Source organism: Varanus komodoensis, unplaced genomic scaffold (assembly GCF_004798865.1).
Source record: "Varanus komodoensis strain SLA01 unplaced genomic scaffold, ASM479886v1 scaffold71, whole genome shotgun sequence".
NCBI classification, from domain to species: Eukaryota; Metazoa; Chordata; class Lepidosauria; order Squamata; family Varanidae; genus Varanus; species Varanus komodoensis.
Genome location: NW_025336360.1, coordinates 46,920 through 113,718, shown reverse-complemented (window position 1 = coordinate 113,718; position 66,799 = coordinate 46,920). Strand labels below are relative to the sequence as shown.

The following is a 66,799-nucleotide window of genomic DNA, read 5'->3' as shown; positions in this document are numbered from 1 at the left end:
GGCGGCCTTCCTGCCCTGCCGCGCCGCTGGGGCTGCCGGCGGGCGCGGCGAGGAGGGGCGCCCAACGCGCCGGCTCCCCGGAGCCGCGGCTCGCCCCCACCCCGGACGCGGGCCCGGCCCGGCCCGAGTGCTGGTCAAGGAGGACGCCCTCCCGCCTCAGCATCCTCCGCCTCCGCCCGCGCCGCCTCGAAGGGACGGAGCCGCGCTCGGGCGCCCGCGCGCACTCACCTTCCACGGCGGCGGCCGGCCCCAGCAGCCGCAGCAGCAGCAGCACGAGCGGCGGCGGCAGCAGCCGCAGCAGCCGGAGTGCGCCCGGGCCCGGCGGCGGCCCCATGGCGCGGCGCTCTCGGCGGCTCTAGGCGGCCATGGAGAGCCGAGGCGAGCAGCGAGGCCGGCGGGAGGAGGGGAGGAGGGTGGGAGGGGAGCCGGAGGATGGGGGCGCCGCCCGCCCGCCCGCCCGCCCGCCTCTCGCTCCCTCGCTCGCTCCCTCCCTCCCTGCTTGGCCGCTCTCTCCGTCCGTCCGTCCGCCTGTCCGTCTGGCGCGCTGGGGAGCCGCGGCTGCCGGGCAGGGGAAGGGAGGCGCGCTCGCCCGCCCGCCCGCCCGCCGGGACGGCTGGGGATGCTGCAAAGGCAGGCAGGCAGGCAGGCGCGGCGAGAGGAGAGGAGAGGAGGGGGCGCGGGGAGGAGACTGGCTGGGGAGGGGAGGGGGTGCCGAGCCAGCGGCTTCCCCTCCGCCCGCCTTGCGCGGGGCGCGCCGGGCCGGCTGGGGCGCACAGCGTCCCGGGCGCGTCGGTGAGTGCCCGGCCAAGGGCGGCCCCGGCGAGCCCGCGCCCGGCCGCCACGGCCGTCTGCTCGGGGCTCTGGCGAGCCGCTCGGAAGCGCGGCGCGCTTTGGCGGTCGCCGCGGCGGGCGCCTCGGCGCGCCGCTGGCGGGGCCGCCGCTCTCCCGCGGAGCCTCCCTCTCGGGCGCAGAGCCCCGGAGGCGGCCGGGGAAGCGCCTCACCGCGGCGGCCGCGGGCGGCGCTTCTGCCCCGGCGCGCTCGCGGCGGCACTCTGCGCCGCTGGAGTGCCGCCAGAGACCGGGGCGCCTTCGCAGGAGTGCTGAGCGCTCCGTGGCCGGGAGCCCTGTCCCGCCGCGTGCCGAGGCCGGAAGCATGCCGCGGAGTGTGGCTCGGGGAATGCTGCAAGGGGACAGGCGGGGTCACTTTCCGGCTCTGACTTGGGCACCCCAGAGGCACCCGGTCAGCCTGCTTGGGAAGCAGGTTGTTGGCCGATCCTGCTTCGGACCTCCTTTCAGGACCTTCGCGATCAAGCAGCAAGTCCTCTCTCCTTGGACCTTCTAGTCTGCTCTCACTTGCGTTGAGGTTCTGCTCTGGTTCCAGGCTTGGGGTCTGAAGTCTTCTGGGGACTGATCATCTGGTGTGCAGTAGAAGAAGCGTGCGTGGCCGTCGTGGCCTTCGCAGCCCATTTTGTTTTTGGGATGGCCGATGTCGCTTCTCCGGGCTGGACCGTCGAAGGCTGCCGCTGGTCCAGGATGCCACGGAATCGTGGGCTCAAAGGGCTGGCAGGCCTTAGGGGCCATCTTGTGCCGCCCTTGCTCCATGCAGGAGTAGCTGTGGCATCCCTGGCAGATGGCCACCCACCCTCTGCTGAAATGCTCCTCTCCAGGGAAGGAGTGCCCACCACTTTGTAAGGCCGTCAAGCTCCTCTAGGAAGTTTCTCCTAACATCTGGCTGAATAAATTCTCTGCCATGGCCCACCTGGGGCCAACCTTGCCATCACTTCAGTGCCAGTTTAAAAAGGTCCTTTATGCCAAGGCTGTTAAAATATACTAAGTGGTTGTCCAGGGGTTCAAAGAGCAAGTGTGTTTTCTCATCAGGCTATTCTATTTTTACTGTTTCCATTTTTAAGGTTCTTCTGATAAGCTTTTATGATACTTGTTCTGCATTTTAATTGTAGTGGTTTTGTACACCACCCACTGATGGGGCAGTGTACAAATGGAACCAGTACTAAAGATAAGAATGAAATGTGGGGCAAACAGCTTCAAAAGGGGTGCAAGGGACCTGCCTGAAGCTCTCCAAGTCTGACGGTTGCTCCTGAATAGACACTTTCTGCAGCGAGTCCTGGCAGGGCCCACAGGGTGTGGATGGTGCTTATCTCAGAGGGCTGAACGAGATGACTTTTTGTGTGATCCGCACCCCTCTTGCAGATTCTGGCCATTCTGTAATCTTCTGTATCAAGAAGCACCTGAAGCATACAGCTGGGGAGACTGTGAAACACCAAACGGGCCTCTGCCCCTTATTTCTGTGGGGGAATTGTGGGTGTTGAAATGACCCGCTGGGCCTTAAATGATTAATCACAGATACAGTTCAAAGGGTCCCCGAAAACCTGGATATTCACACTTTCCCCCTTGATGTCACAGGGTAGTAAGAATCCACCTTCTACCAAGTTGGTCCAGTATTTTGGCCACCCTTTGAAGAAGCTGTAAAGTTAGCCAAAGTGATGCAGCTTGTAAGTATAGCTGAGGCTAAGGATTTCTCTCAAGATTGAGCTTTGGGTAACGGGATCTTTTGCTGTTAGAGTTGGCACTTTGGAATCCCCAGAGATAAGTTACAGTAAAAATCACCCCATGAGGACCATGATACCAGGTTCTGTCTATCCTGCTCCGTTAGTGTTTCAAAAAGCGGCCAGATAGAAAGCTGTGCTTGTGACGGAAGCGGGAGTCACCTCTTGCGAGCTCTGCTGGCACTTGCGATGCTGATGGTCTGGTCCAGGAGCTCTCCCTACAACGCTGTAGCCTGAATAAAAGTCTCGTCGGACTGTAGCTCCTCTAGCTGAAAGGTTTGAGCAGCAGGTGATAGTCTGTTAAGAGCTGAAGCATGTCTAATATCTCTGTCCCAGAGGGTTTAATGGGCTGTGTCGCCCAGCCCTTCCCTGAAGGGACTTTTGCAGTCTGAGCCTGCAGGAGAAACACCCCTTCACACACTGGCCATCCATAATGACTGCTTGAAATTTGGCAGGCACCTGCATTTCTTTCCCTCCCTCCCCCGCACCCCCAGTGGTCTGGAGCTTGGATCCAGCTGTGATTATACAAGGACAATTTCAGCAAGGGGGAGTTCTCTACAACCACCCCTGCCTGCAATTGCCCAAGGGATCTCTGTGTCAGACTGGCTGCCTAATTCCTGCTGTGAGCCCCATCCAGCCCCCATCTTCTCCTGCAGGTCTGTTATTGGGATATCGAGGTTCCGTCAGTCCTGGCTGTCAGCTTCTCCTGCTACCTCCTTGGGCCGGTTGGTGGTTCCCCTCAGCATCATGGACTGACAGTTCCCCTCCTTGCTCCTCAGACATCTCCTGACCTTGATCTGATACTGGAGCTTGTTGAGACTTCTTAACCATTTTGTACTTGCTGTCAGATCTTGCATTCCCCTCAAAACTATAAACTGTTCACGCATGTTCTGGCACCGTGTCCTGTGTCTGCATGTGACACAAGAGCAACTCCTGTTTAGGAAAGTTCCCCTGCAATTTTAATTGGTAGCTTCCTTTTTGCAGCTTGTGCTCTTGTTAGTATTTCCTGCGGCAAGGACTTGCTCCTTAATTAGTCAGCATAACTGATCTTTAGTCAATTTTGCTGTCTAATCACTAAAAGATCTTAATTGTTCCTTAGTATCTGTTCTCTGTCTGAAAGAACTGGTTTTTGTTGATCATTTGATTCTTCTATAACAAAATAGTGCTATTTCATTGTAAAAGAAAAGGAAAGGAAAAAAAAGAAAAAAAAACCCAGCAGTTAAAGCCTGGATAACATGGGGAACAGGAAATGACAAGGAAAATTATTAATGTTCCTCTTATGCAAAACCTGGGGGCAGGGAGTTTTTAATTCAAGGCACAATCATTCCCAAAAGCTTCAAAAGCACTTAGCAAAGAAAAAATTCAGAGGAAGACAACTGACAAAACAGTGACTAGACGGGTTACTTGATACAAAGGGAGTGAATGAAGGATGTTAATTCTAAAGGACCACTGTCTCCCCAGCTGCATGTATTTGGGTGACCGCTGAGCCCCAGACCTTCTGATTCTCCCCAGCCTTATTGCTGTGATTCTGCACAAATACGAGTATTAATTCGCTTTCACAAGGAACATGAAATTCTAAAAAGCTTGCACAGTCCTTCAATTCCCAGCAACATCTCCAGCTCATTTGGAAAGAAGATGCCCATAGATTCCAGTAAATTTGAGGTTGTATATCTGAGGGAAAGAGGTAATAGAGAGCATGAATGGTATATATCATATTGCCATTTCTATGTACCCCCCAGGAATATGTTTCTCATTAAAATACTGGGAAGAGTAGCTGACGGAAATGATTTCGATAAAATCGGTTGTCTTTAAGAAGATCAAGATGAAATTAATCATATAAAACAGCTTTTTACATGTGCAACATCAGCACACACACACACACACACACACACAAATTCATGCTGTCCAACATTAAACTTTGTAACTGAGATCCCTTCATTTAGACTATCTTGATTTGTGCTGTTTATGCATGTTCGGGGACTCTGGGAGTCACGAATGGATGTTTGTGATAGCCAGTGTTTTAAGCAGGGAAATGTTATCTAATTCCACCCAGTACATCTAGAAAGCAAGAGGCCTGTTGCAACAACATGTTGCGGAGGTAGGTTTGGCACACCTGGATTCTCAAGAAAGATGCTGAGAGGAGGAGAGACGGCGGCAGCTTTGATGTGAGAGAGGTTCTGCGTCGGCCGCCCTGCAGGAGTTGACATGTTGGCCTCCCCCTTTGGCCAGGTCACTTCTTCTCCTGGCGCAGCCTAACGGGCACATCTGCTTGCTGCGCAGGTGGGTTTAGGAAGGGGGAGCTGGCGTGTCTTCCAACAGGCAGATTGAATGCAGCAGCTCACCTGTCACGTCGCATTCGATCACAACATGTCTTCAGCAAGGCACGTGGGGCAGAAAACAAATCGATGACCCATAGAAGAGCCCCCCTCCCCACATACCTTTGGAATGCTGCTTGCGTTGGAAGTTTGCAAGGCACTGGGCCAGTGGCTCAGGGAGAAGAAGTCATGCCAAGGAAGTGACGAGATTAGGCTGAGGATAAATCGCTCCGCAAGCTTGCTTCCAAGAAGCAGGGCTGGGTCTGCTCAGTGCTTGGATCAAAGACCAGTTGGAAGCCAATTTACGCCATGCTTAGATCCATGTATGTAGAAAGTCCTACAGGGCCAATGCTGAGGCATCATGGAGGTTGTAGGCCAAAACATCTGGAAGGCCTCATCCCTGCTCAGGTGGCCTCCTGCAGATATTTTGAATATCAGACTCAGCTAGCAAGGCTAGTGGTTAGCAATGCTGGCAGCTGTGGTCCAAAACATCCAGAGGGCACCAGGTTGGGGAAGGTTCAGGCCCCAGACTAGCCCTGCAAAGCAGTGGGCTCCAATCCAACTCAGAGGCACACCTGGTGACTCTGGGCTAGGAACCAGCCTAGGAAGAAGATGGGCAGCTAGTGTTGGCTATGTCAGTCAAAAAAAAATCTTGGATGTTCTATTCTGTACCTGAAGTTTCTCAACTGCCTTCAAAGTTAGAATATAGCTAACAGTTAAAGTAAAAATATTAAAGGCAAAGTAATCCAACTGGGGATTATGACAGCCATCCAGTTAGAAAGTTTTCAGGGGATGGATAACTGTGGCCACTGGTGGAACCATCTTTCTGCAAAAGTGAAGGATGCCACAGACAGACAAGATGCCCTGTCTCTCCAAACCTACTTGCCAAATTGCTGAAGGTTGGAGAGAAGGTGCAGAACTTGATTTAAATAGGTGACCAGGGTGTTGGAGGAGGCCCTGTATCCAAACATGAAGAAAACAGCTTTCCTGGTCACGCTTCTGAAGGTGGTCTTGGGATGGAGAAAGACATCAGGGAGAGGAGGAGAACCTTTGAGGGTTATGTTGACTTCCGTTGCCCCTGGACTCATAAATGCAATCCATTCTCACTGACTTTATGGACAGAGAAATGGGGGAACCAATGAGAGGTGGGATTCCCCTTTGCAGAGGAACAGGCCCGTCTGGTTTGCTTCCTCCAACTCCACCTCAAAGTCTTTTGGTTCTGCTCATGAAAAAAGCACATACAGTTTGGTAAGTCCTTATCAAAAAGAGCTAAACAAAATGCTCACCCATCTCCCCCGGCCACATATAAAGGTGCAAGTATTCCTGGCATCGTGTGCAGCTGTCTGCTTTGCAGCTCTTTAACCTGAGCATCACAGACCAAAAAATGAAGGGGTGAAAACCAAAATCACCCACAAAAACAACTACATGCACAAGGATTCAAACCCAGCTTTTGATGAGCTGAGTTGCCTCATGAAGTCACCCACTGTTCTCATGAGTAGAGAAATTGGGGTACATGACATAGAAGTTTTTCTGTGGGGAGGAGAAATTCCACAACATTTTCTTGGGGAGAGGCTAAGCAGTGTTAGCAGCACAACCGCTTCTTTTTTCTTAAGTTTTCTTACATCTATTTATATATTACATACATTATATCACATATGATGCATAATATTACACATTGATTTTCACTGCTGTTTTATTTTAATAATTTATAGCATTGATTTTTGTACTGTTTTTCATTTAGTTCTTTTTGGGATCTATGGCATTAATTAATTTTAAAATAGCTGAATGGCAGCTAGTGGATATCTTTTCTAGGCTCCTTATTAGTACAATCACACATTAATTCATTTTACATCCCACTTTTTCTCCTTTCCTGGAATTCAAGACAGTTTACAAAATGCACCTCCTTCTCTCAGTCTTATTCTCAGAACAACAGCCCTGTGCTTTAGGCTGGTCTGAGGGTCTGTGACAGGTCTAAAGTCTCCCCATGAACTCCATGGATAAGTGGGCACTCATCGGCTTGAACCGGGGGTCAGACTAGATGGCCCAGGAGACCCCTTCTGCCTCGGTCTCTCTGTTTCTATTATGAAAATTTAATGAACGAATGAATGAAATTAATTAATTAATTAATAATGGAAATGTGTGAAGCGTTTTGCTGTGCCACAAGGAAGCAGAGCTGATATGCATTTGTATTGCAATTATTTGTGGTCATGATTATAATCCAAGTGCAGACACACACATGGGGATTAATAAATGACGTACAAGAAGGAACTTGGTGCAATTATATACAGATAATCAAGACTGATTTTTTGTTGACTATTTTTTGCCGTGTTTTATCCATGTTCATCAGTAACATCGGATGGGGAAAGGAGGCAGATAAAAGGCGGCAAAAAGGTTCTTCTTGCTCTTTTCAGAAGTTCTAGTTCAGCTAAAATCAAGGAGCAGTGGAACGCAGAACCAGGGAGGCAGGAAAGGATCTGAACGATGCCTCGCCAAGGAACCTACAGTTCTTTAGTCCTTGTCCACCAGATACTTGCTTTCGTGCACCAAGCTAAGACATCAGCACAACTCTGCAGATTAATGGAAGGCCGGAGAATGGCTTATGCTGCAGCCCAGGTCTGCCGGATCACAGCAGGTTGCCAACGCATCCATGCAACACATTTATTTAGTGTCACGCAGGAGTATTTCCTTTTACTGGGATGGACAAGGTCCTTCCACACCACCCAAGCTGCCTTTCCTTTTCTCTGCAGCCAGGCTATCTGCTCCCTACCTCCTCCCTCCAGCTCCCTGTTTACTCCAACTGACAAGGAACCATTCCCCACGTTGGCTCAGCATCTCCTAGCCTGGCTTTCATTATTGCAATGTTTGCTTATCTAATGCTATGATTTAACGGAGACACAGGAACTTACACACTTGCCAAGTCGCCTTAAAATTACTAGATTGCTTCCGGACAAGTAATTCAGCATATCCTGAGCAGCAAAAGACTGACGAGTTGAATGAGAAATTCGTTTCAGCTCGTTTTGGAACAGAATTTAGATAATTTTCACCTCCCAGGGAAAGAAAGAAAAGAACAAAACAGACCAACCAGACGCAAACACGGTCTGCCGTTGAAGTTGGTATGTTTGGAGCTTTCAATGCAATTCTTGTCCCAACAGCACCAAGGAAATGTATAAAAAGGCAAACTATATTTTGCACTCGTTTCACTGACTTGACTTTTATTATGACTGCACCGTTTTATAAAATAGCATGCATCTGAAAAAGGCACAAGGCGTGCTTTGACCAATGGAAAAAGATGCACAATTTGAAAAAGTGCACCTTTTATGCATAGCATTGCAAATGCATACATTTGCTTACTTATTTATTTCATTTATATGCCACTGCATAGCCCACAAGGCTCTCTGGGTGGCTTACAATAGAAACAGCAGCAGCAACACTAAAAGCAGATAAAAAGAAAAAAATCCATTAAAACAATACAAGATCTGGCAATCAAGGTGAAGGAGGTCACAGCAATCATAATTAAAGCAAACCAGTTCAGCTACTAAATTAAAAACCAGTTCAGCTACTAAAACACCCGTTAAATAAAAAGGGCTTTATGCATACCATTGCATGTAAAATATGTGAAAGGAGCAACTGTTCTCAAAGTTGCATGCCAAAAGAAAAAGGCAAACCTTGCCATCTGATCCAGACGTGAGTTGGAATGAGCTTTGAGGTAGGGATCAGGGGACACTGAGAAGTCCAGGTTTTCTGATGTGCCCATTGTCGGCCATGAGGAAGGGGTTCCCCACCACCTCCACCTCCACCTCCACCGTTCCTGCTGAGCAGCGTTGAAACCAGACTCTCGGAAAGACCATGGAAAGAACTAGCCATTCCATAATTCCTTTGTTAACAGGGCTGGAGCTGGGGGTCAGCATCCTTGGGCAGATGTAGAAGATCCTTGTCTGACAGACCTCCTTCCAAGTGAGTAGCCTCCTCAAAGCGTGCTCTCGCTCTCGCTCTTGCTCTGCGTGTGTGTGCGAGGTGGCGCTTCATATCTGTGGATCTTAATAAGGTGGTCTATATATTGCTCCCAGTGTCAGAGACAGTACTTCTGTGTTGCCCAGTTGCTAAGGAACATGTGATAAAAAAAAGTATGTTCGTGTTGCACGGGTGGTCTTCCATGGGTCACCCTCTGTGAGAATTTGATGCTGGCCTGCGTAGGCCTTTGGCACTGCCCTTCTCGTGTTCTTCTCGGTCGAGTGGTCCATTTTTGCTCTGCAGCACACCTGGGTGGGTTTTGCCTAGCATCCCATCGCGTTCCAACTGGATCTGCGATTGATCTTCCTCAAGAGTGTGCCCAAAGATGCAGGAACCTGTCCTCTTTCGGAATCTGTTCGCTGTACTTCCCCTGGTATTCCAGGTGGACTGCAGTGCTCAGCCCTGGCTTAAAGACATGAGTTATGCTTTACAGGGGAATTTTGGGCAGAGAAGTGGCAGGGCTGAGCTAGAAGGTTAATCTTTGCCTCGCCCTCCGGGCGTTCCCTTTATATGAGACCAATTACCCACCATCTAGAGGTTTGTACATTCATTGGACCCTCCCCATTCTCTGCCACAAAGGGAAGGAACCAGAGGATCAGGAATCATAGTTCGCCCTAAAGCTCCACTGCAACATTTCATTTCACGTGCGGGGTGCTGGCATCCCTTGGGAAACTGCTTGGGAGGAAATGAAATCCACCACAGTAGATTTATTTCTGCTTTTGCCACAGATTTGGAAAGTTCTGGGTGGAAGGCGACGTGGATGCTTTGGGCTACAACTCATAAGGAAAGCCCTGTTGGATCAGTGCAAAGGTCCTTCCAGCCCAGCGATCCAGACTCACAGCCGCCCACAGGTTCCCTCCCGCAGGACGGGTGCAAGACCCCCTCCTGCCCAAGCTCCTCAGCAACTGGCGTGTGCAGGCAGCCCCCCTCAGGGGAAGGAGGAAGCCCATGGCCAGCAAGGCCAGTAGCCACTGCTGGCCTGCTCCCTCAACATCCTGATGGAAAGCCAAGCTGGGTAAGCCATAGCCCAAAACAAACACTTTGTGCCTCATGGTCGAAGCCCTCCAATCACCATGCTTTAAGGGGAGGGAGGTTGAAATAAGACATCGCAGGGTTCATGCAGCATTCCACGTGCTTGGCTAGTTCTTTCCCCAGATGTAGGGCTGCTGGAATCCGTGGGAACTGGGAAGGTGTACCATTGGGTGGTTCTGCTGAAAATACAAGATGCCAGATTCGTCTTTCTACTGCATGTTTTATTAAGTTCTTTTAAAAAATTGAATGAAATTTTCACCCACCCCTAAATTAAATACAGCAACGTCTGAAATCTAGCCAAAGCAGTTACTGATTGCATCATAAAGGAGACTGAATTCTAGGACCTTTCTTGTCAAAACATTCAGGCACCCTAATGATAAAAATGTGAAAGGAGTGTAGAAGGAAGACGGGGAGAATTATGCTAAATGAACTCTTTGCAACAATCTTAATTGCAGAAGCTGTTGGAGAAAAACCAGCACTTAATCCTGCTTTTGGAGAAAGGCATTTGAAGTGCTAAGTTAAATATACGTGATAAAGAAATACGTTATATAGGGCAAATTGAGAAATGAAAAATTAATGACTCATCGAGCCTGGAAGGCATACTCTCACAAGTTCTTAAAGAGTGCAAATATGAAAGGGTTGATTTTCTAGGAAAAGTTTGCCAGTTGTCATTAAATGTGGCCTCATTACCAGAAGAATGGAAAATAGCCAGCGCAGCACTTCGAACCGGATTTGCAGGTTAGATCCAGGAATTTAACAGCCCACCAACCTAGCTTCTGTCATAGACGCATTGGTGAAGATTTTATTTAAAACATGAGCCCTGTCATTTCCCCCGTTGGTTGGGGAGAAGGTATTGGGCTGGATGGGGCGGAGAAATGTTGAGAGCAACAGTCCCTCAAGGGCTGCTTGTAAAGACCCCATGCTGGTGGGAGGCAGGGCCAAAGGCAGAAGTGGGTGGGGCAAAGGCAAGGCAGAGTGGCAATCTCCCTTCCGCTGCCCCAGTCCTTTTCCTTTCCATCTGGCAGGCTGCCCCTGGGGGAAGAGGCTGTTTTTTCTGGAGGACTAAACTGGTCAAAGTTGCATATCTAAGGGAGTCGATTTCCTCCTCCCATCCCAACTTTCTTGAGAGGCTAAGAAGACCTCTTAGGGATAACCGAGAATTCCTGTTTCTTGCCCTCTCGTGGCTGGAGGACCTCAACAAGTTCCAGCTTTCTCAAGAGGACCCTGAGGTAGAAAGTTAGAGAACCCCTGTTGCATCCTGATGCATGGAAAAATAGCATGCACCCATCCGCTGTTGCCCTGTTGTACCCCTGTAGACTAGACAGTGCACAAGCAAAAGAAAGACATTGGCTCCAAGTCTTGGCCACGCACCCCCCGTGAAAGCCATAAATAAAACTTCATATTTAAAGCTGAAGTTTAAAAAAGATGCCGCAAGGCTAGAAAGCGTGCCGAGGAGGGCGAGGAGGAGGATCCAGGGACAGGAGGCAAAGCCCTTCGAGGAGAGATTGAGAGAACTGGGCATCTGCAGCCTCGAGAAGAGAAGACAGAAGGGGGGGGGCGTGAGATCCCTGTTTAAGGGCCTTCAAGGCTGTCCCAGAGAGGAAGGTCAAGACCTCCCTGCACCTGATCTCTGGTGCTCCCACCAAAGGACGAGGCCCGTCTCGTTCATGGAAGCTCTTCTTTCCCAAGAGGCTTTGAAGGCTGCTGCAGAATAGAACGGAGGCGAATGCAACCCTTGAAGGACCACTGGGCTGTATATTTGCAAAAGTTCAGGTGGCAAGGTTCCCGCTTGGTATGTAATCTCACACATAAGGGCCCCAATTTGCTTGCTTTCCGGCCCATCCCTTCTTTTCCTTGAATTGTGTCTATCAGATAGTGAACCTGTCAGCCAGAGCTGTCTTGGCTTCCATTTTGTGCAGTGTTTAGAGATTTTAGCTGCTTTAGATGGCGATGGTGCTCCATGCATCGCCCAGCTATGCACTTAGAGACTTTATTTAATCATTAGCTTGACGGATGCCTCATAATAGGTGTTATATTCCCCTTTCCTCCAGTTGGCAGCTCTCCGTACGGTTAACAGCCAGCAGGAATCAGTGTAACAAATCAATGTTCCCAGTATTGTTTCTGAATCTGAGCTTTCCGATTTGAAGGTTTCAGAAAGCAGATGTAGAGGTTTTGCAAAAGATGCCCTTGTCCATGGGAAAGTTTTTACAGCCCGGGATTCCTGCCTTTGGCAAGTCGGTAAGTGGGATACAAGCCGGATGCACCAGCTGCTCTTATTCTCTAGCAATTGGCATGCAAAGACTCACCTTTCCTGGTTTTGGAGGTAACTTTCCAATCCTGCTCCTCTTCTGTAAATTTGTCTAATCCAAACCCACATGGATGGTTTTCTCTCCACTTTGTGGTAGCGGATTCCACCGATTAACCCTGTAAGACAAAGTACTTGCTTCTATCTTGAACCCCCACCATGCAATTTCTCATATAAGAAGGAGAAATTGTCTCCCTACTCAGTTTTCCCACACTGCGCTTCATTTTTTAGGTTCCTGCCATGCCCGTCTTTTGCAAGCCAGGGAGGCCAGACATTGTAACTGTTTCTCAAACAGGATGTGCTCTAGCATCTTAGCAATTTGTGTTGCATTTCAAAGCAGTGGGGCCGACACCTGTGCCCATTCCGATATTCCCACTTTGGTTTTGATCTATCTGTCAATGCTTTATTGGCTTCTTTTGGATTGCTTCCTTAATTTTTCCCAGCTTTCCTGGAGCTTTTGCTTTTCACAGCAGCTACAGCTTTTCATAGAGCAATCCTGCAAAACCCCCGTTGAGACCCTATTATGATATTTGTGAAGTTAAGAATTTCTCATATTTCTGCAGTACAGGGTGAAGCAACAGGATCTCTTCCTGGTATTTCATACTACAGCTCCCATAATCCCCGGAAGCACAACAGAACCAGAGGTTTCAGGTTCAGTGGCAGTGCACCTATATACACCAGTTGCTGGGGAACATGGGTGAGGGTGTGCTATGGTACTCTTGTCCTGCTTGTGGGATCCTGTGGGCATCTGCTTGGCCACTAGACTGGATGGACTCCTGGCCTTATCCAGCAGGCTTCTTCTTCTGCCTTTAAATTTAAAAAAATGTTACTAGTCCTCATGGACATGGCTTGCTTGGGAATTTCCCCTGAATGCTGGACTAGATGGACCCTTGGTGTCAATTGGCAGGGCTTGGCTTATGTTCGTATCTCTGCTCATTGGGCAGGCTGCCCAGGGCTTATGGAGGTTGTAGTCCAAAGCCTCTGGAAGGCGCCAGGTGCAGCCCCAGCAGGTGAGGTCACACGAGCAGCCAGGCCAACTGTCAGATCAGAGCTGCTAAGCTGGTGTGCTACTGTCTTCCGCCAGCATGTCCGGAGCCTCGTGGAACCTCATGGATGGCAGTTCAAGCCCAACTCCAGGAGCATCGAGAGAATCGCAGGGTTGGAAAGCCACACACAGGAGCGCGACGTGAGGGAAGAGCAACCCAGTGTGGGTCTGTGCATCTTGCGCAGGGAACACTTCGGCCCACGGCTCTGCAAGCGAGGTGGCTGTAAGGTGAGAAGAGGGCCACATTTTTACAGCCTGAGAACAGCAAAAACCAATTTACACCCTCCGGCTTGCCTCCTCCTTCCTCCCCGGCGTCTGTCCGTGAGCCGTTCAGCTGCAGTGGGATTTCCCTCCAGGAACGGGCCGCCCTGCCCCGGCCCCCCTGCACACACGCATCCCCCCCCCCCCCCCGGAGGGAGGCCGTACGCATTATTTACCCCTGGGATCAGCAGGGCAATGTGCAGCGTCCATTCTTCCTTTTCAGCCCCTTCCAATTCCTTGAATGCCGCATGCTTGTTTTAGCGGCGAGCTGGGGGGAGCGCCCCCCGCCCAGGACTTTCCCGGCAGATGGGCCGTTGCAAGAATACACGTACAGTCAGACCCTAAGAGGATTAGTGCCAGGCCTTTGTGTAGCTCCCGGCTGCTATGGGACGGCTTGCAATCTCAGGCGTTCCCTCTCCCGCCCTCCTTCCACGCCGAAAGAAAAGGCTGTGCCCAGAAAGACTGTTTGTTAAGCTTGTTTAAGAGAAGCTGTATAACCCAGGAAACTGAGGGCCCGGGCATTGCTGGCTAGTGCTAGCCCTTTTATGCTCGGCACTTGTCAGACCAAACCTAGGATCCTGGGTCTAGTTCTGTGCACCGACATTTTAAAAAGATGCAGCAAGGCTGGAAAGCGTGCCCAGGAGGGCAAGGAGGAGGATCCAGGGTTTGGAAACACTGCCCTGTGAGAAGAGACTGAGAGAACTGGGCATGTGCAGCCTCGAGAAGAGAAGACAGAAGGGGGCATGCGATCCCTGTTTAAGGGCCTTCAAGGCTGTCACAGAGAGGAAGGTCAAGATCTCTTCTCGTCCATTCCAGAGTGCAGGACATGGAATAACGGACTTAAGAGAAATTGGCCTGGACTAGACACCAGAAAGAATTTCCTCACTGTCAGAGCAGTACGGCAGTGAAGCCTATTACCAGGGAAATTGGGGGCTCTCCCTCGCTGGAGGCATTAAAATATGTCTGGACAGCCCTCTGAGTGGGATGGTGTAACGTGGTGTCCTGCAACAGCAGGGGGTGGACTTGTTGGCCTTCTGGTCCCTTCCTCCTCGGCTGTTCTATGATTCTATGATTACAGTTTGAGAGAAGATGCAGAGGGCTGTTCTGGGAGAAAGAGGCTGAGCCGCGGCCGCATGTGGGAAATGAAAGGGGTTCCAGGTGCCATTTCAGGGTGCCTTGATCTCTGAACCCCAGCTGCTAACTTTGCTTGGGCCAAAGTGTGGCTGGGCAAGAGGAGAAGAGGGCTTGATGTCCCCCCAGGGCAAAGGACCATGTAAAGCAGAGGCGGCCAAGGGCAGATCGTCCCACGAACAGCTGACGCACAGTTTTATTGCTCGATACAACACAAGACGCTCTTCTGGTGATCTGCTCCATAAAGACGTTGGGACTGCAACACAAGCACGCTTTGGCCTCCGCTCCCTTCCAAAGGGACTGAAGGCCACCATTGGCTGCAGCCTTTCAGGGGTGCATCTCAGCGAGAGGGGGGGCAGTCATGGAAGGAACCACAGCAGGGGGGGCGCTTCCCCTTCTCTGCCTGAACAAAGAGTCAACTTAAGCTGCCAGTCCCCTTCCTGTGTCCGGAGAGCAGAACACGAATACCATGCAGTCGCGTCCAGCAACCGCTGAGTTGTCCCTTTGAGCTCTTACCGTTGGTTTTACGCCATTGAGGATGACTTGATCCAAAGGCCAGATATCAATTTAGGTTATGTTAATTCATTGCAATAAATAAGGGAACTCAGTCCAATGCAGATTGCAGGGTAATGGTAATTATTCAGGACATGAAAACTTGCATGATCAGTGGAGAAACGTTGACCCAGCATTGCTCAAAGCCCATCGCAGAAGCAGCAGCCGCCATGACTGGCTGCACACACCCTAGGAAAAAGGGATCCAAGACATGACGAAGGTTTACACAAACGGGAATAGCCCAGGTGAAATGGGCAGGTGATGCTTTTCTCCCATTCTCTTGAAAGCACGAGAACCTGGGATCATTTTATTTATTCACTTAATTAGATTTTTAGACAATGCTCCTTTCCCATAGGCTCTGGATCGTTTGTTGTTTGGTCGCAAAGTCATGCCTGACCCATCATGGCCCCATGGACAACATTCCTCCAGGCTCTCCTATCCTCCACCATCCCTCGGAGTCCACCCAACCCCACACCCACCACCCCAGTGACTCCATCCAGCCACCTCATCCTCTGCCATCCCCTTCTCCTTTTACCCTGGATGGTTTACAAGAGATTAAAACCAACAGAAGTTTAAAATTTCAAATAAAAACAAGCATATTTAATGAAACTGATGTGGGAGGTTGGAAGAGGTACTTTGAACTCCATCCCAAAAGTAGCCCTTGGAATATCAGGCGCCTCTGTCCATCATTTAGGAGCAGCCACTGAGAAAACCCTCTGTGTTGTTGGTGTTAATCGTACAGAGGCAACCTCGAGAAGATTATCCCCAGAGGACTTTAGCAGGGGAGGTGGCATGCACTGCAAAGGCGCTCCTGAAGGTATTTTGGACCCAGGCCATGAAGTGCTTTAAAAGTAATTGCCACCTTGTACTGCGTCTGGAAACATATTGGGAGACTTTAATATCAGTTATGTTTGGTTTCTCTGAGATGTCCCAAAGACCAGCCAGGTTGCCATATTGTGTACTGGCTGCAATACCCTTCTGGATATGCGGAGCGCATTGCAGGAACTGAGCCTAGAAGTTGCTGAAGGTGGGAGAGTCAAGAGAGACAAAAAACCTCATACGGTGCACAACAAGCCAGCCGTTGTGATCGCACAAGTTGCGTCGCCATGAGCATCCAGCTGCATCAAAGGAATGCCTGCCAGCCATGTTGCTTCTGTTTCCCCTCCAGCTTCACAGGCTCCAGTTCCTGGGGAGTGCGCTGGGGGAAGGTCCCATTGCAGGCCTTATCCGAGTGGACTGTGGGAGCCTGGATGCTGAACTGGCTAGATCGATGTGACGAGATGCGCCCCGTGGAGGTCAGGATGGGCCCTCCCACCCATCAGCTTCCGGGAAAGTCTCCTTTGGGTTTGCTTGTTGATTGATTGATGACATTTATCTCCCACCTCTCTCCCATTGAAGAACTTGAGGTGTCTACATGCCATTACACAGCACATGGAAAGGTAAAGGTCTGTGCTTTGCACTTAAAGTAGCTTTGCTTGCCAAGATGTGTTTGCGTTTGCATTTGCTTTGTTTGTGTCTGTGTTGTTTGCGTTGCTTGTGTTTTCCCCTTTCCCTTTTGCTCACTGCCATACCCCTCTTAGGAAAAAGGTATTCAATCTGATGGACTGGAATTCCACAGAAACCTGGAGACACTGCAGTTCTGGTGTGCTCAATTCAGCGCCGCTTGGTCCAGGGTGATGGGGAAGGGTGAAACGCTGGTCCACATTTCCATGTTTCGGACGGTCCTGATTTCTGATTTGCAGCCAACCCTTCCGTCCTCTGACCGTGTTCGCATCCCAAGCTGAAGGAGCACGGAAAAGTTGCTGGCGAGGCCAGCGCTGTGTCTGAAGGTGAACGGGAAGGTAGGGGGAAAAGGCGCGAGGCCGCAGCCAGCCCTGTCCTGGCCCCTCCTGTGGGGCAGGTGGCCGCTCGTTGGGAGGGAGGGCCGGTGTGGCAGCGGCGAAGCCTCAGAAGAAACAGAGTGGAAGGAGCTGGGGATGACAGCAAGGCATGCTGGGTAGTGATGCCTGGAGCTGAACGCAGGCCAGGCGTGCTGCTCCCTGGCCGTCCCCATGGCAACCTCAGCCCAGGGAGAGCACGCGCCCTGGCAACCTTGTCCAGGCGGCCATGGCCGATTCTGGGTCACAGATAGCCTTGCCACCAGCCCGGGACGTGCCCGGCTCGGGCTGAGGAAGGCTCTGGGGCCCTTTGGGGTAGTGCTCTTCTCACCCCCTCGCAAGAGGCGCAGGCATGAGCCCCATGGCTAGAGGAGGGCGGAGGGTGCCTGCCCCAAAGATGCTGTGCATCGGCGCGGGAGGTCCCCCCACCCCGCTCCCTCTCGAAGCTGATTTTGGCTGACACTTGCTTTTCTTCCTCAGACGTTGCTTTCGGTTGGCAGGATTGACCTCGGGGGCAGGAGGTGACACACAGATGCGTGCTGGCAGTGGCCAGCGAGGGCGGCCGGGCTGCCGCGGGGACAGGGCGAATATTTTATGAGTAATTTAATATCTAGAACACACAAGCTCACCCGATCCCGGAGAGACAGTCCTCCTCGTGACCCACAAAGTCTGCTTTTCATAAGGAAGTTGCTGGGCGGGTGTGTGTGTGTGTGAGAGCGCGAGAGAGAGCGGTCTCATCCCAGGAATTAACCCCTCCGTATCTGGCTCCTTACTCCTCGTCCATGGGGGAAGCTGTGGCCTTCCCTTGCTGTCTTGTCTTGGAACTGAAGAGCCGGGAGCAGCCCAAATCTCCCCCAAGGGAGCCTCACTCATTCAGTCCGCTTGGAAAGACAAGGCAAGCCGGGGCTGTGTTTGGAACAAACGGCCTCGCACACCCGGGGGTGTGAAATTCCAGCACACTCTCTGTGAGGACGCCGATCGGGAGCAAAGCATCCCCTTCGCCCCGCTGGCCCGAAGGACAATGGCTCGAGAAAAAGGATTCAATGTAGCCAGCAGCCCACAAAAAGGACGGGAAATGAAAGGAGGCCTCAGTTAAGTTAGGGCTCCTCTTCAGCGCGCCCATGTCCCTCTCTGCAGCAGGGACACCTGTCCCTCTCGGGGACATGAAGCCAGGCTGCCTCACAGTCACAATGCTTAGCCAGCGACCGCGTCACTCGCCATGAAATGGGCCCTTTCAGCGTGTGGATTTTTCAGTCTTGAGGCTGAGTGCTTTGCAAGAACCCAAACAGGCTGGTTTGGAAGACAAAAGCAAAGGTTTCCAAGGTATCCCATAAAATGTTTGTAGGGTGCGGAGAACTGAATATTAAGAATGCGATTCTCCCGGCCTCCTCAGAGCTAAGCCCCATTGAGGTCAGCGGAATCTGCTCCCAATGAAACGTTCTGAGAAAGCAGGGAAATGGGTCTGTGGAGCAAAGTTGGGTGGGGAGAGGGGATCCCCCGAAGCCTTTTCTCCCTGAATCACTGAGCAATGACATGAAGGTTCATAGAATCACAGAATAGTAGAGTTAGAAGGGGCCATGAAGGCCATCGAGTCCAACCCCCTGCAGTTGCAGGACACCAAGTCACACCATCCCACTCAGGTGGCTGCCCAGTTTCACCTTGGATGTCTCCACTGTGGGAGAGCCCCCACCTCTCCAGGCAGCTGGTTCCACTGCCGTATTGCTCTGACCCTGAGGAAGCTTTTCCTGGTGTCCGGCCTGAATCGGGGTTGTTGCAACTTGAATCGATTATTCTGTGTCCTGCACTGTGGCGTCAGCAAGAAGAGATCTTGGTCATATGCCAGGTCTTCTCCCTGCCCTGCCAGTTCCTGGTGCCCCAAAGAGGGCGCTTGGTTGGAGCAACTGAGTCCTTGCCTGAGTCAAGATATGCTCGGCCCCCTGCATCCATCACTGCTTTTGCAGTCGATTGCTTGAGTTGGTGCACTTCTCCTGGCATTCCTCTTCGGCTGCGCCCTGCTTGTTTCCAGGTCACGATGCCAGCAGCTTTGCACTTGCATGGGCGTCTGAGCCCCACAGATGGGATGGAGCTATGTCTGAGAGGGATCTGTAGGGCAGCGCTAGCCCCTCCCAGGATCAGGCGAGAGGAGGATGCCTTCCATGCCCACCTCCAGTCAGTGGCTAAATGGTTTTGCTTGTCCAGAAATGCAAGGCTTTCAAGTTAAAGGCATTGATTTCTCTCAAGCTGGAAACTGAAAAAGAACCAGACTTTAATGCTAACTGATGGAGGGTCACTTTTGCAGTCAACACACAGACTTTGTAGTGCTGTAGAAGTTTGAAAAAGCAAGTTAAGTCCCTCCTTCTCCTCTGCATCCACCTCTGTCACCACTTCTCCTCCTCCTCCTCTTCCTTCTTCCCAACAAATATTGCCTAAACATACATAAAGCCACCAAAGTTAGGTTGTTGCCCCTTCAGCTCTGCATCCGGGGGGAGCACCCAGTTACCCCCTCCCAAGGTCAGCCCTCCTTTGTTTGATGGGAAGCCCACATTTCTAGGATGGACCTGAAAGAAATGAATGAGAAGTTAGTCCCTTCCTTAGAACCAGCCTCAACAAATAACCCTTGAGGTGCATTGCTGGTTTTTACCATTTCAAAGTATCCCTAAGTGGAAGGCAAGAGAAGAAAAGGAAGACCAGACAGGAGGTGGGCAGGCCCCATCAGCCCTGAATTTAGAACAGCTCAGCAAGGGTGCCATGAAGAGGGGATTTTGGAGGGCAGGGGCGCCCTAAGCTGGAGACGACTTGGCAGCACCTGGCAGCAAAGTATTCCTTAAAAAACGGGAAGCTCTGCAGCTGAGAGTAGAGGAGGCAGTTGAGTGGTCCTGACAGCTCAGAGGAAATAGTTCCCAAAATCCCAGTGAAGTACCACATCCCCTAAACACTCTGCTCTGCTCCCTTGCATCATGTCGAGCAGGGTGTCCTGCTTTACTGGCACTTCATCCTCCCTTCTGAGTAATTTAACCATCGGGGGACTAGGCTCTATTCTGCATCAGGGGATCTCCGGAGCGAGCAAAGCTGCAAAGCTCAAGCCAGGCGAAACTGAAACGCAACTCGGCCCCTCGTGCATCGCCAAGCAAGAACAAATGCTTCACCCCAAAAGGGGACAAAAGAGGATGCCTATTTGCATGAAATTTGGGTATGTTAATTTATAGGTGCAGGTGCCAATTTAGGAATAATTACTGCAATTTAAGGAGAAATGCGTCTCACCATACTGGGGGTGACTGTGTCCAGGGAACGTACATAATGCTCAAACTGCGGATAGCTTTTCGCATCTCTCTCTCTCCTTGGGGTGCTTTCCCTCTAAGCTCGGGTGGAGAGCTTTCGAACAGAGGATGCCTCCAGACATTCATATGGTGGGACCCAGGGCAGAGGTTTGGCAAGATCTATGCAAGTTTAACTCTGCTCTGCACTCAGAGCACTCTGTTCTGCCCGTCCCCTTAAGCACGGCAGTGGCCCGAGACTAAACAGTGGAAGAGAACTATACCCAGCCCTGTTGTGGGCTGGGAAGCAAGGGCTTCTGGGAAACTGGGTCTCCATCTTGCAGAAAGCAATCTGGCTCCAACCTTTGGCAGAAGGATGTGCCCCTGGGGGGGGGGGTCGCCTCCCCTCCCCACCAGGAAGGAATCTCACTGCCAGTTGCGAGCCCCCCGGGATTGGCTGGGGCATGGCGGGGGGCTGTGATTTCGGGTTTTGGGTACCCCTGTTCCCCACTCACCACCTCTTCCCATCTTTGGACCTTCCCATGCTGGAAAGCAAGCTCCGAATGTAGACCCTTCTGCTTGAAAATAAACCCACCCAGCTTGGTTAGAGGCCTTCTTTCTGTGAACTGAATGAGTTTCTCGTGAACTGAATGGAGTGGGGGGGGGCACCCTGGGACACACAGGGTGAGCTTTACCCACAGGGCTAGCTTACACAGATGTGTGTGTGCAATTTATCGCCTTAAGGATCATTTAATTGCATGGTTGAATTGTTGCTTCAATTGAATGACAGTAATTGCAGGATTGCTTCAGGATAAGAATGGTTTTGATCCCGAAAAATCCATTCTGAGCGAATATTGGAAGGGCAGCCCTTGGGTGAATGGATCTGTGAAGATCTGGCTGGTTTAGATGAATGCACAATTACCACATGTGTGTGTGTGTGTGTGTGTAGGAAGGGAATGGGTCACCCAGCTGTACTTGGGGAAAACACGAGCAACCATATATATTTTTTTTCAAGGAAGAATTGTTCCGTGTTTTTTTACAATCCCGTTCTTGAGACACCAACTGCTACGTCAGACCCTAAAGAGCTTCTTCTCAACACAGAACAGCATATTATTGGCTGCAACGAATTGAAGGGACTCCTGATGAAACGGAAAGGCGAAAGTGCAAAAGCACAACTGCAGCTCGACATGAAGAGAATAAAAACCACAACTACGGAAGAACAACGCCACTTTGGGAGGAAGGAGAGCAATGAAGAAATCAAAATTCGAAAGGATGTTGCACGCCTTGACTGTGTCCTTCATTCTGAGGGAGGCTGCAGCCAAGACGTTAGAAGAAGGCAGAAACTTGGAAAGACAGTGAAAGGAGGAGCTAGGAAGGACCATCAAGTGTATGGAGATCTCACTGGAGACCACGGCCAAGATCATCTCCATCTTGCTTTCCGTCCCCAGCACCTTTCCCTTGTGTTTCCCCTAGCAGAAATTCCCACTCTCAACTCTGGAATTCTGCCCTGCAGTCTTTGTGCGAGGGATGGACTGGAGCAAAGAGGGACCATTCAGTCCTATGGCAAACTGTATAAAGGAGCTGCGAGAAGCAGAACTGTCCCTGGAGGACCTGGGGGCAGAGCCCAGGGCATGAGCAGAAAGGACCAGAGGGACTGCGGCTGGGCCAGCTTAGCCACATTTTGGATTTAAGGAAGTGCTCGTTGCCATTTGAAAAGGGGATCAGGGAGCATGTAGGACCATTCAGCCCAAAATCTGCGAGACAGCTTACTTTACTAAAGATGAAAATCCATCACTAAGAAATGTCTCCTTTCATACCTGTCTTTCCCGCTGCAAAAATGGGGTAGAGAATTTGGCAATGGGGAGGAAGGGAAGGAAAGAGAATTGGCAATATCTGGGGGCGGGGGAAGTCCACAAAATGCAGGGAAGGTGAAACAAGTCCTCATGACTATGTGAGGGATCCAGCCCTGTGACGAGCTCCACATCCAAGCCAAAGGTCCAACATCCACCCACATCTCTGCACCATTTGTTTTAGGATCCAGACCCCATTAATTTCCTTTCTCAGAGGTTCCTCAGGACTTGCCGGGCAGTGGGTTGCCTAAATTGCTTTCCGGGAAAGAGAAGAGTGGCCACCAATCTCTGGGTCTCTGTCGCCCCCTGGTGGCTATTGTCCAGTGTTGAAGAGGAGAACCAGAGCTCGCTAGAGTGGGTATGGGTAGTTTTACCATATATGTAGTCATTTTGGTCACCTGGAAAAACTAGGTAAGGGCTACATTTTGGGGATGGGAGTCTTTTGGCCAGCCACCCAACAAACGCTTTTGACATTTTCATCCATCTTGGTCCTTATACATTTTGGTGATCTACATTCAGGCCGAATGTGGGATTATACACTTGAATTTATGGATGAAGGGGTAGCAAAGGCCTTAAGACTGAATCAACACACAGCCGTGCAAGTTTTCAAACAGGCAGCTAACTCTCCAAGACCACGTCTACCCTCACTGAGGTTCTAACGCGTTGCTGAAAGTCAGTGTGGTGTCGTGGTTAAGAGCACAGGACTGGGACCCAGGAGATGTGGGTTCCAGTCCCCATTCAGCCATGGAGGTCACTGGGAGACTTTGAGCTAATCACAGACGCTCAGCCCAACCCACCTCACAGGGCTGTTGTGAGGGTAAGACTGAGAGGAAGAGGAGAATGATGTAAGCTGCCCTGAGTTCCTTGGAAGGAAAAAAGGTAGCCTATAAGTACAATAAATAAATAATCCAATGTGCAGCCTGTGGAAGAACTTTGTGGGCTCTGGAAGCCTGCATGTTCATAAATTGCAGTCTCTCTTCCAAGACACCGGAGTTAACAAGATGCAAACTTTATAACTGCCTTTCCCAGGTCTTTTGGACTACAACTCCCTGGCTTTCTGACCATTGGCTATACTGTTTACAGCTGATGGGAACTGAAGTCCCCATTAGCACCGATCACTCACTTGGAAGATCACGTCCCAATTGGCCTGTCCCCCAGAATGCAATCAACAACCACAATGGTTGATTTTGTAGGAATCAAATCATTTTTATTTGTTTCCAAGGACAGCTCCGAGGCGGTTTCTTGTTTTCAGACCCCGCGTGCTGATTACAAGCATGTGTGGAGGAAAAGCTCTGGGGCTCCTTGCCCCAAAAGGGCCCACACACCAAGGCAAGCTCTGCAGCAGAACCAGGTGGAAAGCAAGCAGGAGGCCGACGTGGGCCCCTCTAACTATCTGGGAACAGCAAGAACCCCGAGAAAATGCTGTCGGCCCCTTCCGTGCCCCCAACCACAGAGTTCTTATCTGTGGGCTCCAGCCACACCGTCTCGCCCTGGGCCAGGCGCAGCACCACGCCGCCGGTGGTGACCTGGAAGGTGCTGTGGACATAGTCGCAGAAGGCCACCACCCTCTCGCCTCGCTCGGTGCCTCGGCCCTTTTTGAGGTGGAGGCAGAGGTTGCCCCGGGAGGAGATGTGGTAGGTGAAGTAGTACACCCCCGGGATGCTGCAGCTGAAGCGTCCGTAGCGGTTCTCATAGTTGTCGTTCACGCTGAGGAGCACACGATCGAACCGGATGGGCTGCCCCCTCCGTGCAGAATGGCTGATGCCCCGGAGTGCCGAGAAAGCCGCTTTCTGGGAGGATCGGGAGTCGCCGGAGTCCCCTTTGGGCCCCTGGGGGCCTGGAGGGCCAGGAGGCCCCTTGGAGCCCGCTGGCCCCTTGGGACCTGCTTTCCCTGGCTGCCCAGGTTCCCCTGGTTCCCCCGGCTCCCCTGCATCTTTGCTGTCCTCAAATATCCCAGGGCGACCTGGAGAAGGAAGGAAGTGAAGCAGGGGAAAGCATGACAGGAAGAGGCTGAAGTCATCCAGTCTGAGCTCTCCCAGTAGCTGCAGTCCAGAGAACTGGCTGGATGCTCGTTGGTTGGCTTACCAATCCCATACCCAACTGTGAACCTATAAGGGCATCAAAGTGGAAGATCTACGATCAGGGAGGGGAGCCTTCTTGTCCTAAGTCTCTGATCTGGGTGACACCTCCATTGTTCTTCAGTGGAGCTCTTCTAGCCTGGGCTGGGCAGTCATTCTGGGGGTTGATTTCCTGCATGGGGCATTTCCTACAAAGCCCCTTCTGACTGTCTCAGAACATTCTAGGCAGCCGAGTCGATTTGTAACAAGAATTGTAAAAATGTAGGAAAACTTCAGGAAAAACTTCCTGATGGCTAGAGCAATGCAGCCCTGGCACTGGGGGGTCATGGGCTCTCCCACACTTGGAGGCCTTCAAGATGCAACTGGACAAGGTATTGATTAGGGACGGTTGAACCTGGAGTGCTGCCCTGCGCAGGGGGTTGGCCTTATGGGCTTCTTCCAACTCCACGATTCTGGGATTTGCTTTCTTCTTCTGTACTGGGGCTGTTGAAAGCAGCTCTGAACATTTTGCAGCATCAAGTGCATGCTGGAAGGGAGGTGCCACCTGTTGCAATTCCCCCCCACTCAATTCCCCGGGAGAACCAAGCTAGCAGGTCAGAAAGAAGACCTCAGCCCAGGCTCTCCTCCGATCTCCTGTTTCTGCTATGTGGACAGTTCAATATTTCCACGAGGAGCACTGGAACACCCTGCTTTGGCTGCTGCACGCAGACCTCCCTAGCTGCAGCGGGTCCAGGAAAAGCTTCACCTGCCTGTCCTCAGCCTGCTTGAGGAACGCAGCCCATCTGCGTCTTCAGATGGGAGGAGGGGGTGGTGCTGTTGCCGGGGGGGGGGGAATTGGGATGGGGAGGAGAGGAAGGGGTGCTTGACCCTTCTGTAAACTTCCTTCCACTTGAATTGCACAGAATGCCTGGAGTGGGAATTGCACTCGCTCTCTGCTTTGGATGGAAGCTACAGCAAGATGCGTGGGATGGAGCTCCGGTCCCTGCGCCTCCCGTCCCCTTACCTTGGCTGCCCTTTGGCCCGTCAGTTCCATCTATGCCATCGGTTCCCGGTGCGCCTGGCCTTCCAGGTGTTCCCGGGATGAGAGCCAGACCCTGGCAAGTGTCAGCCCCCACCTGCCAGGCTGCAGGCAGAAACAGCAGCATCACCCACACCAGCATCCTGGTGGAGAACATCCTGGAAGGACAAGGAGTGATGGAGCAGAAGCCGGTCAGAAGGTATTTGCACACTTCTGCACTGGCAGGAGTCTCTTTGCCCCCTTCCGGAATGACTCCCCAGCGCTTTTCTTCTTTCCTCACTCCCCTCATCTGAAGGAGCTTTCCCCGGGAGCCTCTCAGCTCTAGCATAGCTTCACGCAGTCCCCAGTCCCCCACCCCACCAGTTTCCCTTCACCCATACCAAAAGTAGCCCACCTGCTGGTATCCCACTGGTATCCAGTGAGATGCCTGCTCACCATAATGAGCTGCAGGAATGGCGTCGTTTCCCGACAGCCTGGCTTGGCGTGGAGAGTTTCATGTCCACAAAGAGACAGAGCAAAAGGTGTCCAGGGCCAGCACTGACCAGAGGGCACCCTCCCTTTGGGGTTATGCTACAGGGACGGTCTGCCAATGGGGCACAAGCCCTCTTCCCTAGTGAACGTCCTTGTCTGGCTCTCATGCAGGACGTGACACAGCCAAGCAGCAGCTCCGTGCAGGGGGTCCAGCCCTCCTTACAGGGGCCTGCTAGCTAGCAGAAGACCCACGGCTGCCCAGCCCTCCTCCCTGCTGCGTGAGAATGAGAAAGGGGAAACCGCGCACTCCATGGCACTTGCCCACTACTTCTCATACGGGTCTGCAGAGGTAAGTGTACATGGGCGCTTGCCAAGGATCTGTGCCCTTGCAGGGGTCCAACATGGCACTCTGCTTGTGCGCCTGCCCCTCGCTTGGCCCAGGCGGCAGTGTTGGTGAGCAGACGCGCTGAAGGTCTGCTGTGCCTTGCGTGTCAAGCAAGCGAGTGGGAGCTGTGCTGATGACCAGGAGAAGGTGGCCTCCCAGAAGGAGGGGACCCACTGAAGGTGCCTTCTGAAGGGCTCTCCAGAACTTGGAGACAGGTGCAGACTGGGCCCAGTGGGAGAGAGCAGACGACCAGTGAACCCGATCAGACAGGCCTCCCCTCCAACCAGACAGTGTCCCTCTCAAGGATCTCCTAAAACGCAGAAGATCCCCCGTCTGCAGAGCAGCCCCATGCATCTCGGATGCCTTCACCCTCAGAAAGACACCCCCACACATGCACATGGACGCTTTGCAAAAGGGGACCGATTCGCAGCTTCTCACAAGCCACAGCTCTCCTTCATCGTCACAAGGGGTGGCATCGCTGGAGCTGTGGGCTGTACTCGGATGTGGGTGCCCACCAAGCTGGTTGTCTTCTCCTGGATCTCCAGGACTGGCTTTCTCTTGGGATCTCTGTCTGGCTAGTTGCTATGAACTCCTCCCCACCACTTCACAGGCGCACACAGAAGCTGGCCTGAAAAGCAATGTTAGCCACTGGAAAGCTTTCCCTTACCTTGAAGATCAACCCTTCAGGCAACGAGACTGGACTCCTTCAGGCCCCGACTGAAGGCGGTGGCACGGCAGAGACAGGAGGACGCTTCTGCGACAGGGACACGCTGCCCCTGCCCCCTCCCCCAGGCCAAAGCCCAGCTGCATCTCCGTGCATGGAGAGAAGCTCCACGTGTTCGTGACAATGGAGAAGCTGGCGGGAGCTTCCCCTTTCTTTGTTTGCCTCCTTCCGTCCATCCACGCCAGGCCAGCAGTTTTGCATCTGCACCTTGGTCACAACACAGGGAAGTGCAGGAGTGTTTCTTAGGGTCCTTCCTGCAACTCAGCAAGAAATATGGGGAACCTGTCCTTGTGGTCAGGCATGTTCCGAGCAAATCTGTGTTCCCGGCCATTTGTGGCTTTTGTGGAAACCCGCAAGGATGTCTCTGGTGCCAACAGATCACGAGACTTTTTCTAGGCAGCGCCTTGTGGGTCAGCACTTTTGCCCTGGCTGCACCAGAGAGACGCTGTCTGAGCCTTTACCAAATTTGCCTCCGTGTTCTAGGGGTGCTTTAGAGCAGGCACCCCCAAACCCAGATCAAATCCACTGGCCAAAGAAGATCCCAGATTTTTCCAGTTAATAAAAGGGTTGAGGAGCATGTGCTAGGAGACACGAAGGCTCAAGCATGTGGAAGCCCATTGCATTGGGATGTTGCAGAATTGCTCCTTGGGCAGTGGGCAAAGGCAGTTTCCTTTTGCCAGGCAGTATGGAGAAGATTGACAGGGGTCGAAATGTCCCCCCTCCCCATAAAATCAGAACTCAGAGAAGTAATCTGCTCCTTGACATTGCATGGTGGGAGATTCAGGAAAGATAGAAGGACTTCAGGTGGCACAGAGGTGAACTATAGAATTGCTCACCTCAAATGTAGTTATGGGAATCTACATGGACAGGGGGGTCAGATAGATTTGTAGAGAGCTAGACTAGAAGGCTATCAAGGGTTACAAGTCATCCGTCAACTGTCTGACTTTCCATTTATCATGTATCAATCCACCAGCTGGCTTAGCTCCAGTGGTTACACATGGGCCTGGTAGTACTGCGGCACTCATTGTACTGGTGGGCTTCCCACAGACAGCTGGTTGGCCACATGAGAACGGAATGTTTTTGTCCTCTATTGTGTCCGTTATTCTGTGGAGGTCTTCTCCTGCTACCTGCAGATGACCTTTGCAAAGAATAGGCCCGAGCTAGGTGTGTCCTTGAAGTATCAAGGCTTTATGGGTTGCCCTGTTTTAATGCAGGTGTGATTGCATTTTGTTCTAACACCTGAAAGAGCCTTTCAGGTATGCATCATTCCAGTCTATGAAGAAAAGGAACAGTTGTGAGAAAGGCACACAAACAGGTTCGAAGCAACGGAAGAAAAAGCGCAGAGTGCATAAAACTCGGGGTGCTGGAGGACCTCAGTGAGCAGATTCGCACATCTCTATCTACAGCTACAGAATCTTGGACAAATGATTCAGGCATTGCTTAAATGTTTCCAGTGAATTAGAACCGTCGCTCGAGGCCGTCCGTAATCCTACCATTTTATTTATTTATTTATTTATTTATTAAAACATTTTTATGCCGCCCCATTCGCCGAAGCCTCGGGGTGGCTCACCATGACAGTGTTCCTTCCAATGCTTAGTCAAAACCTACACTCCAGCCATTTTCATGCCCTGTTTCCTCTGGAGTAACCACAAAGTGCCACATATCACATCTATAATTTTCCTCCTTATTGAACATTTTCCAAAAAGCTCATGTCCCCCTATTCTTCCCACACAATTTTATTTTGTTATAGTTAAAATAAGGGGAATCAATATGACACGCAAGGCCTTAAGTAAGACTGGAACAATGAATCGGAGTGCGCACTGGATCTCAGATTATGTTTAAAGCAAACCTGGTGGTCCAGGAACATTGGAAACAATATATTTTTTAAATTAGGTTTCATCTAAAGAAGTTCATTGCTGGAAGCATAACACAGCTACTCACTCACATGTTTTGGAAATGACTGCTTTTTGTGGTGGTGGGGAGGTATTAATTGGGATAAACTTTCCAAAAGAAAGTTGTTTAATATTTACGGACATGCATGTTCTTAGCTATCTACCTGCCTCTTCTTGGGTCTTAACTCAGGGCCAATAAAAGCTGCGAGGGCGGCATGAGAACATGATTCAAGAGCCAAGGCGGGGATTTGAACCCGGGTCTCTGTTGTTCTTCTGCACAGTGCCACTCAGCATGAAGACCGATCTTCCATGCAAGGCAGTTTTGCATGCAAACTTCTGGATCAATATTTCAGAACAGAGGAAACATTTATTCAGCTTGTATTTTAGTGTGAATTTACCATATTTCGCACTCTGATACAGCCCTCCATCCCTAGTTGATTCCTGTGCCAGGCATTTTTTTTTTTTTTTTTGGTTTCTCCTCCTAACCAAGACCCAACTAGTTTCAGTGTTATATGTTTTGCAGGCCAAGGCTTCCAGCTGAAGCTCCAGTGTTTCCCACTGAACTGGGCTCAGTTTTCAAGTTGCAATTCTGAGAAGAACAGTCTGGGAAAGACTTAGAACATGCCAAGATGATTGGGCCGTAACTTATGTCCAAGTGCCTGAACCTTGCACCAGAAAGATAGTAGTGTCTGTGGCAGCCCAGCTTCCTTGGAGAGGTTTCCATAATCACTGGGTGGTCACGGAAAAGCCCTGTTTCTGGCATGCCCCACACAGATCTGGGGGGCGTCTGTAAATTACAACCACAAAATTTGGTTGCCAGGTAGCAACTAGATTCGAAGAGAAGATCTGCCACTCAGAGAACGTGAATGCCAGGTGTGTATTTTTTATTCTACAAAAGATTTATACCCTGCCTTTTGAGCCAGTGATACACACACATCCATCCCAAACCCACCCAATGCCTTGGGATGCTGGCTTGTGGATAGGGCCAGACTATGCTTGCCTTCAGATGTCCAATCCCACCGGCTGGAGAAGACTGTCCTTTTTGGTGCACAGAGAGAAATGAACTCCCTACAGCTGCACCTTCTTTGGCTGTTGGACGGGCCCAGGCGGGTGCTAGTGCTGCTGTGATGCTCTCCCCGAGAGGCAGAGGTGCAGTCTCGGTCCCCGGATCCCTTGGGTGGTAGCAGAGGCCTCCCCTGTATTCCCAGGACAAACCGGAGTAAGGCTGCAGGGCTTGCCTAGGATGGTTACCCTTCCCTCCAGCATATACTATTTTCCATGTTGCCATGCATATCCTCCTCGATCCATAGGGAGTGAAGTAACTGCCTCTGTGTCTGGCAATTGCGTAATTTAGTCTGCTCACTGGTAGAGACGTGGCTGCTCTTAATACTGACCTGCTCAACAGGGCTAAGCCAGGCGTTTAGTAATTTAGAAAGCTCAGAATTGGTTGCAAGCTTCTGCATTGAAACGGTGCCTGTCGTGTGCATTCTGGATTAACTCTTTGACTCCAGCATCATTTCCCTCTCCACAACTGCCACTCGGGAAGATATGGGTTCAGCAGGACTCCTAACACACACACACACGTACGTTTTATCCCTCCTACATTCTCCTTAGCAGTTCCCTTCATTGCTGCCACCCTAGCTCTGGTTCTGAGGAAGCACTGCATGATTTCAAACTAGCCCAAGGTGAGGACGATGGGTCTTAAGTCCAAGATATCTAGAGCGCACCAGCTTGGGAAAGGCTGTCTTAGAGAGGCAGTCCATTCTTTTCAGTGGGGTATACCCCCAAGCTACTCTGCTTCTGAAGAAAGGGCATGTACGCACTTAGATCACCTTAAGATTTATAATTTTTATTTATCGATGCTCGTTCACTTTTACTTCATCTGCTTTCAATCTTTGGGCTAAGCGGCCTGGATGGGAGAAAACCATTTTCAGGGACTGAACATTTGCCTCAAAGCAAATGCAGGCCTTTTCAATGCCATTTTAATCATACTGACTTTTATGGCGTTCTGTTTTTTTGCATTTATATTTTAATTGTTTCATTCTTCCTGCAAACTAGCCTGGGAATATGATTATAAATGCACACATTGCACACACAAATGGCAATGAACAGGTTTATTGAGCATTTTTAACAACACTTGGAATCATCTGGGGAACAACAGAAAAGGAATACTAAGAAAGCAGTTACACGAAGGGCAGGCACTGGATGCTTGAATCTTCGCGAAGCTCTTGCTGAGCTACTCCAGAAAGTGTGAGAGGGATCTAGTCAGGGAAGAGGAGGAAGCCTGAGAAGACACTGTCAGAGCCACCAATCCCCACCATGCCGTTGTAGTCATTGACTGTCAGCCACACTTGGTGGCCCATCTGCATCTGAAGCAAGATGCCCCCTGAACTGACTTGCTTGGTGTTGGACATGTGGTCACAGAAGCTGGCCACCCTGTCCCGGTTCTTGTACATGTTGACACAGAGGTTGGCTGTCTGGGAGGTGTGGAAGGTGAAGTAGTAGACGCCAGGGATGCGGCAGGTGAACTTGCCGGTGTTGATGTCATAGTCATTGTTGATGTTGGTGACGACTTTCCTGAAGATGACGGGGGCATTCTTTTCGGGATACTCACCCGTTTGCCTCATCACGGTGAAAGCCGCCTGATGCTTGTGCTTGTAGCCACCTGGCTCCCCTGGCTCGCCCATCTCACCCTTCAGGCCAGGGTCTCCTGGAGGTCCATCAGGGCCTCTTGGGCCATTCTTCCCTGGAAATCCTGCGGGGCCAGGTTCTCCTGCCACCCCCTTGGGACCTTGGCTTCCAGGAATGACTGGAATGCCTGCAAAGATCCAAAACAGAGCACATCGCACTCCAACCACAAAGACTAGGCCATCACACCCCTCCAATTCCCCAGGATAAATCGAGGACTGGCTTTCCCCCTTTCATATCAGCAGTAGCAGGACCATGGAATCGTCCCCAAGGTTTTTGCTGCAAGTGTTTTCTTGCAAACGTGTAGCAGCCTGGCCGCACAATTTTGTGTTGTCTGCCATTTTGCATTGTCCCCAGCAAGAGTCTGGGGAGGTGTGTGTGTGTGTGTGTTGGAGGGAGGGAGGGAATGGGGACTGAATGGCAAATGTCACCCAAAGGAAAAGGGAGGGTGGAGAATATTCAGAGAAGGTTCTGCAAAATGGCCTTCTTCTAGGGTGGTGAGAAAAAGGAACCACTCAGAATGTTCTTGGGTCTTTGAGATTTTCTTTGTTGGTTCAGCTCTAATAAAAGCCATCATCAAGAAGCGATAGCCCTGAGACCTTGGGGTGTGGTGGTCAAAGATCACTGCTCCTTCATGCAGCAAACCAAGGGAGCTCAGTCATGCCAACTCAAGTGGACAGCAGTTGTCTTGGTTCCCACCAGAGACTAGTTACCTGGCTCTCCCTTGGATCCTTTATGTCCATCTCTCCCATCCTTGCCTGGGGGACCTGGCACACCTGGCAGTCCTGGAGCTCCATAGCACACCTGGGCAGAAGCAGCTTGAGGAGATGAATCCATCAGAACCAGAAAAATGAGGATGAATCCCCAGCTCAGGAGCTTTCTTGAGGCAGAGTCCATCTTTGCCCTGAGGAAACAGGAAAGGGAAGCAGTTTGGGAATGAGAGGACATTGTGGAGGTTTGCTAGCATAGGAAGGAAGGAAGGAAGGAAGGAAGGAAGGAAGGAAGGAAGGAAGGAAGGAAGATGTTACTTCCTCCCCACCTCACAAAGAGTGTTTCCTGGGGACAAGGAAATGCACTCCCCCACCCCCCAGAAACCAATCCTAGCCACCCTTCCCCAGCCACTTATCCCAGATGCAAGATACAAGCTAATGTTAATTAATCCATTCATCTTATTAATTAATTACATGGCTATGTCATGCTTTGTAAACAAGGAAAACAGGTGGTTTAAAAAATCAGTATAAAATATGGATGCATGCAAATGGGCCAGTGGAAACCCCCCTCCCACCCCAAGAGTTAAGAGAAGGTTGACAAGCGGCCGAAACAAAGCCGGACCAAGATGGAGGGCAACCAGGGGCCAATCCATGTGCAGCATAGATTAATAGAATCATAACATCATAGAACTGAAGAGTTGGAAGGGGCCATGAAGGCCATAGTGTCCACCCCCTGATCGACAGCAAAGAGCTGCTGAGCATGTTTGATCCACGGCGACCCCTTCATTCCTGCAGATAAAACCATTATTAATGGCAGAGCATGTTCAACCGTGTTCCAACATTAGCAGCCAATGTCCTCCCAGAGAGAGGAAGCCGGGACCTCCTCTGTGCTCACATGCATAAGAGACCCCCAACACCAATTCTTGGTTTTAATTTGGCATTATCGTTGAAATAAAGAAAAGCTGTTTCAGAGGGGAGGGCGTACGAGGGCAGAAGAAAGCCAGATGCTGACACCCCAGCCCCATCCCGGCCTCTGCAGCTGCTCTCCACAGCTGAGGAAGGAGGTTTCCCTGCTTCCTCTGCTAGCTGAGCCTTTGAACCGGAGCTGCTGGGATCCAAACACCACAGGGACCCCACACTTCCCCTAAGAAAACCTGCAGGTACCAACCTTCCCTCGTAGAAGACACTAGGAAAAAGGCCCCGGGGGCCAGGAAGAACCCATCTCAGCCTGAAGTTGTGGGTCAGAAGGAGGGAGGTAGCAAAGCAGGCTTGCTGGCTGCCCATGAGTGGAGAGGAATCACTCCTCTTCCCTTCAGAAAGTGCCGGTCTGCATACCCACCTCCCAACGAGCCCATCCCCAAAGCCCCGCTGCAGTAGCCCCCCTGAGTCACTACCTCCCCAGCCACTACTCCGCCAGGTGCTCTGCCTTAGGTCCAGGTGGTCTCCAGAGTGGCAGCCAAATCCCAGGGTGGCGTGGCTCACAGCAGCCCCTCTTACCTCGTGCAGAATCTGCTGGACTCTCGGCGTGGTGAGGAAGCGGCAGGGCAAGCTGCTTTGGGCTCCAGGGATCCTCCTTGCAACATCTCCAGCCCCGATGGGGAAGTTGGTGGCCTGGGAGAATCAGGAACTGGCCCACCCCTTCTCTGCCTTTAGGGCAGTCATCTGCACGCTTCCCAGTTCAGACACGACTATTGTCTACCTTCCTGCAAGCTGAAGTCTTACTTTCCTGGGGGCTCAACACAGAAAGTTGCCTTCTGTCAGGGAAATCGTGGAGCAAAAGCTTAGTCAATTCCCCGAACCCCCTGAAGATGTTTTAGACTCCAGCTCTTCTCAAACCCAGCCAGTATGGCCAATGGCCAGGAATCATGGGATGTGTAGTCCAAACATCTGGAGGGTGCAGGGCAGAGAACGCTGGTCAGCCTAGTCTACAAGGGATTACATGGGTCCCCAGGGCCTCGCCCAGATGTCCTTATTCCCTGAAGAGGGCAGAGATGGAATCCGAGCCCTCCGGCACGTACAGCATGGAGTTCTGCCCCAAATCAAGAGGACTAACACCATGAATGTTTGCGCCTTCTCCCCTGCCAAGAGGACCCCCAAAGTGACTAACAGTTCAGAATCTCACAGCAAATTAGAGTGGAGTCTGTGACTAACCAGCAAAACAGTTCCAGCAACTGTGGAGCTGGAACATCTAAAAGCAGCCAAAGGCCTGTAGAGAACAAGAAAGTATCAAGAGACCACCTAAAACTTAATTTGGGGGGGATTGCATCTCATTATAGAGAAGACTCCATAATTAGGACGTTGCCACAGAAAAGGTCCCATCCTTGTCCCCCTGGCTGCTTGGAATATTCCTAGTTCTTGATTCTACAATTCAGTGTCGATTGCCTTAAGATAAGATGGCCTATGACCTGACAAAGGATTGAGGACCACTGGAAACCTTCCGATGACGTGCCGCAAAAGGAGCTAAGATGATCCAAGAAGGGACCAGGGATGGCTGGAGAGGACAAGCTGATAAATTGCCACTAAATCTGTGAATGCTGCTACACTGCTATTGCCTTTATTTTGATACCGCAATACCAGTGTTGGTGATGGAAATGCCTTCTGTGCCCAGATGCTTTTAAATTTACAGAGAATACATACTTGGGATGTCCAAACAATTGAGGCAAAACTCCTCTGTATCAAGCAAACCTGAGTAAGCCACTTGGGCCTCGAGCAGAAAAGAGGAGCGTTCTGGCCAAAGCAAGATGCACCAAGACAAGGATTCTAGGTGGGGTTCCCAGCACCCACCAGATGCTCAGTGGCCCACCAGATATTAGCCAGCAGTGGGCCTTCTGGCTTCCCACCCTGTTCTATACAGTGATCTCTGAAGAAGTGCTTAGTCCTTTGCAGACGAGAATTAAACTCTTAGAGGAAGTGAAGAGCAGGGGATGTTGTGGGTTTGCTCTGGGGTCCAGAGCAAAAAAAAGCACATGGACAATGCTGGAGAAGACAGAAAGCCGTTTGGCCACTGCAGGGCTGGTTCTGGGCCTGGGACCAGGTCCAGGCGAAAAGCGAGGGAGGGCCCACCGCCGCCTCTACCCTATCCGCTTGCCTCTCTTTCTGGACCCGATCCAGGCCCTTTCTCAGCAGGAAAAAGGAGAATGGTCCTCCTCCTGGAGCTTCAACAGCTTCCTGATACTGCTCCCCCTCTTGATGACCTCAGGCCCAAGAAGACAGGAACATCTGCAAAGGAAGCACATTGGTTTCCTGCAGCTCCAGAGAGGAAGAGTGGAGACAGTGCATTAAGATGACAAAACCGGAGTTTCGATTAAACATTAATAGTCCAAGAGGGGCACAGACTGCCTCAAAGCATGGGCAACACCACTTCTTTGGAGGCCCTTAAGCAGAAGTCGGTAATCAGGAATTTTATAGCTGGAGAAGTTCTGCATTGCCAGGGGGCTGGATTAGATGATCTCTAACACCCTTTCCGATGGGATGATTCTAGACTAGCAACAGAACCAGAAAGCAGAGGTGGATTTTTATTTTTTCGTTAAAGCTCTCACAGTTGTTACCCAGCTTGTTTTAAACAGCTCTTTCTCGTCTACCCTTTTCAGTTCTTTTTGCTGCACAGTCAGCCGCCCGTTCTTCCTCAGTTACACTGGATCTGGAGACCTAAATAAAGCACATTTTGAAAAGATAGAATATTGATAACATCTCCGGCTGGCCAACCAGGGGAGGCTTCTTGAAATCAGGAGGTGCCACAAACATCCTGCTTGTCCTCCAGAGGCCCGGAGATCCACGGAAAGGAGCCAGCACGCTGATGGCTCCTCTAAGGGGGACTTCCATTGTGTCGTAGGTTCACTTGGAACCACCAGGAACACGCCTTCCGATGACCTCAGATTTGGGCTCAGTCACGTCACGTTACGTTTCTGACTGTTCTCTAGCAGGTCGGCTTCCTATTTTGTGCATCTTAAAGGACTCTTTAACAGGGGTTCTGACTATCTGGAATTCTGATCTCTCTTAGGTCCCAGACATGGTTGCAATGGAGAAGGAGGATGGAACGGACCAAACAGGAAACATTCAGATGAGAAAAATGGCATCAGACGTTCAGGCCTGGGTCATTTTGCAACCATTTAGCATGTGACTCTCGTGCTGTAGAACACATGTGACCGGCGGGGGGGATGGGGTCAATTCATCCCACAGCCTGGAAAAAATCTTCAGCTACAGAAGCATGGGCCAGGCCTGTCTGAAATTCCCCTTTCTGAGAAATGGAAACTGACAGAAGTGCTGGACCAAAGCAGGTCCCTCTGAACTATGTGCAGACAGGGAGAGGGTGAGGGCAAAGATTCCTTTCAGCATTTGGAATTAAGAGACCCCCCCACCCCCCACTCCACAAAGTGCTTTGGGACTGGCTGGGAATCCTATATCATCTCACTGTATTTAAAGTACAGAAGGGGCCTTGCTAGGCTTATTACCAAGGGTGTGCAAAGTAGAGCTGAGGCAACGAGACAGGCAGGAGAGAACCATTTTGAGTGTTCCCCTTTCCTCAGCCCTCCAGTGAAAGGAGGTAATTTGGCAAAATCCTAGCCATTTGTCATGCCTGGCCTAGCCCCAAGGCGGGCCCCATCCTCCTCTGATGAAGACGCCGGTGTCTCGAAGTCTGAGGGCCGAAGTGGTACCCAGCCTCCAGTGCTAGCGCAGACACCTTCAGCATCTCAGAAGATGCTCCACCTCAGCTGAGGATGTGGAAGGACTCGTGGATGGGATTCTGACTCCCTGATGCAGCTTCCTTAGGTGTGGACACAGAGTGCATAGAATCATGGAATCGTAGAGTTGGAAGGGGCCAGAGGACCGTTGGATCCAGCTGCTGCTCAGTGCGGGACTCCAGGTTCAAGCATCCCTCCCAGAGGGCTGTCCAGCTGCCTCTTGAGTGCCTCCAGGGTGGGAGAGTCCACCAGCTCCCTAGGCCGTGGGTTCTATTTTTGTACTGTTCTAACAGTGAGGAAGTTCTTTCTGATGCCCAGCCAGAATCTGGCTTCTTGTCACTTGAGCCCAGTATTTAGTGCCCTGCACTCTGGGATGATCAAGAGGAGATTTTGACCCTCCTCATCTCCACCCTGAATTCATCACAACAGCCCCCAGTTTCTCTGCTTCTCTGTCCACAGGAAATTTGCAGAGGCTATTCTTTCCTAGCAAACCAAGCCTCCTAGTCTCTGAGCAAGCACAGACTTTTCCTGGCTTTGTCCCCACCTTCTCCATGTCGGGCTGTGATGCAACACAAGCTATGAGGAATATGCGACACTCCTTGGGGTAACCCTGGCTTCCTGATTCTAACATTCCCCTGTTTATGAGTGAAATGTGATGGTGCCCCTGTGTTGAGAAGACCAGGGCCAAGATGGGCAACAGGAGGGAGCCACTGGCATGCTTGAGGGAGCACTGAGATTCGCAGATGGAAAAAGCACCCTAAAGGGAAGGGAGAAGAATGTTTTGAAGAAGAGTCCGACAACAATTGACTGTATTCAGTGGACTCTTTGATCTATGTAGCACAGCCATGACATGGATGCGCTCTCTCTCTCTCTCTCTCTCTCTCTCTCTCTCTCGGTGTATGAGAGAGAGAGAGAGAACAGAACTGCTTGCTTGACACTTTTCAGTCTTCCCCACTCTGCTGCCCTAAGCTGGGGATGCTGGAAGTTGCAATCCGACACACATCTGTGGCAGCTGCTTGGGCCAGGCTAGCTTGGACCGTCTTGGAGGAAGCTTCCTGACTCTGCTGACTTGCAACCCTGAAAAGCTGCAGTCCTGTGAGGAAGCGCCACGTCCCGCCCCAGGCGTCGCCAGAAATGGACAGAAGATGTTTCCGTGTGCATTTGCTAAGCGTGGAGCAAATTCCCAACTCTGCTCACACGTGGAATAGAAGGAGCCAGAGGCTTTCAAAAAATCACATGCAGGGAATGTAACAGGGCCAGTAGCTTTGCCCCTCCCAAGAGTGTTCCTGTCCTTTTGTAACCGAGGCGAGGGAATCTGGGGGCCAGGATGCACCGCAGGCGACTGCTTCTTTGTCTCTTTGCTTTCTGCCTCGGGTTGGTGAGTCCACCCTGCTCAGCACAATCCCTCCTGCTCAGCACGATCCCTCCTGCTCATCCCACCCCATTTAAGTCAACCTGGTTGGTCCAGCAGGGACAGAGGGCAACCGAAGGACAGTCCTCTACGTGAAGGCATGCTAGAAGGGCTGCCTACCCTTCTCTGGTTTAAAGGGAAGGAAATGGAGAGCTGGAGCACGGACACGGCACATTGGGACCCAGACGACAGCCCGGACTGGTTGCCAGCAGCCCCCGCTCGGGTGAGCTGGACTGCCTTCCCACTGAAGCATCATTCTTGCTTTCTCAATGTGTGCATCCCGGAGGTACGCAATGCAGTGTCCTCTTCTTTGGCAATGCACAAGAAGCCACTCTGGACTGGGTGTTCTGCCTGGCCATTGGCCCTTTGCTTGGGTCCCCTTTGGTGCCCAATTAGTAACAGCATCCGGGGGGGGGGGGGGGAGAGGGAGAGACAGAGACAGAGAGAGACAGAGGGAGGCCAAGGGAAAGAGACAGAGGGGGAGGGAGGGGAAGGGAGGCGCAGAAAGAGGCAGAGGCATCACAGGCAACCGTGTGCCTTCTCTCCCTGCTGGGTTGCTCAGAGACAACAGGGGCCTTTGCTGCTGTTGCTGCTCGCGGCCTCCTTCCTTTAGATGGAGCCGGGGGCTAGAAGCAACACCGTGGAACAAGGACAGCCGGTTCCTTGGGCATCCCAGCCAGCAGAGACCCAGAATGCCCACCCTGGAAGCCCCTTCCCTGCTCCCCCTTGGTGGTGATCGAGCACGCCAGACCTAGGCGCACTGAGCTCATGGTGCCTTGAGACCCAGCAAACGGGACGCAGCGCCGTTTCCAAACGCAGAACATTTATTGGTGCCTCTCGGGAGCTACATGGGGTGTGCACGCGCCGGAGGTCCAGGGCGGAAGGAAGGGCGCATGCTGCCTCTCCAGCAAAGGGCTCCTTGTGCAGAGGGCGGATTTAGAGGAGGGTGGCCGAGGGAGGAGCAGGGCTGCCTCTGGCTCCTCAGCGCCCTGCCGGGAACAGCAGGAAGCCGCTGAAGATGCTGTCGGTGTCGTCGCCACTGTAGATGTTGTTCCTGGACCCGGCGTCGCTCTCCAGCCAGACACGGTCGCCCGGGAGCAGCCTGAGGACGCTGCCGCCGGAGTTGACCTGGTACAGGCCAAGCCGGTTGGTTTCACAGAAGGTGGCCACCACGCCGCCTTTGTGCATCAGGCGGAGGCAAAGGTTGCCCTGGGAGATTACCTGGAAAGCAAAGTAGTAGTACCCCTGGTCCTTGCAGGTGAACTCGCCCGTCAGGGAGCTGTAGCCGTTGTCCTGGTTGGTTATGATGTTGTTGAAGACCACAGCGTTCGGGTTTGGAGTCGGGTTGGGGTTCTTCCGAGTCGCTGAGAAGGCTGCTCGGGGCTGCCTCATGACGTTGCCCACCTGCCCCTTGGCGCCTTTCTCTCCGGGCAAGCCAGGGGGGCCCGGGGGGCCATCGGAGCCCCTGAAGCCCTGGTTCCCAGGCATGCCTGGTGAGCCCGGCTGCCCGGGCTCGCCCTTGGCTCCCTTTTTGCCTGTGCTCTTTCCAGCCGTACCTCAAAGGAAAGCAGGAAAAGGGTGTGTTAGGTGCGTCCACTCAGAGGAAGAGGCTAGCCCAGGCCCACGCAGCGGCAGACATCGCCCTCCGGGACTGGGTCCGCAGTGGGGAGCTCTGGTGCCTGGCCTCCTTGGAGGCCTCTCAGGCCCAGTCACTGAATTTTTAGCATTTGAGGAAATGCCTAAGGGAACAATAGGCATTTCCTATTGAAGAAGAAAACTAGACCCCACCCTTCATTGCTCCAGGAGAAATCATTTCAAGCTTTTATGAGCTTAGGAGTGCCATTCTATACATGTGATCTCAGAAGTAAACCTTACTGAGCTCATCTGGACTTAATCCCACCTGTGTGAGTCTAGAGAGGCAGCAGTAACCCAAAGAGGAAGCGTGGGGGGCGGCAGGGGGAAGCCTTCTCCATGTTGCTCTTACAGGCATCAAGCTTCGGTCCATCAAAGGGGCATCCCCCACACCCAGGGCTGCTCCCCGGCTGGACAAGGCTGTTTCTTCTGGGTTCCCCAAGGCCCCCTTACCTGGTTCACCGACATCTCCTTTCTGGCCCGGCCGCCCGGCCCGGCCCGGAGTCCCTGGGTAGCCGTCCTCGCCTTTGGGCGCCTGGCATACATTCTCCTGTGGGGATGCAACCTGGAGGATCAGGGCCAGGGCACACGCTGCCAGCCAGAACCCGCTCGGCATCTTGCTTCTGCAGATAACAGCACCAGTCCGTGTGAGGACTCCCCTCACGCTCCCTCTCGTTGCTTCTCAGAGGCACGTCCCCCGCAACTTCCCAAGGCTGCTGACTGTTCTCAGTGGTGGCACATAGGCTTTGCTTTCCAGCTTCAGAGGGCTTTGCAGAGGACTGCATGCAAAATGGTCCAGATGGGTGCGGGTGGCCCTGCTAGTGGGGGACTTTGCTCAGAGTTTTATGCCTGGGCAACTGCGGGGCACCAAGCTCTGTGCTGAAGGTGTGGAGCTGTTCTAGTAACTTTCCATGCCATGGTCATTTCAGAGGTCCCCATATTCCAACAGTCCGGAACATTCATCCCATTTCTCCCCACCCCTCAAATAACTGGTTTTGGCCTCTCCAAAGACCATCAACACGATGAGCAGCTAAAACTGAGCAGCAGTTTCTCCTAGGATAGTTTTTCCAGGTGTCCCTTAGAGGTTCTCTCTCTAATGCTCTCTAGAAAAAGAAAACCAATTTGCTGAATTTTCTCTGGCTACTTTCCACCGTCAGTCTCTTGCAGGACCCTTCACCCTGGTCCAATTCCTCAGAACAATTGCAATCCCTACAAGCTGGGCAAGTTCACACATTGCATTAAGCCACCCTGCTAGGAACGGAGAGCCCGCCGAGCAGGTTTGTACCCCCTTGAGCTTCCATGTGTCACTAGCTGCCTGAATAACCCACAGCGCTGCTGGCGGGGGCCCACACATGATTACGGGGCATATCCATCCCTCTGCTTTCTTCCCCTCAGCCACACCACCGACTGCAGCACCCGGGGAGCAAAAGGGCTGGGTTTACATGGCATTCTCTACCATTTAAACCCACCCTTCTGCTTAAATAAATATTTCACTTTTAATGAAACCGCTGGAGGGATCAGCCAGGATTGCAGGTGAAAATCGACGTACGAGAAAAGGTGGAAACCCTGCTGCATCCTCCTCCTTCCTTCCCTTGGAAGGACATTTGGACAGAAGTGTTCTGCAGCAATCGCAGTCTCGATGTGAGTGGTGGATATTGACCCAGGTGGGAGATTTAGAAGCATGACAGAAGAGCAGCGCCGGTGAATAAGGTCTAAATTACTCGCTTTGCAGAGTGGGAAATGCTGGTTATTACTTTTTCACAGTGGCAGCCCGAGGCTCTCATGCTTGGGTCTCCCATTAAGTGGGGCATTGTTGGGTAGAGGGTGCCAGCCTGGATGATTGCCTCGAGCTTGGAACGGGGAAAATGCCCCGGGATGAAAGCACTGGAGCCGTTGAAAACTGCAAATTAGTCATCTGCTTCTCCGGCTGCAGGCTGAGCATGAAGTGCCAAAAGATTGGACTGACGTGGTTATGCACCCGCGACAGCACGGTGCCACATCACGGGCTGTGTGGATGAAATCAGGGAGTGGGCAGCAAACAGGGGTGAGTCTAGTTGGAGTTAAAGTAAGTTAATTATAAGAAAGAGCCCCGAGAAGGGCAGCTTACCTCCCGGAATGAGATGTCCACCAGACGTGCTGGGAAGTGTCTCTCTTTTTTGCCCCACACTCGAGAGAAGGAGGAAAAGCAGAAGGGGGCAGTGGGGGCTGGGTTTGGCTGAGTCACAGAAAATGAAGTTTCCTTTCCTTCTTGCTCCTTTCAATTGCTTCCTCTCCCCGCTGCATGAGCTCAAAGCAATCTCTAACTCTGAAATACCTGCCTTGGGACATTGAAAAGCTAAGTATTTGATAATCTTTGCTGAAAGGAAAATGCAATCAAACCCTGTTTGGAAAGAGGCATTTCTGGATGGCCTTAACTGGCCGTGTCAGCAGCAAATGCTGTCGGACCCACCAAGGGGGCAAAAGAAGCGACTAGCTGGGGCAGCAAATGCCTGCCGTGGTTCATTTTTTGGACTTGGAGAGAGAATGTCTGTCTGCCGTTTTGGTGCATGTGGGCAAGACGGGTGATGGTGTGTGAGCTGCCCAGTTAGCTCACTTCAGCTTTGGCTTAACAAATGGCCAGCATGACTTTAAGCTCCATGCCGTTGTTCCACATAAAGCTGCCCAATGGCCACAAAATGTGTCCATTTTGTGTTTTTGAGAAACGGCTGTGAACACCCCGGAGAGCTTTGGCCAGTGGGTTGTATGGAAAACAACAACAACAGCAGCTCAGATCTTGGGATTTACAATCACTCTGCTTCCAAACCATGTCTGTTTCCTATGTATCCAGTCCTAAGTTGGTTCATAGAATTATAAAATCATAGAATCATGGAATAGTAGAGTTGGAAGGGGCTATGAAGGCCATCTAGTCCACCCCCCTGCTGTTGCAGGACACCAAGTCACACCATCCTACTCAGATGCCTGTCCAGTGTGGGAGAGCCCCCCACCTCTCCAGGCAGCTGGTCCCACTGTCGTCTTGCTCTGAGAGTGAGGAAGCGTTCATGTCAGTCTGAACTGTATTGATAACCACAAATAAATATACACACATGTATTTTCATGCACACTCTCCCTAATCCACATTTTGTGAGCTGGTAGTGCATTGCAGATTTGTAGGAGTGCACAACATAAAGAAAGACGCCATTCCAAGAAGTTGGACTGGCTATGCAAGGAACAGATCCAGTTGTAAACGAAGCTGCAGTCTTTACGAAGGAAAGTGAGGCAAGAGCTCTCAGTGCTTCATCATGAAATACACCATGCAGAAAAGAGCACGTCTCCGTGTTCAGCATGCATGTTGTTAGCAAAATCCGAAATAGCCTCTGCAAATAGCTACAGCTGCAGATCTCATGTTTGCTTCAGCTGGTCATGCTCCATCCCACCCAGAACCATTGTGAAATTTTTTCTTGATGTCCTCACTGGCCAGGAAGATGTTTCCTCCTTTCTTATGTATTTATTAATACATGTATTTATAGGCTGCCTGTAACTGCCAAGGCCTTTTCTTCGCCATTGGTCAATATCCTTCTTGCTGCAATGGATCATGTTCCAGCCCAAATGAACTGGCCATTTCCCTGTGAAGTAGAGTCTGGTTTCTCCAGGCTCTGGAGGAGGCTTGCTCTGGTCATACACCTGTGGAGGGTTGTGCAGCAGCTTCAGGGTGGTGGTTTCTCCAGGTGAGGTGCAGAGCAATGTGGGGGAACCTGTCCTACAACATAACCATGGTAGCAAAGGAGGAGCTGCCTTGCACACCTGAGATACTGGTAACCTGCTGGGAGTGAGACAAGGGCTGCCTTGGGTGCTCATTCCCAAGGGCTGCTGGCCGGACTTCAGAGGAAGTGGAAACAGGATGTGAAGCAGACCTGGGGGGAGCCTGGGAATGTGGCCAAGCTGGGAGATGCTTCCCACAAGGCCAGGCTCCCCAGGTGGGCAGGAAGCCTCTGGGGACAGCCGAGATGTACAGCTATCGGGAGGGGACTTGGAGTGGGGGGGGAGGTTCTCAGGCTCAGGTGAGGCGGACATGGCTCGTTCCCCAGCAGAGGAGGGTGGCCAGAGGGTGGCCAGATCGGCATCAGGAGAGGAGGCGAGCTCGCTTTCAGAAGGCCCTTCCCAAAGGAATGAGCTCCAGAAATGCTCATAAGGAGAGTTCCTAAAGGTGGGTACTAGATTGGATTCAACGAACCGCTCTGTGCACGCATTCATTCTGGGTGTTTGTTTATTTATCGCATTTGTATGCCACCCTATAACCGAAGCCTCTCTGGGTGGCTCACAGTGCAATATAAATATATATAAAATACAGATAAAAATAGAGAACAATAACAAACCACAAAGCATAGTAAAGTTAAAACAGAGTGTAAATACAACTGCATAAATAGGAAACGGGGGAAATAAACACGGTATAGCCAATAACAATAACCAATAAAAAGCAAAGCAGCAGCCCAATCTAAAAACAGACGCTAAACAGCTTAACTTGGCACTGAAAGCAAGATGAAGAGGGGGCCAGCATGGTCAAGGTGGGGTGCAACCGAAGGCCCTTTTCTTGCTGATTCCCCCCACATTTGGGGGAAGTTCATGCCCTCCATTGAGGGCCTGAGCAGTCCGGGAGGGATAAATGGAGACAGGTGCTCCTTTAGATATCCCGATCCAAAGTCACTTTAAGCTTCTGTTCAATAAAGAATGCTCTGTGACTTTTGAATGTGTGAAGGAGGAACCCAGCTCACCACAGCACATCTGTGTAATCACCGCACTAAAGTGCAGCACAGATTGTGTGACTTGGCTGCGCATCAGTGAGTCAGGAGTGGATGACTGAAGTGCTGATCGTGCCAGCAGAAGAAGACTGGGCACTAGATGGCACCGTCGCGCCGATGATGCACACTTGAGATCCTGCGCAAAGGTCAGTGATTCCCGGTTGAATTCATACATGCTGGGAGCAACAGCCCCCAGTTACGACACTTTGTCAGGCCCAGACACATCCCTGGAGATCACTGCAGCTCTCTTTGTACTTGTGGCGCTGCATTCATGCTCCAGGTCCGCCTGCCTCCAGAAAATCTGCCTTTGATTTTTGGGGTATTGCCGGATCGTCTTTTCAGAAGCATTCCATTCTCTTATAGCATATCCCCATGTCCTCTTTTACAGAGGACGATCCTGCATTGAAAGACCCATTGGAGAACAGTCCTGTAACTGAAGGATGCCTCTACTGAAAGTGCTGATCAGTCCAAGCTTGCCTAAAAGATAAAGAACCCTAAGAAAATTGGGGCTGAATCCTGAAAGTCACCCAGTAAATGTCAGACTTGGACATCAATAGGCAACTAGGAGAAATGTTGGATTCCTATTTAAATAGTAGCCACCCTTGCTCAGTTTGCATCCATTTATATATTCTGGCTTGCTCAAATGTTATGCAGACTGGGACACCCTTTTGCCCTCTTCTCTGGCAGTGTACAGCTGAGCATGCTTTTGTTTCAACCCATTTGCTGTAAGATTAAGAGGGAATAAGGTCAGCCCAGACTTCTTTCCCCTTCTCCGGCAGCCCTTTTTGTGAGTTGGAAGAGAAAGAGAGGGAAGGTAGCAGGAAACGTAGAGTTTATGACACAAAGGGGGTGGCGGGAAGGAGAATAATGGAAAAATTTGCCTACCCCTTGGTGCCTTTGGCGCTACCCAGATCAGGTAGCAGGAGTTTCTCTTCCTCCTTCCCTCCTGGCTGGCATCTTTGGAGAAGTTTTGCAGAGGTGTCCAGTTGATTCTGCAGATCTGCATGGGGGGGGGGGGGTGTTAATTCACCTTCAACTTAACCATCCCTAGAAGGTGAGCTTCCATCATTCTACAGTCTACCTGCTCTTTCTGTTACAAAGTCTGTCCCGACATTTAACTAAAATCTATTTCCCTGGAATTTCCCCATGCAAATGGCTCCATTCAACATTAAGAAATATGTAACGCAATGGAGAATTCCTATTGCATCAGTTCTGTTATGGAAACCGCACTGGGAATTTGGGTACGTCAAAATTGGCGAAGAAAAATTGGATGAAGGTAATTCCAAAAACACCCCTACGATGAAAGACATTCTGCTGGTGTTACAACTACTGAATGATCTCAAATGAATGAATGATCTTTTTGAAATGAAAATAGATGGCTTTGTGCCATATGCATTTTCAAGACTGCCTCCTGCCATTTGTTTTATTATCAGATCAGTGTCCAACCTTTTACAGTCTGGTGATGCCCTCCAAGAAAAATTGGCTTCACTTGAATTTCTCATGTAATATTGCAGATGGGACATGATGGTGGGGCCCTTTTTGGTAGGTGCATCAAAACTCTGGAATTCCCTCCCTTAAGAAATCCCCCCAATTTCCCCCCCCCTTTTTTTTTGAAAGATAGAGCCCCTTCTGCATCCTGTTGCTCTGGGGGGCAAGGCCCAAAGAAGCAGGTTGAAATTGCAAGAAACTGAGCATTAGAAAGATGGTTCTGCTGGTATGGACTGTCCATCCGTGGAATGGATCTCTCCAGAATGTGGCGGATTCTCTTATCAGACATCTTCGGGGAGGGTGCCGTGTGTGCACAAGCATTCACGCTTTGCAGACTGTTCAGGGAGACATGTCGTTCGATTCCAAAAAGGTGTACAAGGTAGCACAGAAACCTTTGCAGCTCCATCAAGGTCATTTCCTGAAGTTCTCAGGCCAGTTTCTCTTGAAAGGAGATGGAAGGAGTTTCAGAAGAAGAGAAGCGGTTATGGGACTTCCTCCTTGATCTCATGAGGATGCATCGCGAGGGATGGGCTGCCCACTTGGAGGGCCTGTGGAAATCATGGGAGTTGGCTGTCCACCAGGGAGGAAAACCCTGAGGGTGGAGCTGAGGTGTTGCAGGAAGGGGAGGGACTGTGGCAAAGTTTCCAGTTTGGGGTCAGCTCTTCAGAGGAGCAAGGGCTTATCCTTCCCGCTCGAAAGAAGGCTATTTAGGACTGCACTGTTTTGTTGGCTGTGGAATTTTAATAAAAATCGGCGTCGCAAAATATTGTCTTAAGTTTCGGAGCCTGAGGGAAGCAGGCTCCCCGTTTGGGTATACTCCTCAACTCAGCCCTGAACTGTGAGGTCAGCTGTACCTAGACCTGGAGATGCCCAGTCGGCTGCATTCACACGTGCTTTCTTGACATATGATTTGGACAATGCAACAACAGCACTTCTGACTTCTGCCATTAAACATTTTTGGGGGCTTCAGTGCTTGTGGTTACAACAGCATTCCTGGAAGCTGGTTTGTTCATAGACACCATTCAAAGCCCTGTTAAAACGATAACCTGGGAAGGAAAACTTTCCCTCTTCATCCCTCCCCAAAAAATAGGAGTATTCCACCAAATGGGGGAGGAGGAGGAGGAGGAGGAGGAAAGAAAGTCAGAAACAGAAGAGAAACAGAAGACGGGTGTAGCAGGGCATTAAATCTTTAATGCAACGTGGAATTTGACTGTGGCCTGAGTACTTCTGCTTTATACTAAAAGTGGGACTTTTAACTGGCCTTAACTGGCTGTTGTGCTGTTTTATTATTCTTTGTGAACTGCTTCTCCTCTTTGTATTGCTGTACATTTTATAACTTTTTAATTTTGAACTGTTTTAATTTATAATATAGGCTGGGGGGTGTCCATGGCTCAGTGGGAAACACCTGCAGAAGGTCAAATTTCATCCCCAGGAAGGACTGGGAGAGGATCCTGCCTACAACCCTGGAAAGCTGCCGCCAGCCTGTGCAGACTAGACTGAATTAGATGGACCAATTTTCTATGTCCTGCTTTCAATGCCCTGAATGGGGGGATGCAAATTAAACAAATTAACCAATAACTGCTTCACACCATTTTTATCTGATCAGGGACTCCGTGGCCTGCTGCAGTTAGGACGTTTTCCCTTGTACTTGTGCTCATTTTTAACTGATGTTACAGTTCCACAAACAGATACAACAACAAACCAAGCAGGGCAGAAAACTCACTTTAGAAAATTGCAGAAGTGCAAATCGTTTAGGTCTAGGGGTGAAAAACATCTGCTTTTGTCCTTGTTTTTTAATGATCTGACAAAATAGGCATAGCATTTAGCGATTCTAAACTTGTAAACAATGTGGACAAGATCATTAAGACACAGGCTATTAAAAATTTATCATTTCTGCTGGCAAATGCAGGCTGATTTGAAATTCCCCAGTTTCGGCTTAGATTAAAGTCTTCTTAAAAGTCAGAAAGTCTCCTCTGTCTCTTGTTTCTCCTTCCTTAGCATTCATTCTCGTGTTCAGAGCTTTTGCGCCAATGCTGGGCTCGTCCCTCAGTTCTCAATGTTTGTCTCCCTTTGATTCTCCATCGCTTCATCTCTGTTTACTGGATATCTGCACTGCTGTACAGCCAACGCTCACTTGCCTTTCAAGTGCCAATTCCTTGCCTTTGTTTCTGTGACTTCTTTCTCATGTTCTCCTCTTCCTTCTTTTCTTCTCTCGCATGGGGAAAGAAAGAAAGAACATGTCAATACAAAGTTGCTGAGAAGTTCTCTGGTCCCATCAAATAGGAATGTACCAAAGCTAATGCTGAATTAAATCAACCTCTGCAGGTACATTGGCCAAGAGGTGAACTTCCACAGAGGATTGTGGTGGCGTCTTCACACGCACTCATGCCCTGGCAGTTCAGTGGTGCAGCACATGTCTGGCATGCTGAAGGGCACGCGTTTCATCTTGGCTTCTCCAAGGAGCAGTGGAAAAGTCTCCTCTCAGCAATCCGATTCCCAGTTGGAGAAGACAATACTAAGCTAGACATACCAGTGGAAGGCTGGTTTCCTTAGATCTTCCCACCACCCCTGGTGCTGCAACCTTGGAGGAAGATGCAACTTCAGGCATGGCAGGTCTGAACTTCAGACACATAGGCTGGTCCTGTGGAGGACTATCAGAATGGACAGAGCCAGGCTTCTCAGGGGTAAGCGGATTGGAACTCCTTTCCAGCCTTAGCAGCAAGATCTGGTCGTGAGTGATGTGGCTACAGCTTCGGAGGCCCTGACCAGGCCAGAATGGCTGAAGAAAGAGGTAGCGGTGATTCAAATCCACAGGCTATGGAACTGAGATGTCCAAGAGATTGGAAAACGAATGCCCATTTAGGTGCAGTTCACGTTTATGGGCAAAGTTTGCCTGGAAGCTGAGGAGGACTGGTAAAAAGCTGTAGGAATTCAACCTCTCTTGAATAAGGTGTCTTTAGTACTGGAAAGCTCTCTTGGCTGGGCTATACCTGAATCTTCATCTTTAGGCTTGCCTCAATGTCCCTCTTCAGTTGACCTTACCTTGGAAGCTATTCCTGAGCCATAAATTCTGCTAAATCTAGAAATCTGTTCCTTTGAAGTTTTAACATAGACCGTATGCCCGGACTTCAGCGTTCTGCTTCTCTTTGAGGATTGGTTTGTGTCTTGGAACCTAAGGCAGGATGTACAAGGCCGTCTGTGCTCCTACCTGATTTTCTGAGGCTGGAACGTCTGTCGGATCATCACGCTGTGGACTCTAAAGGACTGAGGGTGTCCCTCACTACCATAAAAGGAACCCAGCTTTTATTTTAGGCCTGCGTCAAGTCATTAAGATTACAAGGGACAGATTCCCATGATCCCACTTAGTTTCACTATTCCGTTCTTCCCCAACCTCTTGCCCTCCAGATGTTTCAGTCTGTAACTCCCATTAGACCTGGTCAGGGATACTGGGAGCTGTAGTCCAAACCAGCAGGCATGGAGAAGGCCATTCTACACTATCATACTTAGCATTAAGCTGCTCTTCTTAGCTTATCGCCAGCCAAGTCGAATTTTCTCTGGACCAAGCTTCTGACACAGCCACAAAATTCCCATGTGAGTTTTGAAAATGGCCCATTCTCCCTCTGGAAATGTGGAGGCCAGCTGGTGAAGGCTGATCATAAAAGGGAAGCACTCCTGGAGCAGCTGTGAAATGCACAACCTTTCGATGAGATTTCCAGGAACAGAACAGAAGCACTGGCCTCGTTTGGGACTGACCGCTGATCACGTCATCCTTGATTGACTAGAGCCACTGAGGGCACAAATCCAGCTGGCCACATGCTGGTCTAAGCAGCTACGGATGAGGAAGAGATCTGAAAACAGGAGACATGCTTTTATGGAGGGGGTGTGACCCTCTTCCCCCCAAAACCCTCACGGCATCCCATTAAGCACAGCCCTAATAAGCTCCTTTTGCTAAAACAAGACAAAGCTGCCTGTAAGTGTCCGTGCCTCGATAGATTTTTTTTCAGAGCACGTGATCAGATGGCCAAGCTGGGCACAAATGACAGAAACCCCCTTTCTGAGCAGGAAAGCTGTGCCGAGGGAACGGTGCCGATCCTTTATTCTCCACCTGCCACTTTCCCACTGCCGTTTCCCTTAGCAGCTCTCTTCCCCACCCACCAAGACTTGAGAAGTGAGCTGGCTTACCCATGCAGAGTGCAGAAATGCGGCTCGGATGCCGTGGGCTGCGTGAGGCACAGGGGAAAGGCTTTAGGGAGGAAGCCAGCGTGGTGTTGTGGTTCACCAGAATTCCAGGCCCTGCTCAGTCACGGAGCCAACTGGTGGACCTGGGGCCAGTCACAGGCTCCCAGTCCACCCTACCTTGCAGGGTCGTTGTGGTGAGGGTGAGCTTGAGAGGAGGAGGGGCATTGTGTAAGCCACCTCGAGTTCCTTGGAAGGAAAGGAGGAGGGATATAATACAACAGAAGCAATGCAATGCAATGCAATGCAAAAATATAATGCCTATCACAAAACACAAAAATAATAAACTAAACTAAAATGAAATGAAATAGAAAGTAAAATAAAAAGGGTGGGATGGTGCAATGAGCAGGTAAGAACCCCCTCCTGTTCTGACAGCCGTTGCCTGCAAATGGCGCTTCCTGGCAGGGAACCATCCGGGGGTTCTTAACCGAAGCTGCAAGTCGCAGCAGCATCTCAAATTTGGGGGTGGGAGAGCAGATTGGAAAGGACGGCCCGGGAACGGACCCAGCTCCCCCCCAACCCAGTCTCTCTCCACAGCCCCCATGCGGCCTGATTCACATGACCACCCAGACAGAGTGCGAGGCGCTGTATACGTCTCTCACCCCAGCCGTGTTTGCATGCTCAGAGGGCAGGTCTGCATGCCCACCAGGGGGACAAAGGGGCTGGGCCTGGAGGCTCTGGGGATCAGGAGGGGGCCCCTATAGGGCGATGAGCGCCTGGCGAAACCAATCTGGGGGTAGCCCGGCAGCGCTGCACGGCCAGTGCCCACTGCGGGGGCCCTTTGGCACAACCCCCCCCCCCCGTCCCCTTGCATTTGCGTCTCACCTGGTCCCCTTCCTCCAGCAGAGGGCACTGTTCCCCCAGCCTAGCTGCACGAAGGTGCCTTCCTCTCCTCCCTCATTTTAATTTCCCTTTTTGAGGGAGGTTTTTCTCCTTGTGGATTCCCTGCAGGATCCCATAATGGGGAAACGTTAGATTCAGAATTAAAATATCCTCAAAGAGGGGCATTATGCGCATAAGGCTGACCTCCGACCTCCCCGCAAAGCACGTCGGCGCTTCATAATTAGCTCAATGCCGCCCCACTAATGCAAAGTTTGCTGGTTTTAAAGGCGGGAGGGATGCCGTCTCCCCGCAGCAGAGGGGCCGTCAGCACATCCAGGGGAACAAAGAGACACGTCCTCCCGTGTAGCTGCCTTGGCGAACCTGCCTAGGAGGAGGCCTCAGAGAGACAAATCCGGAAGGATGCCGCACCCCCTCTCCCGTCTTCTGTCCCCTCCAATGTGGGAGCCCCTTCTGGCTCTTGGGGAGGCATTTCCTGGTGTAAAGCCAGCCGTACGACTCACGTGCCCCAGACTGCTTAATAGCGTCTGATCTGGAAATGCGACTTGGAGTGCTAAAGACATGGGGCTTGGCTCTGGGTGGCCTTGAACCCCTGTCCCAGGGGGTGGGGATGTTGGGCTGATGGGTGGAAAACCGGAGCTTGGCGTGTTTGTGCACCGCCACCTGAAGTGTGCCAGGCCAGTCCCCATCATGTCGTCCTCTGCCCCATCCGAGCCCCGAACCTCCTCCCAGCTTAGCCTTTCCCACGCTCAGAATCCGACCCACTCTGCCCTAGCCTGGTTGTTAAGAGCGCAGCATTACACTCTGGGTTCCTCCAGCGCCCGCACAGCGACTGAGCCCAGGATGAAAGGGCCGCTGGCGGTGCCTTTAACAGCCCCAGCGGTGCCACCGAGGCAATCAGAATTTCCTAAATGACAATACGACGCCTTCCAAATGGAGCAGACGTGAGAAGCGAAATTCAACTTCATATCGATCAGGCAGCCAAGGTCACTTGGAGGGAAGCGCAGAATCCATCGGGAAGCACGTGGCGCTGGCTTCCAACTGCTCCTGTGACCCAGATATTGCCAGCCTGCTCTGCTGCAAAAGCAGACCCAAATCTTGCTGCGCATTTGCAGTTGGCCTGAAGGAAAGCAACCTTCTGGCACGGAATTAGTCAGGGTCTAAGTGGGAGGAAAAGAACCAAGGCCTTTCTTCAAGCAAAATCACTGCAGCTATTCCTGGGCAGTTCTTTTTAAAATCTCCACCATTCTGGTCCTTCACTCATTCCAAATACTGCTTTGGGAGAATTTCTAAAATTAATTTTGAAAGGGAGCATCCCTGTATGAAACAGTTTTTGGATCCTTTCTTCCTTTCGCTTCCTGCCCCTCTCTGCATTAACATGCCTGGTGCAAGCACGTTGCAAAAAATTTAAAAATCTTGATTGCATACTTCCTGCAGTATACCAATAAAATCTGGTATGTGCGGGGCTGATTCTTACCCAGGTCACCCCAGGAAGTTCACACGGAAAATCTGCTCCAGGCAGAACTAGGAAGGAGGCGCTGCTCTGCTTTCTTTGCTCCTTCCAATTCCTCTCTGGATGTTCCCTTCTTCTAGAAGGCTATCCTTGAAGACGGTCCGGATACTTCGATTGGTGCAGAATAGAGCTGCCAGGTTGCTGCCAGGGACTGGGCGTTATTCTCATATAACCCCAGTTCTCTGTCAGCTCCACTGGTTCCCGATTGAAGTCCGGGCCCAATTCAAGGTGTTGGTTATGACCTATAAAGCCCTAAACGGCTTGGGACCTGGATATCTAAAGGAACGCTTGTGCCCGTATATGCCCTCCCACCCCTTGAGATCAGCAATGGATGCCCTTCTCCGGGAACCCTCTGTGAATGATATCAGGAGGGTGAGTACCCGGAGGAGGGTCTTCTCTGCGGTGGCGCCCCACCTATGGAATGCGCTCCCCAGAGAGGTCCGCCTGGCGCCGTCGTTATTTGTTTTTCGGCGCCAGGCTAAGACCTTTTTATTTAAAACTTATTTTAATTGTTAAATTATTGAATTAATTAGGATTTTAAATTTTTTAGCCGAGAATGCACCAGGGGTTTTTAAAACATTTTTTAATTGTTATATTATTATTATTAATTATGTATGTATTTATGTGTGAGCCGCCCCGAGGCTTTGTTGCGATGGGGGCGGCATAGAAATGTTTTAAATAAATAAACAAATGGAAGCCAAAGCTGAGCGTGTCACTCCCTCTGAAGCCCTACTCAGCCGTCTGAACCTGAAGAGGGCACATCTGCAAGGGTGAGCGAAGCCCCAGCACCACCTTCTCCCTGACCAGTTTTATCATTTTAAAGGGTGGCAGTTGGAAGAGGAAAGCATCCCTGCACTCGTGGATAACTGGGCTGAGTAAACGGCGATGGCCCGTGATGGGGAAGAGGGACAGGACAGAGCAGTCCCACCTTGCTGGGGTTCCAAATGGGGCATCAGACCTTGCCAGTTCAACATGGCTGGGTCTGAGCTGGTGGCACCGGTCACTGTGGCCAGAGGTGTAGCGGCCAAATCTGGCAGGCACAGCCTTTCCCCAAATGTCTGAATGGACCTTGGGAGGAAGCTAGACGGATGGATCCCCCTGCCCGCCACAGCCCTGGTTTTCAGGCTTCGGTAATGGGCATGCAGGTTTGAGGAGCTGCGAGTTCCAGGCCACCTGTGTTGGAAGAATTGTGTTTCTGGATCACTCGGATTCGTGGCTTCTGACTGAGAATTCTCCCTCCCCCTCGGAGCAAAAGCAGCATGTGGAGGCAGAACGGGGAGGGGGAGGCTTCTCGCTTTTCATCCTTGCCTTTGCTCTCCCGCGGCTCCTCTTGCGTTCACCTCCTTGGCTTCCTACGCACTCCAGCCACTGTGGCATTAGCTACCCAGTAGGACAGACAACAAAGTGAGTTTCTTAAGTATCAAGATAGCAAATTACAAAGACACAAATTAATGAAGGAGGAAAGCTCCCTCTGACAGGCACTTTGTACAAGCGGCGTGCGGAATTCCCAGGTATGGTGGGAATGCAAATGAAGCTACCTGCTGCGCTGGCGTGTCCCAGTTGCTGGATGCAGAAGTTCACTCCTGCTCTCCTAGTAACCACTGAAGTAAGGCTCCCCGGGCAATGAAGGTGGAGGCCTCTCCTCCCACCACCTCCACTGGGCTGCCCAGTCCAGCCCAGCCACCTTCTCCAAGCTGTGCATCACTTCCCTTTGCCTGCAGCCCCAAGAATCTGTTCCAAGCACTCCATCCTGTTCGACTGACAGGTACGCCCGGTCGTGTGCATTATGCAGATATACCTGTTAGTGGCCTCCGGCATGTCCTTGAATCACCCCTGCCCTATTCCGACCCATCCGATTTGCCAAGAACATCCTGTTTTAGGTATCTGGCCCGTAAAATCCTTTCCCTCTATTCCATCCCCGCTTTGGGGGCGAGTTGGGTGGAACCTGGCCTATGTGGGCAGTTGTCAAGGGCCTGTTTGCCCCAGGAAAGACCCCTGAGGCTAATGGGATACAGAGATTGCCCCCCGGTGGACCTCTGAATCCAAACGCCGTTTTTAAACCAAGCAGCATCCTAACTGCCATGCAGAAGCTTGCTGAAGCGATGCTACTTCATAACTCATAAGGGATGGCGTACAGGCATCCGGGCCACCAGTAGGAGGGTTGTGAAGACCCGGCTAGTCTTGGGGGACCCAAGAACATCAAGGAGAGTCCTTTGAAAGCATGGTTGTGTGCACGCAATCTTTGTCAGGATTGCTGTTTTCCAAGTTTCACGTCCTCCCAACAACTGGTATTCATCGAATAAATCTCTTAACATACCTTCAGACCACATGCAAGTAAAAAATTCAATATGAGAGGAAGTGAAACTGACTCCTTCGACCATCTCCAGGGTCAATATCTAAGGGTCTTAATGGATTTTGCCCTTTAAAACATGAATCGGAAAATCCATAGGTGATTTGGGGGAAATGGTTTGCTGAGATGAACGGGAAAGGGTCTCTCTCCGTGTGTGAGTGATACACTTTCTGCAGGGATCAGCCCCCAGTTTGGCAGAATAAGTTGCCTGTTTATGCTTTAGAATTGGCTGAATGGACAGCAAATTTGCTTGTACTCTGTTTTTGCAAACCGGGAGGGCAAAGGATGCCCATGGGAAACCACCTCCGGCAGAAAGTGTCTTGGCCCATCTCTGAGGATGTAGCATCTCCATTTGGCATCGTGAGGAAACCATCCCCGGATCTGTGCAGAAGAATGGCAGGCATGGGATGCAGCCCAGTTTGTGTGCTTAGAATCACAGAATCATAGAACAGTAGAGTTGGAAGGGGCCGTGAAGGCCATCTAGTCCACCCCCCTGCTGTGGCAGGACACCAAGTCACACCATCCCACTCAGGTGGCTGCCCAGTTTCACTTTGAATGCCTCCGGTGTGGGAGAGCCCCCCATGTCTGCAGGCAGCTGCTTCCACTGTCGTCTCGCTCTGACAGTGAGGAAGCTTTTCCTGATGCCCAGCCTGAACCTGTTTGTCACAGCTTGACTTGATTATTCCTTGTCCTGCACTCTGGGATCAGCAAGGAGAGACCTTGACCTTCCTCTTTGTGACAGCCTTTGAGGCACTTACAGAGGGATCTCATGTCCCCCTCAGTCTTCTCTTCTCAAAGCTGAACATGCCCAGTTCCCTCAGTCTCTCCTCGCAGGGCAGTGTTTCCAAACCCTGGATCCTTTTTGTTGCTCTCCTCTGGACCCTTTCTAATGAACTTGCATCTTTGTTAAATCTTGGCTTGACAAAACGGCTCTTCACCTCCCCTACATGTCTCCTCCCAGGCTGTCTCGGGTCTCTGATCACGGACACGGTTCAGACAGGTTCACTTAAGGACACCCCTCCAAGCAGCCAAACCAGCAGGCGCCTCCCTTTCAGCATTATCTTGTGCCCCCACCCCATCCCAGGAGTGCGTCCAGGTAGAGAATTCAGGTGGTCCAAATGCATGTCAGGGGCTGTCCTGCCCCCCCTCTTAGATGCAAAGATAATGGAGTCACCCGACCGTTTGTGCCAGCAACTAATTTAGTGGAAAGCCCCCCACTAGGAGACATTGGCAGGTTTGCCACTAAAAGCCCAGCTTCCTGAATCAGAACGAGGGAGTCGCAGGCAGACGCCGGGACTTTGCCCTGCACTCATCCTCAGCAAGGGGACCAGCAGCCCAGGAAGGACCACAGGCCACAAAGGTGCACCCGGGAGGTGTGGACACAGCTGGGGCAGGTGAAGAACAGCGCGGCCGTGTGCCCAGGAGATGGGACAGGTGAGTAAAGGCTTTGCAGCCTTCTTCGTCCTGGCCCTTGCAAGAGGTGTCTGCTCTCTGTTGATGTGTGCTTTGGGTGGAGATGTGGGGCAGTCTAGGGAGGTCTGATGGCACTAGTGGGACCTGCCCCCAGATGTCCAGGATCCCAGATGCTCTATTCTAACCCTCTCCCCACCTGGGCTTTCTTCCATTCCACGACCCAACAGTCAATCAGCACTGCATGGCCACTGAGTCTTCACCGGGTTGTTTTGGGGTTCTCCCTTTTAGGGTTCTTTTCCTGCAGGGCTGAGAGGAGGAGACTCAGAGGGGACCTTTTAGCGACATACAGGTATGTGAGGGGTGCCATGCAGAGGTGGGTCATGACCATTTTTCCCCTGCAGTGGAAGGCAAGACACGTTCCAACGGAGCAAAGCTCAGGGAACCAAGATTTACGGTGGAAGCCAGGAAGTACTTCCTTACTAGGGTGTGGAATGGGCTTCTACGGGAGGTGGTTGAGGCCCCATCGGTGCGGGTGTTCAAGGACAGGCTGGACGTGCACATGGTGGGCATGTCGTGAACGGAGCCGGCTGGAGCCGGGGGTCAGACTAGATGGCCCGGGAAGCCCCTTCTGACTTGCTCTGTTTCTATGTTTCTGCAAAATGTGCAAGCTGGTTTGTGTGCATCTCTGTACATGGGTTAAAACGGAACTCACAGACTGAGCATAGGAATTGGATGGAATGATCTATCCCAGCTTGTTCTGTGATTTGTCCCACAACTCACATGCCAGGTTTAATGTGCCATTTCTGGTCTAATGATTTGGATAATTAATTCACCAGGTTGTAAGTGAAGCCTTTTTGGCAGGAACGTACGGATAGTCTTGCCCGATCAAGCCCAAGTCCTTTGGCTGATCCAACGGTAGTCTGGTTTCTAGCTGTATCCTGCCAAGACCCTCTGGGAAACTGAGCTTTCCCATCGCAGGCATTCAGAAACAGACTTTTCCCAAACAGGGAAGTTTTTCTTGGAGTTCTTGGTCCTGTGTTAATGCTACTGAAATTCCAGTTTGTGCACCTTCAGTGAATCTGTGGAGAAGGGACTAGGACTGAATGGGAAGACCATACAGTCCTAGAAATGGAGGGTCCTTTGGAGGTCATCCCATCCCTAGTGCAGGAGGTCCAGGGCATTCCCAGCCTGAAGGTCTCCCAGTGGGGGAGAGTCCACCAGTCCTCTAAGTCTTTTTCGTTTTTGCAGTTTTTAAAAATTGCTGCATCTCAGCATGGACTGAGCTAGATGTCTCTGCCCCCAAAATTTCACCAATGCAGTGGAACACCTCCTGAACAGATGTTTCCTGCATGGAGAAAGAACACATCGAAGGCAAAGAAAACCCTACCTCTCTTCTGACATGCTCTTGTCTACATGGATTCTTCCTTCCTGTAGTAAACCTCTGAAAAGGGGGGCCAGAAACAGATGCCCCAATTTATTTATTAATTATTTATTTATGCAAGAATCTCTGATTGCATGGAAAGTCCTACGGGCACTTAGTTAAATCTTCCCAGGGCTCTTGTCCGCCTTTCTGGGTGAATGTGCAGAGAACTGGTTGGGGACCAAAGGCCGACATCAGGAGGATCCATCCTTGGAGTTTGCTGCAGTCTATCCTTCCCTGTACCCTTTGTTTATTAATTAATGTGTTTATTAAAAGCTTTTCTAACCTGTCCACTATAAATGTCCCTGGACAGCTTACAAAAAATGAGTTAGAATAAAGCAAACGCTACAGCATCTGACAATTGATACACTAAACCCCCAGTTAAAATCAATTAAGCATTAAAATAATGGGACGGGATGTTTGTGGTGGGGATGGGACAGCAGCTCAGCATCTTCCTGGTGGATCTGCCAAAGCTGAGGGAAAGCGCCCCTCGCCACCGCTGCCACCTGGGACTCCAAGGACAGCTCTGGGTCGGGGAGCACTCCCAAAGTGCGGACCCTGTCCAGACGGGTGCCCTGAAAGGACTGTGTCTAGCTGCCGTGTTGATTTCCCAGAATGCCTTGGCACAGCCTTGCTCTGTGAAATGTGGATGGCAGACCCAATCCCCTAAAACTTCCCAGAGAGCTGCTGGCAGTAAACAGTCATTATGTGTCATTGCAGCAGGCTTTCCCCCACAAAACTAGAACTTGGTTGAAAGTCCTTGAACGGCCGTTCTGTCAGCTGGTAAATGTGTCCTGGGACAGGCGGTCCCGTCCACGCACACAGCGGTCAAGCTTCGGTCCCGCCTGTGCAAGGCTCCGGTTGGTTTTGAGAAGCTGGGGCTGGTTTGCACTTCCTTTCACCGCAAGGGGTATCTGGAACGGGCATTCCACATGCCAGTGGCAAAAAAGAAACTGTGCCAAGGGAAATAAATTCAGTTTGTCTTGGTTTGGGAGCAGGTAAATTATATCTGCATGCACAACACTTTCCCAGCTTGTGCAGCGGAGGCAGAATCAGGGAGATGGGAATGGGTTGTTATTATTATACCTGGGATTAGGGAAGTGTTTGACAACGGCTTGCTGTAAGCCGATCAGAGGGAAGGAAGCGATCGCTGCTCTGCATTCTGATGAGGTCTCGATGGAGACTAGCAGACAGCAGTGGCCGTCCCACCCCCTTCTGCTCCTGTCTTTGTCTGCCAGTTTTCTGCCTCCTCATTTCAGCAGCCGCACTTAACACGGGAAGAGACAGCAGCTCAGCTTCTTCGGTCCAATAAAAAGGAGCGTTGGAGCTGGCTGAGAAAGAACAGCCCGTAGCAAGGTGGCTAATGCTTCCGTTTGGAAGACTAGCTGCTCCACACTCGGTTATCAACAGCTACTGAGCAAGTTGCTTTTCGAATGACAGATTCTTCAAAGTAGTCACTCATGCAGTTTCCAGTTGCTGCTCTGGACCAAGGCAATGGAGCGCCTGGTGGTTCTGGAGACTTTTGGATGCAACAGTTAGTCAGACTTCCACCCCAGTTTTCAGCCAAAGGATGGTGTGGGTTGTAAACCCATATCCACGTGTCCATAAGCTCCGTCTAACTCAGCTGGGCTAACCTCTGAATAGGATTTATGGAAGGAAGATCTTTAAATATAAAGAAATTCCAGTCCAATTAAGGAAAAATGCAATCCAGACACAATTTGATTAATGCTACAGGATTGTCAGGAGAAATCCTGGACCAGCTTGCCAGCCCTGCTTTTAGTTTTAGTCGAAAATGCTAAACTAGCTAGGCTGGCACCCTGTAATGTTGACAACCTGGTCCAGGACCTCATGGCACAATATTGCAGCATTAATAATTTTTTGTTTGGGTTGCATTTTTTCCTTAATCAGACTGGAGTTTCCTTAAATTTAAAGGTCTTCCTTCCACAGGTTGTGGTATGAGTTACTGTGATCCTAGTTCCTGCTGGACCATAATGCCAGCGGGATGACTTTGGCCCAGCCACAGACCCTCGGCCCAGCCTACCCCACAGGGTTGTTGTTGTGGGGCTAAGATTGAGAGCAAAAGGAGGAGAATGATGCAAGCTGCTTTGAATTCTTTAAAAAAACAGGTGAGATATTAATTCTGAGAAAGAAATAACTATTACCGCTAGTAACTGAACTGTAGGAGCATTTTTTAACCCTTTCAGAGTGGGGAAAAGTCTTTAGAAACACCAGGAAACCACCAAATTATTGCCACTGGGGAAAGGAGCATAGCCATGTGCAGAGTGTGACCACGGGTGACATTTTCTGAAAAAAAGTTCTGAGATGATCCTCCAGAACCTCCCACCACCCAAGCTGGGAAAACTGCCCAAGTTGTGCTGAGCTTGGGAGGCCAGTTCGAGCTCGCCCTCAATTCCTCACTGCTCCGCTGAGCGGCGGGGAGAAGGGATGGACCACTGGATGCCGGACATGTCCCGGTTCACGTCGCTAGCAAGGCAAGGTCCCAGAGTGGCTTCTTTGAGATAGTAACACAAGACATTCGCTGTCTGCAGGCTAAACCCAAAAAGACACCACACAAGGAGAAAGGAAATAGGGACGGAGTGTGGGGGGATCAGAGTTCCATCCCGGTTGGTGTAAAGACCCCACTTCCCCACCCCACAGCGCCACCTCCCCAGTATCATCTGCTTGAAACGGCATGAGAATCGTCGCTCCTCACCCCTGCCAGCTTCCACCTTATTCTGGAGCAGAGTTTGATAACTATTGAAACGTTATCAGAGGGTGATATTCACGACCACACTGCATTGCTCGATCGAACCTTAATTTTAAAATCTAAAGCAGCTCCTCAGTACAAATTAATCAAATCTGATCCCTCTAGATCTAGCTATTTAGCCAATATCCCCAATTGTAAGCTCAGAGAGTCCTTCATGGCTCTGTGTTTTCAACCCAGGCAAGCAGCCCTTTTGGCAGGTTGTTATTCTCGCACTCCAAGAGAATATTGTCTATGCATTTGTGGTTCTCCTGTAGTCAAGATTCTTCCTCATTACGTGACAACCTGTCCGGTTTATATAGCTCCAAGAGGTAAACTTTTAGCTGGAATTTTATCCATCACTGATGCATAGTCGGAATCCAGGAAGATTGTTTTCATGTTATCAGACAACGATGCTTAAATATCCTGTAGAGTGTCTCTGTTCGCTTTGGCAGCCATGAAGATTAGATCAAAGGTGGCCTTGAAGGGGGTAGCTAATGGATAGTGCTTAAACTAGTATTATTTTACATTTTTCAATTTTAACCTCTGTTATTTTCTTAAAAATTCAAGAAGCTGCTAATTTTTTTCTTAATTTTTCACTATGTTTTTTGTAAATTTTGTAATGGCCTATGGCCAAATACAATAAACTGTGGCTTAGCCAGCAATGGCGTATCCACCTCCCCCTGACCTCACACAGACAGCTGCTATGCTGCTCGGAGAAGCCTTCCTGGTTTTGTGGGGGAATCTCACCTGTTCCTAAACTCCCCCGTGGAGGCTGAGGCAGCCGCCTGCCCTGCGCCCAATTGGTATTCTCCGTGCATGCTTCATTTCCGCCGCCTCAGCATCCTTGCTCAGAGAGCCGGCATGTCCCCCTCCTTTTCATATCTTGCTTCCCAGACTCCGTGAGCTGCTCCTACAAGAGCAGGCGCCTTGCTCCTTTTTTAATTGCCACAGATGCCAACCTGTCAGGAGGGTCAAAAGAGTTCCACGCTCTGGTTTTCATTTGCAGAGGTAGGCAGGGACCTGACTGTCACAAGGCGCTGGCCACCCTGTTTCTCTTCACACACGTGTACAGCAAGGAGCCGGGCTCGATTTCAAATGCCACGAGGACCTAGTGGTGCAGCTCGGAGGGGATTCTCAAGCCTGGATTAAATGCGCTTATGTCCCCTCCCAGACTTTTGGTGGCCACTCCATTAATTCCATTAATTCGGTTGCCAAGCATACAGCATTACTCTCTTTCCCCTCTCCGTTCTCCGTTCCGTGCTTGACAATGGCTTTGCCATTCCTGAACGGGTAAACAGCAACCCCATAATTGTTTGCCAACCCTGCTTACCCAAAGCCAAGCAATGCCCCCCGCAAAACCTTCTGTTGGGTGTGTACTGCAACCTAATTTTAATCATAGCTCCATCATGGCCACAGGAATACAAGAAAGTCTGCTTCTCTCTGGATGGCCCTTTGCAGAAGCCCCGGTAGCTGAGCGCTGGACTTTGGTCCCCAGGTCCTGGCTTACCTGCAGCACAGTGAAGGGTGCTGAATTCTTCCCCTGGACCTGTGTCCTCAGCTTGGACTGCTTTTGCTACTCGGGAGGCACTGGGAGAAAACTATGGGATGCTCACAGGGAGAAACCGAGGAGGCGTCTTGTGCTGGGTCAGACAATTAAGAGAGACTGACATGGCCTGCGAAAGGCCCGTCTGTGGGCAGCTGTCTCTCCACAATGTCTTTCCCCAAACCTGCTTCTTTTCCATCAGTCGGTGGCAGCAAGCAAGCCCTCCTGCGCCGCTGCCCCCGTCTGGGCACTCCGCTGCCAAGGTGTTTGGTCGGGGTCATTCTCCTAGCAGCAGACGCTCGTGAAGAACGAGACCAGCAGTGCAGCTTTACTGGCTGCAAACAAGTTGTGACAGGGAAGAGGACAACATTTCAAAGCGTGTCCCCAATATATAAATTGAGGTGGGCTTCAAAGACCTGGAGAGGCACATGAGTGACAGGGGCTGTAGCTTAAGCTGCTAGAAAACATACTTTGCTTCCAGTTAGGAAGGTCGGGTGATGGGAAAGCCCCTGGGGAATGGTTTCCAAGCACAAGACACCATACTGGCCTAGACAGAACTGGTTGAGACAGCTTCCCATCCCCGTGCATTTGAAAATTATCTGCAAGGCTGCAGCTATTTAATTCTCTCAGCACAGCTTGTTTTCCTTTAGGGTGCAATTCTACCCATGTTTAGGCAGAAAAAGGCCAGGGACTCCCAGTGTGCCCCAGCCAGAATGGAGAGCCGGGACGGGAGCTGTCAGCCCTTATTTTGGTCTATTTTATTTTGCACACATTTAACTCCTGTAAAATCCCAGCCAGACAAGGGTCCAGCTCTTGTCCCTCTCTCACTCATGCAGCTCCCCATTCAATCTTCTCAAGGATGTTCAAGGAGAGGCCAGACATGCACACGGTGGGCGTGTCTTGAGCGGAGCTGGCTGGAGCCGGGGGTCAGACTAGATGGCCCGGGAGACCCCTTCTGACTCGCTCTGTTTCTATGTTTCTCTGTCCCTGCCCATCTGCCCTCCAGTGTTTGGTGCTCCTCTCTGGTACTAGCACTGATTAAATTGTATTTGCATTTTATACTCCACTTTTGTAGAGTTGTAATCAGAGGAGTAGACCCTAGAAGCATAGACACATGGGTGAAACTGAGGCTGACTCTGAAGTCAGGGGCCTCTAGCAGCAGACAAGGGTGCATTTCGCAAGTTCGCACTAAATCGCAAATTCGTCAGTCATCCATACGTGCGAATCCAGGTTGTTTTCCCAAAGGCTACTCTGAATGCCAGCTGGGGATGAAGGGCTGCAGGGAGGGAGGTCATTCTCCCTGCTTTCCCAACTCCACTATCAAGTTTTCCAAAGGAAGCTTGGAGAAAAACAGGAGTTTAACTTTTGAGGCTGAGCTGCAAGAAGTTGTTTTCGTTTTGCACTAAGTCAAGGTTTGAGGAAGGGCTGAAAGTGATGGGTCGCCCCCCTTCCCCTCTCTGCATCTTGCAGCTGTTTTGTCTTTGCCTCTGTTCCCCCCACCTGCTCCCAGGTGCTGACGACTGCTGTGCTTTCTACCCAGGAGCCCCTTTCCTCATTGTTCACCATGTAGGCACGTGGCTAAGGGATTTCTGGGGTGAAAACAAGAGTATGTATGTATGTATGTATGTATGTATGTATGTATTTATTTATTGCATTTATATACCACCCCAATAGCCCAGAGGGCTCTCTGGGTGGTTTACAGACATTAAAACCCCAAGTACAATATCCAGATAAAACACAAAACTCTAAAAATCTCCCTTAAAAATACAAACAGCAATACCTCTATAAAAATTACTTCACAATATAGCAGCAGCAATACAATATCAAAATATAAATACCTAAAACTTTCCAACTATTAATTTTTAAAATATTTGGTGAATAAAAAGCTTTTTGACTGGCACTGAAAAAATAAGAAGGATGGCATGAAGCATACCTATCAGGGGTGGGTAAATTTCCAGAGAGGGGATGCCACCCCTGAAAAGGACCTTCTCCTGTTTACCACGCTCCCTTACTTCTTCAGCAGGAGGCTCCCTGAGAAGAACCTCTGAGAAGAACCTCTGATCTTAATGAACAGGTAGGAACCTACAGGAGCAAGCGATCCTTAAGCTATAAGCCTTTACTAGTACTCTAGTAAAGTCTGAGTAGTCCCCAGCTGCCCCACAGAGACCTGAACTTGCTGCTGAATTTAGTCCAGTGCTCGCTTCCTGAAAAAAATTGTTATTAACACCGTCTTCACACACACTTAACATTGCTTGCTTGCAAAATAGCCAAAAATAGAAGGCTAGCCATACTTAAGGCTAATCACTTCCAGACGACTAAAGCCTTACAGGACTGATTCCCTCCCCTTTGGAAAAGCTTTACTTTGGCAAATGCACCTTTGTAAAGAATTTATCTTCATAAAGCATTTTAATTCTAATTTGCATTTTTGTTGTGCTTTCCTTGCATAATTGTTTTGAACTGCACAACACTTTGAGGGCCCTGGGGTGCGGGAAGCAAATGATAAACACCTTCGATAAAAATCAATCCTCTTTGTCCATGCGTTGCTTCCTTTGCTCCTTTCTCCCCACCTTTCCTCTTGCTTTGCCTCTGTCCTTTCCGCCTCCCCACCAGTCTACCTTTCCCTGCTTTTTCTTCCCCCGAACGCTTTATTCCTGCTCTCCTGCTTCCCTTTAACCCAAGAACACGGTGCCCACACTCTTCACAATTTTGCCTCTGTTCACAAGTTGGACAGCAATTTCTTTTTTTGTAAAGCTACAAAAATGCGCACCACCTGTTTGACCAGGGATGACAGCTAGACAAAAGAGAGGAGTTCTTACACCGTGGGGAAACAATGCCTTTATTGTGCCATCTTCAACTGTCATCTTTCCTCAGCCTGAGTGACATGAAACCCCTCCCTCCCTCCGCCTCTTTCTGACACAAGAAAGCGATGCAAGGTACGGTCGGGGTGTCTGAATGCGCAAGTTGAAGCACATGGGAGACACTGACCCTTGGACCCTTTCCTAGAAACTGCACTCTTCCAAAGCTGAGGCAGACGACATGAGTTAACTTGCAAAAGGCCGGGGTCTTTGATACGGTGGTCTGAATTATTTTCTCAGCCAGGGAGGCATCAAAGCGGCCTCAAGCAGCGATGCTTTAGGATTCTGTTTGGTTTGCATTTGGAAGTGCACCTGATTCGCGTCTCCCAAAAGAATCAGAATACAATTATCCTTCAGATTCTGCCCTTCTCTAAATGTTGCAGTGCAGTTTTTAGCCTAACAAGATGAACCAAAATGCAGATAAAAGCATGGATTTTACCCTGTAATGCCTGCATATTTTACCTGGAAATGCATATTAAATAAGTGCATCTTTTCAGACAGGTTTCTTTAAAAAACAGAGGAATGTGAAAATGAGTCAGAATGGGCCATCTGATCCATCCATGTCAGTTTCACATGTGCAGCTCCTTCAGTTCTGCATGCCAGCAGTGGCAAGGAGGAGGGGGACCTCCGTAACACAGTAACCGTTTAAAAACGGCAAGCCATGGCAAGTACACAAGGGAGTTCCTGTTGTTGTTGATTTCGTTTCTATACAAGAAATGGAATCCTGTTGTGTGAACCCAGCCTCACTCCCTCCCTCCCTTTCTTTCCCTGTGTATTTACGATGCTTCTTTGCTGCCCAATAGTCAAAGCACCTCCGTCCCTCCCCTCTCTGCTTTCTGCTTTTGTTAGCACTCTTCTTCCTTCACTGTAATGGTGGCTTTACACGACAGAAGATCAGTGTGTGGAATCAGAAGATGTGCTTGTGGGTTCATTGACCATGAGTGGAGCTCTCTTGCATCAATCGGGCTTAGACAAATAGAAATTCCTGCTCCAGAGGCAGAATGTCTCAACTGCGTTTTATGGAACCTGTGGTTGAGGCAGGGTGTCAGACTCTGGTGCCCAGGAGTGAGAGGCCCCCTGGCCCTGGGCTAGACGGGGACTGATCTGGCAGCATCTCCTTCTGTTGTCATGACAGGCCACCTCCCCTTCTCTTTGCCGGCGAGCCGGGGAGAATTTCCACAGCAACAAGCGCTTTCGTTTGGTCACAAATAGCCTGGCAGCCTCCTCACTCGCAAAGGGAATCAGGGAAAACTTGAAAAGCAAATGAACGTATGTTTTATGCTTTTTAAGATGTCGAATGGAGTACAAAAGTTCATCTTTAATAGGAGGGCAATGCTGACTGCTTAGAGCTGCGGTTTGACACATATAGGAAGCTCCAGCGCCTTTGAAGTTGCTTCTGATTCCTCCTGCTGCCTGAAGTAACTTTTTTATTTATGCGGCATCTGGGAGATAGTCCCAGGTTGCCTGGCTCTCTTTTTTCAGCTCTGGCTCTGAAGCCAGATGCCCAGCTGCAGACTCACATTTTAAAAGCTCTCAGACGGAGCCTCTCTCTTCTGGGGATTCGAGTCTCACCGCCCAGTCTTTCCCTGTTCCTCCCCCAGCCCGCTTCCCTAAAACTCTTCTTGGTGAGTCCAGCATGGCGCCGTCATCCTCAGAGGAGAAGGGCCAGGGGTTGGCTCGTGGGGTGGAAGGTGCATCTTTTTAATGTGCTTGAAGCCCATCTTCCAAAGGA

General features: G+C 50.8%; 4 protein-coding genes across 6 annotated transcripts in view; all 4 read right to left on the bottom strand.

The window, feature by feature from the left end:
• EPHB2 (EPH receptor B2) overlaps window positions 1-278 on the bottom strand; it is a 109,193-nt gene extending 108,915 nt beyond the window's left edge. The window contains exon 1 of the mRNA XM_044452361.1: window positions 229-278. The gene's annotated coding sequence lies outside the window, so the exon portion shown is untranslated. The remainder of the gene's footprint in view (window positions 1-228) is intronic.
• Window positions 279-23,378: 23,100 nt separating this feature from the next.
• On the bottom strand, window positions 23,379-26,933 carry C1QB (complement C1q B chain). Its single transcript, XM_044452373.1, has 3 exons — window positions 26,817-26,933; window positions 25,279-25,451; window positions 23,379-24,160 (listed from the first exon to the last, which is right to left on the bottom strand). Exons 2-3 carry the CDS (start codon window positions 25,448-25,450, stop codon window positions 23,583-23,585), a joined length of 750 nt encoding a protein of 249 aa, XP_044308308.1. The 5' UTR covers window position 25,451; window positions 26,817-26,933; the 3' UTR covers window positions 23,379-23,582.
• Window positions 26,934-30,864: 3,931 nt separating this feature from the next.
• On the bottom strand, window positions 30,865-33,811 carry C1QC (complement C1q C chain). Of its 2 annotated transcripts, none has more exons than XM_044452371.1 (3): window positions 33,661-33,811; window positions 32,167-32,357; window positions 30,865-31,583 (listed from the first exon to the last, which is right to left on the bottom strand). In XM_044452371.1, the coding sequence occupies exons 1-3, from the start codon at window positions 33,744-33,746 to the stop codon at window positions 31,027-31,029; spliced, it is 834 nt and encodes a 277-aa protein (XP_044308306.1). In that variant the 5' UTR covers window positions 33,747-33,811; the 3' UTR covers window positions 30,865-31,026. The 2 variants fall into 2 exon arrangements, with proteins under 2 accessions (XP_044308306.1, XP_044308307.1); XM_044452372.1 differs by having other exon boundaries at window positions 33,590-33,710.
• A 5,248-nt stretch (window positions 33,812-39,059) lies between these two features.
• C1QA (complement C1q A chain) lies at window positions 39,060-42,057 on the bottom strand. Of its 2 annotated transcripts, XM_044452375.1 has the most exons (4): window positions 41,996-42,057; window positions 40,342-40,511; window positions 39,478-39,812; window positions 39,060-39,384 (listed from the first exon to the last, which is right to left on the bottom strand). In XM_044452375.1, the coding sequence occupies exons 2-4, from the start codon at window positions 40,502-40,504 to the stop codon at window positions 39,238-39,240; spliced, it is 645 nt and encodes a 214-aa protein (XP_044308310.1). In that variant the 5' UTR covers window positions 40,505-40,511; window positions 41,996-42,057; the 3' UTR covers window positions 39,060-39,237. The 2 variants fall into 2 exon arrangements, with proteins under 2 accessions (XP_044308310.1, XP_044308309.1); XM_044452374.1 differs by having other exon boundaries at window positions 39,060-39,812.
• Window positions 42,058-66,799: the final 24,742 nt, after the last annotated feature.

What these genes read in the sequence shown, in the direction of transcription:
- C1QB (XM_044452373.1), bottom strand. Translation starts at nt 25,450, where the DNA reads ATGTTCTCCACCAGGATGCTGGTGTGGGTGATGCTGCTGTTTCTGCCT. An exon ending in CGGGCCAAAGGGCAGCCAAG is followed by an intron (nt 24,161 to 25,278) that starts GTAAGGGGACGG and finishes TTCCTTCTCCAG; the next exon opens with GTCGCCCTGGGATATTTGAG.
- C1QC (XM_044452371.1), bottom strand. Translation starts at nt 33,746, where the DNA reads ATGTTGCAAGGAGGATCCCTGGAGCCCAAAGCAGCTTGCCCTGCCGCT. An exon ending in TCCAGCAGATTCTGCACGAG is followed by an intron (nt 32,358 to 33,660) that starts GTAAGAGGGGCT and finishes CTGTTTCCTCAG; the next exon opens with GGCAAAGATGGACTCTGCCT. An exon ending in AGGATCCAAGGGAGAGCCAG is followed by an intron (nt 31,584 to 32,166) that starts GTAACTAGTCTC and finishes GGATCTTTGCAG; the next exon opens with GCATTCCAGTCATTCCTGGA.
- C1QA (XM_044452374.1), bottom strand. Translation starts at nt 40,504, where the DNA reads ATGCCGAGCGGGTTCTGGCTGGCAGCGTGTGCCCTGGCCCTGATCCTC. An exon ending in AGGAGATGTCGGTGAACCAG is followed by an intron (nt 39,813 to 40,341) that starts GTAAGGGGGCCT and finishes CTTTCCTTTGAG; the next exon opens with GTACGGCTGGAAAGAGCACA.